We start from the raw sequence: 69,673 nt of genomic DNA, 5'->3' as shown, positions 1-69,673 counted from the left end.
GACTCAGGAGCTCCCTCTGTAGGACAAAGACTGGAAGCACCACTTTAAAACGAAGCAGGAAGCTTTTTGTGGCATTTTTTGTTTTAAGTAAATAAATCATTAAAAACTACAAGAGAGGCAGGTAAATGCTCTACATTTATTTGAATTTTGCCCTGACAACAAATTAATCTCATATTGAAGTATCATAACTTCAAACTGACATTGTTAGAAATCCCAAACTTTAGTGTAATTTTGTTTTTCGGATGAAAAAAAAAATCTCACAATAAAAACCAATTGCTTTTAACAAATGACCATTAAAAAAAACAACCTTGCAATTCTCATAGGATAGATGTGTTTAGCTTCTTTTTAAATATATTTTTTCCTGCCTCCTTGGAGTATTATATGACAGAGGTCTGGTTCCATAAGTGATTCTTTGAGATGGGAAAGACAAGAGAGCGTGTAATTAAAACATGTTAACTTTTATAAGACAAGAAATGACTTCAAGAAAACAGACAGATTTAAGTACTGCTATATTTGTGCATACGAGATGGTGGATAACCTTTATTAGTAACAGTTTGGTTGTACAACATATTGCACCTGTAGCGGTTAAATAAATAATCCGAGTTGATGAGCTCAAAAGAAAAATTCAGGAACAAACTTTTTTTTTCTTGGTAACAAAACCAAGCAGCCAGCAAAAGAAACACAAATACAGTTCTTAAACATTTAACACGTGAGAGAACTCCGAGTAAGAAAGCAAGATAAACAGAGAAACAAGGAAAAGAAAAATGACTACAGAAATTGTGCCTTTCAACTGATAAATAAATACTTTTTGTTCCAATTAATTTAAAGGGTGAATAGAAATCAACACTTACAGTACCCTGCAAAATAATTCACCACTCCTGATCTTTGCCACATTTATGAAACAACCACAAACTTTTATGTATTTTTTTTAAGGATTTTTCAGGGATAGCATAACTCAAAAATGTGCACAATTTTGGACAGAAAATGACCTGAAAGGTCACGCTTTTTTCTTCACTGTGGTGCCTCTGAATAAATCTAGTGGAACCAATTTATTCATTCACAGTGTGTGATTTAATCTCTGAATAAATCCAGCTGCTCTGTCTGTCAGAGGTCAGAGGTCAGAGATAAAGTTATTGGGTTTAGTGTGTAAAATAACATCCTAAGCATTGAACTTCTGAAACATTTTTGTCATAATTGCAAAACTATAAACCAAGCCATGGTTTTTCAGGAGACTGTTAAGCAGAAAAACGGTCAAGGATCCAACGGTAACTCTGGAGGGGCTGCAGAAATCCACAACTCATGTGGAGGAGAATTTGTGTTTTTTACAGCGAGACCAAACTTCTCTCTTTTGCAAAACTGAATTGTTATTGATCTCCAAGCAATGTGCTCCATGTGACGAAAAACTAATAATCTATATCATTTTGACATTATCATCCCCACGGTGAAACATGGTGGTGGCATGGCCATGCTGCGGGGATGCTTTTCTTCAGCAGGGACAAAAACGCTGGCCGAAACTCACTGCAATCCTGAGAGAAAATCATTTAGAGGCTCAAAAAGACTTGAGACAAAAACAAAGGTCCAGCCAACTTCCAGCAATAATGAGAGTAAAGCATGTGCATGAATTGCTACAGAATAGTTAAAGTCCAGACCTAAATTCTGTAGCAAGATTCAAAAACTCATGTTCCCAGATGCTCTTCATCCTATTCAACAGAACTTGAGATATTCTTTTAGAAATAATAACATCTGTAGCTGTCCAGAACTGGTATAGACATACTCCCAAAAGACTCAGCTGTGACAGAAGCAAAAGACGGTTCTGCAAAGCGCTAAAATCTCAGCTAAATGCATTCAAGTTTGTGGCTGTAACATTTCAAAACATGGACAAATGTGAGGGTGTGTACTTTGCAAGGCACTGGATGTGGATTGATGCATCGTAAGCAGAAGAACCTCATGTCAAAGTCCAGAGTAGAGAAACTACCGAAGTTCCCACGAAGGCCTAATGCGAACAGAAAAGGCAGTGTTTGAGCAGATATTTCAGAGCCAGAACAGCTAGCTGAACAGACAGGAGGCTTGGATATTGCATTTAATATTAAGCAACAAAAGAATCCCTTTCAGTTTATAATGACTTTTTTATCACAAGAAGTTATAGATCTACTCCCTTTTTATACAGATCTATACACATAAGGAACATAAACAATGACAATATACATCAGGCGTTTTAATTAGACATTTATGGTAAGCATAGCTATAGGAGAAAATAAGTATCATCTGCATTTCTTTAAATTACAAATTACAAAAAACACTAAATTATCTTTTATTTTATTAATAAAATATTTGTATCTGATAGAACTTATTTAATAACCAGACATAAAAGTTAAAACTGATTAATATGTAATTAATATTTATCATCTTGAGAGAAAATGATTAATTTCTTTATATTGTTATTCAATCTTCTCTTATTTTCATCCCCTGCTTTATTGTTGTGTAACACGGGGGTTTAAGGTAGAGTGGTGACAGAGAGGTTTGTTAAAGAAATGCTACTTTAAGGGGGTTTTCTTCTCTGCTGTGTCAGAAATAATACGTAAAAATAAAATCAAAACCTCCCACACTGAGGCTTCTAACAACCAGCAACAATCCTGAAATGTCCTCTGAGCTGTTACATCACGTGAAAGTGCAAGCTCATGGACTTAGAAGCCCCACAGCTACAGGAAGTGACATCACCAGTGACCAAACCCAAGGTGCCGACTTGAACAGGACACTGATTGCAGAACAGATCAAGAGATGCCCTGTAACCGAGGAAAAGTGTGAGTTCAGATTCTGCAGATGGGAGAAGAAGAAGAAGAAGAAGAAGAGGTGAAGCAAGAAGAACTTACTGTGATGAACAGCCATGCTGTTCTCCTTCCAGCCGTTGCCCTGGTAAACCCTGCAGGTGTAGGTGTAGGGCTTCTCGTCGGCCAGCGGGGCCCAGGTCAGGCGGCACAGATTGGGGGCCACGAGGCTGACGTTGCTCCTCCTCCGGTCCTCTGTGGACACGTAGATGACGGCGTTGGGGTAAGTGGAGCCCACCAGCCGGCTGTCCTGGCGATACTCGCAGTAGGGCCCGGGAACCATGTCGCTGGCCAGGAACTCGCAATCCACCCTGACGTTTCTCTCCAGGTACGTCAAACACGTAAACATCTGGGGCCCGCGCGGCGTGAACAGATATGTGTACACAGAGCTCACTGAAACAGAGGCGAGCAAGATTACTTTTTTTTTAAATCTAAAAAAGTGGGTGTTTTCATCATCTGTTCAAAAAGGAGCAGGTAGAAAATGCAACATCTTGTGATTTCCTGCCTCTCTCATACTCATCAACCTACAAACATTTAAAACTCCAGACACCAGATAAACTTAGATTATTTCTCACATTCTCATCCTTAAATGTACAATTATTTATACATTTTTAATATCATCAATATCATTTTTGGTCTTCAAGGCACCCATCATATACAACATTATTTACCAATAAGCTCCTTTTTGAACAGTTTTTAAAGGTGGTTTACATTTGTAAAAATTTTTTGAACTCATCATTCAATCCAATTTATAAATCTGTATATGTTCCCTTAAGGTTAATGTTATTCAAAAAGCCATTCTGGTTCAGTTTTTGCCACAAAAGTGAGGTAGAATAAACTAAACATAAATCACGGCAGAATAAAGCAAGTAGAGTAAAGAGCTATGTTGTATTTTTTAGCTCCATCTTTTGCTCTATTAACTCTGACCACATTCACAGCTCTTGCTGAAGAAAACGATCCCCACAGCACCATGCTGCCACTACCACATTCCACTGTGGTTATGATGTGTTTCTTTGTCATCATGATTCTTTAAGCTATTCCGTAGATTAAACATACTTTATTTATACTAAGTGTCTTCTTAAGGATACTTTTTCACAACTTTTTCACAAATCTAAGAGAAATAAGCCCAAATGCACCAAGAACACCAGAATAAAGATACTAAGCTTTTCCAGCAGAAGTGAACGCTGAGAAACAAACTGAACAAAGCAAGACCTACAAAACAAGGAAATTATTAAAATGTAAACACAAATAAAAACCAAAACCTAAACAAGGATTGTGACAGAGGAAGGATAAAATGTGACATTCAGGAGAAACAACTGGGAATATCATCATTATTACTAATAATTATATGCTCCCATGTTAAACATAACGCTGCAGCTGAATATTTTTGCTGAGTAAGGCTTGATGCTTGACATGAGAATTACATAACCTCATAAAAAAAAAGCTGTTGAAATACTGGTTTTGTTCTTTCAAAGAATTTAAAATTTTAAGCTGATTTGTGACAGATACAGCACTAAAATATATGTTTTTAATTATTTATCTTACATTTTACAGATTTTGTTAGATTGATGGGATAAACGCAGTGGCCTGCAAACCCATCAACCTTTGAAAATATATAAGCTAAGTTAAAAAAAAAAAAAAAAAAGACAGAAAGAAAATGACATACTGTGAGTTTGATGAGTAATCATTATTTTGCCAAAGAGGAGGCAAACCGTGACCAGCAGATGCAGCTCCATGGCGATGGGTTTCTGTCCGATCAGACCTTCACACCACAGTCCTGCCAGGCAAAGTTTAACACGGGACATAGCATGAGAAAGTTACCACGTAATGCAATGCAGTATATGATTATGAGAAAATAATTGAATAGCGACACCAAAAGCAAACATACAAACCTACATATTGCCACACTGAAACCCCCAAATAAGGGCCTGGCAGTGCCGCTCTACCTGCAGCCTACATGCAGACAGGACTACGCCTATGCGGTCTCATTGCACTGCAGCAAACTGCACAGCTCCCCCTCCATGCGCAGTTTGTCCTCTGCAGGTGAAACACCCCGGCAGCCATGCAACTCGCCTTCATCGCATGCAAAGCCGCCGTGACACGACACGTTTCCTAAAGTCTGAGTCTGATTGATTTTGTCCAGAAGCAGAGAGTCGCCGCTCTTACCTGATGTTTGGTCCCCGAGTGGCATGTGGGGCTTTGCTGCGCTGATGCGCCGCTGTGCGCCGCAGCATCAGCACCAGCAGGATCCACTGACTGACTGACTGACTGGGTATGTGGCCCTGAACAGCGAGCCTGCGCTTAAACACACAGGCACACTTCAGCCAGGGGTAAAATGTATTCATTTCATACATTTACTTAAACTTATTTTCTAAATCACACGGGGTTTTTTTTTGTCAGTGTATTTGATTGGCGCGTATCGAAACTCTCAATATAACAGGTGAAATTTTTAAACATTTAAGTAGTTAAAAACGGTCAGTTTAGTAAATGTTCTGCTAAATGTCACTTTCATAAGTGCGGAAGAAGCACATTTATTTATTAGGGAAGTTGGAGATGCTCAAATCCCATCAGTGCCTAGAACAAGAGCTCCCCCTGCAGGACAAAAACAGAACCATCTACCAACAAAACCGAAAAAAAAAATGTTCAACTTGGGTGATATCTGGTGTTAAAGAAAAGAGAAAAGTGTCTCTTCTTTATATATGGATTAAGATGACTTCCTGTAACACCAAAACTTCTTCTTGAATCGAAGACTATTTGTGTTTATTCTAAATACATTATAATCCTTCTTTCATAAATCATAAACATATTTATTGAGGTTTATAAATGAAGGCAAAATCCTTCTCTGGTCTTGATTTATAACATTTATAATTATCCTGTCCTAAATGACTGGAAATCCACCCCAAGATAAGTAGAATTATGTAAAATGTTACAAAATGAAAGTACTTATTGTAAGTAAATGTGTTAAAATGAGTCCTTTTAATTGATTCTAGACAGTCTTGTAAAAGTATTCACATATCTTGAAGCTTTTACAGTTTTGTTACTTTATACTCACAAACGTCAGTGTATTGTATTGACATTTCATATAACAGCCCAACTCAACAGCATGAAAGAGATGAGAAACTAAAATCTATGTGTATTTATTTAGCCTCCTTTACTCAGAAGCTGCTAATTAAAACCTCCTGTAATCAGATGCTTTCATCTAGTTAACAAACATGAGCCAACTCTATAAATGGAGCTGTTCTGTGAAGATTTCCTAGAGAACATTAGTGAGCAAGCAGACATGTCAGGGAGAAAGTTATTGTGAAGTTTATACACGGTTGGATCATAAAACAATATCTCAAGTTTTAAACGTCTCACAGAGCAAAGTTCAATCCATCATCTGACATGGAAAGAGCATCGTTTGCCTGTAAACCTAACAAGGCCTGACCTAAATTAAGAAAACCCAGAGATTAAGCAAGAGGAGTTTTATTCAGACAAGCAGGCAAGATCCCAGTACAACTCTGGAGGAGCAGCAGAGACCCACCGCTCAGGCCTGTTGACATGACTACATTAGTCACCAGTGCCTTTCAAAATTATATAACAGAAAGAAAGAAAAGCTAAATGAAATCTTGCATAATTTTCATCCAACTTCACAAAATGTATTACTTTGTGTTGGTCAGTGAACTGAAATATCAATAAAACTGTGACAAAATGTGAAAAAGTTAAAGGCCTCTGAATGTTTTTCCAGGTACTATTCTATTGCAGTCAACAACCTTCCCAGTAGCAGCAAGGTGATTGTGTAATATCAGGAAACTCCTGTTTTATTGGTTGCAGAGTCATCAGCGAGTTTCACTGTTCAAGCTGTGCACTTGTTGACAGTTTACGGATAGAGACTCAGCTGGAGAGGCTTGTTGTGATGAGGATGAAAAATAAAACATGGAAAGAGTCAGGTTGCTCTGAAGAGGGAAACATACGGCTCTATTATGATAACGGCACCATTATGTTCGTTCTAATTGTGCATCGTTTGCAAATTGGTGGCGCACAAACGCTCGAGTGTTGTCTCTACATACTTTTTCTCTGGAGTTTGTTTGTTTTTTCACTTCCTCATATATTTTCATATATTTGTTGGAATATATCGAGATTGTGACTCATTTCCATTGAAGAAAAAATAATTAAGTGTTGTTTCATTAGCTTTTTTCAGAATTCTGGACGTTTTAAAAACATTATTAAATTATCAGGTCATCCATATTGAGCATGTGACTCCTCACGGACTCCTCTGCAAAAAAAAAGAAAGAATCCCAACCTTACAGGGAGTAATTTCTGTCTGAGCAAAAGCATGTTAACATTTTTTCCCCTTCTCGTTTAAAATGTAGGATGTGGGCTATGCAGTGTCTAAGATATCCCACTCACTCCGATGTGTTACAGATTTTTGGCCAGTGTTGAACTGAAAGGGTAAAATCTAATTAACATCTAGCAGGGTAGCAAGCAGCAAATCACTCAGTTGCATAGTTTAATTGAGTGAGTAATACAGGCGAAGGCTCTTCTTTCATCTGCAGTGTAGCAGCAGCAGCAGCCAGTGGAGCAGCCCGGATCACAGCCACAGAGTCCCAGTTGAATACTCTTGGCAGGAATCCCCACAACCTGCTTTCTCAGCAATAAATATATATATTTTCAAACCATATAAGACATGTGAACAAACAAAGAAGAAGAAGAAGTGTTAATGCGTGACATAAAAAGACAGCGTAAAGAAAGTGGCATGCAGTGTCACAGACAGCTGTGGATTGTGCTGCTCTCGGACTTCTGTCTGTGTCCCATGAGATCACTTCAGCAGGCCAGTTGTTCACCGGCTGTCCAGGAAGGACCTTGACAAAATGGATGAGCCGTGTGAAGGAGATGCAGAGGATACTGTAGGTTTAGCTCAGTGAATTACACAATATGGACTGTAGTGAAGGTGCAGTTCATCTTGTTTATACACTAAATGGGAGCCATAAATATATAAACCCCTGGTAAATGTTTTCAAAGAGCATATTGGCAGGTGACTGATGCCACACAGATCAAAACTAAACTTACCTTGCAGAATCCCAGTTAGCGTGAAAGTAAATTATGACACTTTAGCTGTGGATTCTATTGGGGTTCATTACAACGAGCTAACAGATTAGCAAACAGCTAATGTGTGCTACTCTGCTAGCAAACAGCTAATGTGTGCTACTCTGCTAGCAAACAGCTAATGTGTGCTACTCTGCTAGATGTGTGTTAGCAGAGTAGCAAACAGCTAATCTGTTAGCTCGTTGTAATGAAGCCCAACATGGAAGCTACTCTAGCTAGCACTGTGGCGGCGTTGTGCAGTAGTAGCCTACTGTGTTACTCTGGTGATCAGTTATAAGTTTCCAACGTGCTTCAGTGTTAAAATAATAATTTTACTTCTCATGTTATTTTATTTTGTGAACTTTAATCAGTCAGTCAAGTTTATTTGATATTATTGTTAAGTTTATTTCACATTTTGATATTATTGTTAAGTTTATTTCACATTTTAGTAACTAGGCAGTTCAACGTGCTTTACATCATTAAAACACAAAAGTACAAAGTCGTACAACACACAGTTAACAATTGAAGCATCACATTGAAATTTAATATGTTTTTTTATTGAAATTACATAGATGTCAGTGAAAGGCTCCACAAAGCTCAAACTGTGGGATTAAGGCAGAGAGAGAAAAAACACACAAGTATTTTGACTGTGTTTTGCAAAAGTTTTCATGAAATTACAAAAATAGTTTAGTGTTACAGTGTCTTATTTGTATCTTGATAAATTATTGCATCCTTCTTACAAAAGCGACATTTCTGGCATTGTTTCCCATTTGAATCCATTCTGTTCATGTCTTAGTTTGATGACATACAAGTATTTGTCTTTCATTTAGTTTTTGTGATCGGTTGTGGAAATATACAAACTTGTCCAGGTGTGCGATTGGTTAGTGCCAATTGGTATGGCAGGATGCACCTTCAACATGTTGCTAGTCACAGGCAACACAAAGTCATGCAGTTAACTAAACATGAAGATTTTTGTGACTGTCAGTGGAAACTGGAGTATCCCAGCAGGAACCTACACACACAAGAAGGACACACAAACTCCAGGCACAAATGCACACTGTCACGATTTGAACCTTTTTTACTTCAAGTCAACAGTCCTCACAACTTACAGCTACATGCAACCTCTGAATGTTTATATACAATACTACTAAGACAAAATGCTCACATCCTATTATTAAGAAAAGCACCTCCACAGCATGATGCTGCCTTTACCATGTTTCAACCATATGTGCTGTAAAATAGTATTTAGTAATTGCAGTTTTTTTATTATTATTATTATTTACCTTTCTGTCACACTTAAATGCTTCAGATCATCAAACAACTTCTAAATTAAAAGATGACTTGAAGCAGAACAAAAAGCTTTCAGATCATGATTTAATTTATTAAAGTAGAACTGGCTCCTCAAACCAACCTAAACTTATTTATGTGAAAAACACAATTGCTTCATAAATCTAATGACTGCTTAGTCATTAGACAACCACCTTAAAGTGTTTGTGACTGGAAGAGTCTTTTAGATCACTGTAGAGGAATTTTGGCCCTCTTTTGTTTGCAGTATGAAGAAGTTTTTGAAGACAATATATATAAACATATTTGTTGGTCACCAGTGGTTATGACTTTGGGATGCTCCCTTGGATGTCAGTTTTCTTGAATCATGAACACTGACCATAATGAAAGGGTGCAGTGCTCCAGATGTAGTTCTAGGTTATCTTGTGAGTTTTTTGGATGAGTTGTTAAGCTGATGGAGTAATTTTTAGTCGGGCTGCCCCTCCTGAAAAGGTTAGGGTGTCTTTAATGATGCTGTTCTAGTAGAAGGTGAAATTTCTTTTCCCAGTCTCAGGTTTTCTTCCATGGTTACCCTTTATTAACTTCATCTATGTTCAAATCAGATCTGAAATATTTAGGAAAAGCATCACCACAGCATGATGCTGCCACCACCATGTCACACTCTGTGCTTGTATGCATACATTTGTTTTTTATCATTTGTCTTGTTACAAACATAAACTCTAGTCTGTAATTGGGAATTGTTATAAAGTAGTTCATTATTATGGATTTGTTTCACAAATAAAAATATTAGAATGCATTTTTATTTACACTCATTGTATACCTCTAAAAAGAGTCCAAATGCTGCTGAAGTCATGTAATAAGTAAGCAGAGTCCACTTGAGTCTAATTTAATCTCACTGTAAATACTTGTCAGAACATCCCAGATGTCTCTCAGATTCAGCAGCCTGAGTCTGTGAATTTGGAGCATAAGGTTTGTGTATTGACATATGATCCTCTGTGCCTTGGTAAAACAGAGGCGAAAAAAAATAAAAATCAATAGCAAACCTCATACAGCACTGAAATGTCCCAAAAGTCCACTGGAGCAGCATTCTCTCCCCCTCTCCTCCCTCTCTTCCTCCCTTTTTTGTCCCCCTCCCTCTCCCCTCCGTTTCTTCTGTAAGCCGACCTCTACTGTATCTACCCCCGGCATCACACTGCAGAACACTGAGGAGGACTCAAAATGCATCAGAGAAGGTGAGCATGATTCATACTCAGTCATGTCAATCAGATCTACCGAAGTGCGCTACACAGGCTGCTCCTCTTTCATTCTGTTCATCGGCATGAAAGTGTTTGGCTCCAAACTGCAATGAAGCATTTTTCTTTTAATGAGAAGGTCTGTGTGAGTCAAATTAAATTTTGCTGGACCGCCTTGTGTGTGGGTGTGTGTGTGTGTGTGTGTTCTTAATATATTCAGTGTGAATAGATGAATAATCATTCTGTGCCGTCCACAGAGGTTAGACAAAGGAATGCGTCAATATTGGCAACTCACCAGTGAAGTTTGCAGCTCCGTGTCTTTGCAGCGTAAACAGTGAGGCTGTTTTGTGATCAGATGGGTGTTACTGTACTTTTTCTGCAGAGCTACAAGAAATGTGATATTCATGCCTCCTGTATCTGAATCTGATCTTTACAGCACAGTCAGCTTTATTTGTTTGGAGCATCTCTGATGCAGAGACTCTGAAGCAAAAAAGAAAAGCATTATGCGTGTGTTTGCGCTGGTTTAATTGGATGATTTTTGGATGATTTATTTGGTGTGTTTCTCCAGGAATCTTGGGAGAATGTTCCTACTGATTACAGTGTTACTCTTTGGTAAGATGATGTGCAAATTGTGCCTTTCCTGACGTTATATGTTTTCCCAAGTAGACATAAAGCGTGTCTTCTAACATCCTCTGGCACCAGGCTTTGCGTCGGCTCAGAAGGTGGTCCAGTTGTCCTACTGCTCCTTGGCCGAGAACAACCTCAGGATGGACTGCAAGTACGCACTTCCAGCTGAGTCACCGGAACCCTTCTGCAAATACACGCAGGGCGAGAGGCTCCTCGACACCACCGACCCGGACGAGGAGCAGCACGCCCCCTACAAGAACCGCGCCAAAGCCCGTATCTTTCCAGGCAACGTCTGCCGCCTGCTGTTCAAGAACCTGCCCAAAGGCAAGTCCAACTTCACCTGCAACATCAGGCTGGGCGACTCAGCTGCAGCCACCAAAACCTCAGTGGTGGAGAAAAGTAAGCTGCCCGCCCGTCACGGTCATTGTTCTCTGCAGCTGTGCACTTCCTGTTATTTTACGTGCAAAAAAACAAGGGAAGCCGTCATTCTTCTGAAATGTTAATATTTTACCCCCTTTTTTAAAACTTTACAGAGCTCCTGCTTCCCTGCTCAGCGTGGAGTGTCCTGTTACAAAGCTGCAGTGGCCTACTGCTGACCTTGATGACTCTTCCTACGCTGCTGTGAAGCAGGCGCCATACAGCTGCATATGCTAACACTTGCTTCCACAATCACTTGGCGACGAATACTGGACTCTCTTCAAGTTGTGTGTATGCACAAAGTGCAATAGTTCAAACTGAATGTACGTATAATGAATGTTGGTTTTGTCATAGGGCTGTATCCTCTGCATTATATACACTCGATACTAAGCACAGAAACTGCTGCATACTCTTTGTACTCTATAATACTTTCACCTGTAGGAGAGTGATGGGGCTTATTAGGTCCTGAGAGACTTTACTGAGCAAAATGCATGAATACGACCCAAATTTCAGCCTGTTTAATATCTGAAAACAGTTTTAGCTGCAGTTAGTACCTGGAAGATATAAAGCTTTAGCCTCTAGTCTTGTTAATAAGATAATATTTATCTATATCTACGATGCGGTTATAAGGGGGTTTTAAACGAAGTGTGACAACTTCTTTAGCTATGCCATATCTCAGCTAAAAATCCTATCCAGCTCCAAAGTTATGCAACTTGGCGCGCTGCAATAATGAATTATTGCTGAGTTTCACCTCTTTTAAAGGTAGGCAACGTCTTTATCCCGCTGACGGAAATCTGTCCCATGTGTCTCTTCTTGGCTGGCTGTCAAACACCAAGGGCAGACCGTGGTGACCTCAAGCCACGCAGGTCAAGCAGCCGGGAGGGTGCAGTTGTTTGTCGATAGGAATCGAAATAGGGCTACAAAGAACACTGATGGAGATCCAAACTGAACTTCAGAGGCTTTTAGTGGTGGAGCACAGATATGCATGCATGAGCAATAATTTCTCTCTGGTGTTCTGTTGACTTCTGTAATGGGATTACAAGGAAAAACCAAAAGTAGGTTGTTATTTTGCCTCACATTTGTGCCTGAGACTCCCATGTTCGGCCAAGGCTTGTTGAATGCAACTTAGATGCTACGAGTTTAATTAGCAGTTATTTCATTTAAGAGGAACTAATAATGTAAAGTGTTTTTACTCATGTATATAGTTAAATAGGTGGTGTGTAGCAAAAGCACAATCATATCAATGCACTGAAAAGCACTATTGTACTATGAACTGTATACTGACAATAAACTGAAGTGAAAAAGAGGAATGACCGACTCTGCTTTGCAAAAGTATCTCAGTACATTTGAATCTGTTACTGATTGCTTTATAATCCTGTGAACAAACGGGGGACACGTATTTTTTGTATTTTTTTCCTAGAAATTCAATCTATTTGTAAACAGGAATTATTGTAAACATGAGATAGAAAAGTTCATTAAAAAATGAATGTAACTAGCATATTTTAAATGGATTGTTTACCCGATTAAAATAATTTCAGAAAATCCCAACTACTAATCCATGACTGCAGCAAAATGTGCTGCCATACAAACTACTGAGAGTGATGCTGACATGAAACCTTTTCTATCTGTTTACAAACATAATTTATAATTTGATTTTTTTTTTAAAAAAGACTTCAGTGGATTTGTGTGCTTTGGCCAAATAAAAGAAAAGTTAAGATTTTTTCAACAAACATGACTGAAACAATGAGGATGTGGAAAAACACAGCCGTCCACTTGGTGGTGGTGGGTCTGTTGTCTTTTTTCCCCAAAGACTCTTGTAGCAAACATTGTTGCAATTACAAACTCCTTTAAATACTTGGGGAAGTTTAAGAGAAAGTAAGATAGGACAGGACATCATGTGGCCAATTTAGCACAGAAACAAATCAAAATACACAAAATCAACCTTCCTATACGGTCATCTTTTTGCCCAAACCTTATTCCTGCAAACTTGTAGGTAAAGACAGGATAGTATAGGAAAATACCCAGGACTCTGGATAATCTAGAGAGATTTGAGCACAGTAGCTCTTAGGTACAGATGATTGTCTTGAAAAAGAGGAAAGAGCAGAACTACTTACATATGCACTACACGTGTAGTTAAACATTTAGCCAGCCTCTGCATTACGAATGAAGCAACCCTCAGAGTGCTGCTTAAACATTCATGTCTATCAAATAAGCTGCTATTCAGGTTTGAGGAGTTTGCTCTCTGGTTTCTTCCCTTCGCATCACACCTCAGATATCTCACACTGGATTCCACGATGTTTATCAGACTCTTTCGCTTCCCTGTAAACAAAAGGAACTTGAAAAGCATTCACACCCTCTTACGCATTTTGTCGCATCACAACAAACTTCAGTGTATTCAGAAACTTAATTTCTCAGAAACTTGTCCCCTGGTTCAGAATTGGCTTTTTAACAGTGAAGGGAACTCAATGACCTCTTGACTTTCTTTGCCATTTCTTTGTAGGAAAAGCCAACATTTTAAGTGGTATGATGGTCTGCCTCTCTTCTATTGTTAATTGCCTTTTTCTTGGCATTTTTGTAGAAGCGCTACTTTTCGTCAGACAACAGTTCAACAGCTGAACATTGCTAACCTACTTTGTGTTCCCTGAAAAGTGCCATGTTGTATTATTCTGAAAGTTACATTACATGGCATAACTTTTTCTTATGTTTTAACCTCTAACAGTTCACCACTTACCTTTGTACCAATCGATGGCAGTCATACATAAACATGGTTATGTAAGCTGCAGAGTGTAAGTAGATAAAAGAGGCTAAAAGAGATAGAAGAAAAGACAGAATCCATAACAGAGAGAAACAAGGCGTTGATCTCAACTAGATCCAGAAGTACAAAAAACATAAATGACACTGACAAAATTCATAAAAATATTCTTTTCAAACTCACAAGGAGTGGTTGGCAATGTTTACAGAAGGTTAGTATGAGCTTTAATTGTAGTAGCATTTACCAGTTTCTGGAAAACAGCTGTTAAATTGTTGCACAATTCTTAAAATTAGCTCAGTTTAGAATAAATTGTTGCAATTCAGAATTATAAAGGGAGTCCATGAGATTGAGCAGTGTTCAGCTGACACTGCTGTATTGTGAAATGTTTAACTCTTAATGGAAGAAGTCATGTCTAGGTTATGCAAATACAAACCCTTCACCACATGTTAGTGGACACAAACAGTGCACATGTGGGATCAAACATCACTTTGGAAGGGGGGAAACCTCACAAAAAGAATAATAACCTTTATCGTCTCAAGAATGAGAAAGGGAGGAAGGAAGGAAGCTACACACCTTCAACACACAAACAGAAAATTCAGTGGAAGTGAAACCCCCACGCCACGCAGCTGGACAATTCAAACAGGATTCTGTTTTCTTCCTCTTCTTCTTCGTCCTGTTCTCCTCTGTTTTCCCTGCCCCCGTGTGTAAATGTGGTGGCTTCGTTTCAGTACCGACCTGTTTTTCCACTCTGTCGTCACGTCACCTGTTGAGCTCTGATAACCCGGAAGTGAGCCGCTCTTGTTGTCACCTTAGGTAGGAACCTTACAGGTGAGAGGCAAGCAGCTCGAGCTGGTGAAGTTCTTGGAAAAGAAGCAGCAAAAGAGCGAAACTACGCTATTTACTCGACGTGAAGATTATTTTGTGGAACTTTATCTTCATATTTTAGGCAGAAATACGGGAGAGGACCGAGTGTGTGAAAGAAAACAGCGAAGAAACATGGGGCGCCTCGTTTCGCTGCTTTTGTTTATGTGCGCCGCGACAGGTGAGTTGCTTTCAGCCTTTTTCTGGTTTAAAGTTAGTCGAGGGTTAATAAGTTTTATTGTGAAGCGATGGCCCTAACTTGTCTGTATTACTACAATACACAAAGAGTAGCGAAAGCTTGGCCGGCTGTACTAAAAAGTTCCAGTTTTTGTTTTCTTTACTTTCATTGAGTGTATTTTTTATTTATTTATGTAGATGGGAAGTTGAAATGTATATTCCAAAAACGGATGCTCTTTAATATAACAGTGAGTTGTTTGTACCAATAACAATTTCTGGAAAGTGTACAACCAACGCCCTTATTGAGATGTATGGGCGAACGCGAAACAGTGCTTTCTTTTTTTTCTTCTTTTTGTTTTGTTGCAAAGTTGATCAAACAAACAAACGAACAAAAAAACACGATTCAAAACTGATAACTGGTATCATAATCAAATTACAAATTGAAGAAATGGATGTAAAAATTAGTATAAGAAGATAAGATAAATGCAAACAAATTAGAATTTAAAAGAAGTTTTAAAAAATGTATTTGAGTTGTGGAGGCGGTTGCTATCAAATATCAAGCAATTCAATAAAAAAAGTATCGAAAAACATGTTTATGATGATAAAAGTAAAAATTTAAATCCTAATTAAAATGACAACCTAAACAACATTGGGGAAAAAAATTAAAAATTAAGTTGGGGATGAAGAAAAATATACAAGATCATAATCACATAATTGGTAAAAAATAAAAAATGACTTTGAAAATATTTTGGATGATAAAGACAACAGTATTAAAGATGATGGTAATAATAAATGTAAGTGTAAAAAATAAAATGATATAGTAGTAGCCTAAACATAATAAAAAAAATTAGAATAATATATTTATGAATACTGTAATGACTTTATGGTAATATCAAGCATTACACCATTTGTAGACTAAACTAATTTAATAGAAAATTACAGTAATAATATAGATTAAAAATTTATATTTTTACAATGACATATTGTTAATATAACAAGATATTTAATTCTTTACACATGTTCTCAAACTTGAGGGTTTTGGGACTCTACCTTTAATTGCCAGAGAACAAATATTTGGTCATGAGATTCTCTTAGTATTCTGACAACTTTCACCAAAATGACATGAATGAGTGGAAAATTCACTAGCAAATAAAATAACTGAATTCTCGTGTTTATTTATGATGTAAATGTAAAAGAAAATTACAAAAACGGCACGAGAGAGAGAGAGAGAATATTCTGGAATTTGATATTATTTTGTATATTATTTCTGGTATCGTCAGCTGATAGTCAAGGTAACATCTCTCTTTTACTGGTTATTTTGTTCGCTGGACTCTGAAAGATTGGGGAACTTCCATCATTTAAAAATATACATTTCTTGTAAAGTGTATCTTTTTTTGCAGTGATGTCACAATTTATTCTCATAAATCTTAAATCAAATTTTCCCCAAGCTGCCCAGGAACTGTCATGCCATGCAGCCTCTACAACTCATGTGATCAATGAATTATTATTAAAAATAGGGCAGAGCCGCGAGGTGGTTTGTTGTTGCAACACTAAAATGAGTGTCCTGCTAATTCACAGGACTGATTGAATCAGACATACTTGATTGGATCAAGTATGTCTGGAGCTGAAACCCAGTGACCTTAAGTCTGCTCTATTGAAGGATTGAATGCCTCTTATTAAATCCATTTCATCATGTCTGCCTTTTAGGTTGCTCTCTGCCCTGAATGTACTCTTTGTGCTTTATTTTGAAAGTCACAGATTGTCCCCACACTGAAACTCACAAGTTGTACAAACAAGGAAGCGGGGGAGAGCTGCTGTCGTTTCTATTTGGAGCGTTATCTCCCTAAACCAAAACTATGACTGTGCGATTATCTCAGTCGAGGCTTCCTGTGAGGAGCGCCTGCAGGCTTCCAAGATGTCTGCCGTTGAAATGCCAGCAATAGCAAATCCATGATGTAACATTCAAAATACTACATCCAGGATGTGGATTAATTTGTAATTGTTCTCCTAATACCTTTCCTTTGAGAAGAGCAGCATGAATTTGCACCTGGTTAATAAGTAAATGAGTCCTGCAGTACTCAGCTTCAGCTGAGCGCTTCATGATGCAGTGAAGAAGTTGGAACATGTTTAAGATCTTTTCTAAAGTAATAGTATTAATATAACGTAAAGTGATGCAGGACAGACAATCAGTATTAATAATTTGGCTGTCTTGGAAGTAGATCCGTGCCTGAACCGAGCCAGTTTCACCCAGGCAGCTGACGGTTTCACCGAAAGCTTGTCGCTCAGCTCAAAGGAATGACGGGATTTTTTTTTCTCTCTCTTCCGGTGGAGCGTGGCAGCCACAGAGCATGCTCCAAAAGTACATGGGTGTGATCTTTCATCCTCATTGCATTGTTTGCAACTGTAACAACATTTGGAAAGGGAGTGTTGAGTCACAGTTGAGTTTTTAACATTGCAATGACTGTCCAGAGAAAATGTATTGCTTGCAATTTTTTAGATTTTTTTTAATTTATAAGGATTCATATTCATATATTCGTTAAATATATTAATGTCTGTCATTTAGTACATAGAATAGTGTTGAATAACTTTAAAGGGAGGCATTTCTGCACTTTACATCGCATTTGTTGCTTTTTCAAAATATTTGTATTACATAAGATACAATGTGTCGTATGTACTTGTATACAAATAAAACATACAATTGTATGTTTTATTTAAACAGCATAACAAAATTACAGTTTTTATCACTATTCATTTTCTGCCCTAGTTTTCTCCTCCTTTCTCCATAAATAGCTGCATTTTTTTTAAGGCCTTGTCAAGCATAACGCTGACCTCAGATGATGGGAATTCAGGACTATAACTGAGTTTGTCCAATCACACTGCCACCTGATGGTGTTTATTATTGTGGTGTTACTTTATGAATTTTAGTTCTATTTCATGCCACCTTACTCAACTTAAACTAAAAAAAGAAATTTTAATAAATCACCCTTTTAGTGAGTCTTTCTGCTCACATGTCTGCATTTTGGTGTATGTTAAATGTAATATTTTTTAAATATCATTTTACCTTTTTCTGCTTAGGTGGAAGCAGTTTTGATGTCACAACTTCACCTCCAACTCTGAGAGTAAAAGAAAATGAAGGTGAGCCTAAATATATTTGTGAATACACTGATTACATGACTGCATCATGTTACTGCCGCTTTAAAAGTGACAAAATCTCCATGTGGTCGCCTTTTACGACCACATAGCAAGTTTTGTTTGACTTGATGCTAAACTCAGCAATAATGTTCAGTTCATTGCTGCATTTAAACAATGTTTGACATTATTTCTTGATTTTGATAGTATAAAATACAGACCAGCTTCAGTGAGCAATGCATACACATAGTTGGTCTTTTCTACCCGAAACCCAATACCTCCCACCACCAACACAGGGACACAAAGCAGTTTCCTGTTGTAACTTATAAAAAGCAGCAGCCCAAACCTCATGTTGTTAATTGCTTAGTTTGCATTGGATCTGTGGTGAACTGATGGCAAACAGCCAGTCTGCTGATGTTTTTATGCTGATTTAGGTCACAGCAGCAGTAGGACAAACGGATTGTACAAGACATTCAAACAAAACAAAAAGACAATTTTTTGGAGGGATATACTGATATGAAAACTGGGGTTGATATTTTTGTGTGTGTGTCGCCACACACATCTGTTATAGCGTTTCTCTGCTTCCGCTAAACATCCCATAATCCTGTGCTGGAACGAACACTGTTTTTAATCTCAGCCCTGTTTATTTATTGGAGCAATATGTTAAAAAATTACATCTGTTGATGCCGAGTTATCTTAATCCGTGTTGACTTTATTTTTGATTGCTTTTATTTCAATAAATTTAGCTTTTTTGAATATGTTTCGCTTGGAAAAATCAGTGTTAAGGACTACAACCTTTTGGTGTAAACTTCTTGGTGACTTTATGGTTTATAAAATTGCTTATGTAAGAAGACTAGAGTTGTTTTAACACTTCAGAAATCTTCGTTTTCTCCCTGGCCTTTCTCAGACCAGTATTTGGGTCTAAAATTATTATTATTTTTAGAAAATAATAAAAGTAGTGACTTAGGTTTAGCATAAACAGCCAGTCTTGTGCTTCACAAATTGTTTCTTTCACAGCTTTAGCGTTGTGATTTTTTATTTTTTTTCCAGGTGTGGACATGTCATGCTCCTACACAGCAGACTTCGGTGCAGATGTCAGGATGGAGTGGAGATTCGTAAACTCAAAAGGCTCAACACACTATGTATTGTTTGACAAAAAAATAACAGGCAAGTGGATTGACTTCTCAGTAGGATTTAGAAAACTTTAACAATGCCAGCTGCAGTGAGCAATGCATACACATAGTCATATTCAACTATTTACTCATGCAATTTATAAAAATAAAAAAACAACAACAATTTAAACCAACACTAACTGAATTTCCACTATGACTTATTAATTTTAATGTTTACACAATCCTGAACATTGCATGTATTTAAAGTAAAAATAACTGTACTGTAAGAATTAATCTATTGATAACTACAAGAATATATCTCACAAATTAATGAAAAATTATCCCTAAATTCATAACTGAGACAAAGAATTTACACGAATGTATTTTTTATTGATCCAGTCCAGCTTAAAATTAGAGCTAAGAGACCTACACTCTAGTGCTTTGATGAATGCATTTAGTTTCTTAAGGCTGTAATTGTGCTTCTTCTCCACAGAACCGTATGCCAATCGCGTAAATATATTCAGTAGCACAAATTTGAGGTTCTCCAAAGTGACTCGTCAGGATAACGGCGAATATTTTTGTGATGTGTCCAGCTCCAGTAGCCCGACTAAGAATTCCAAGGTGGCTCTGACTGTCCTGGGTAAGCATTCCTGAAACAACACATTAGCGTTATTATTGTATAGGCACTAATAATTTTGTCCCCTTTTCTAATTTCAATCCAAGCCTTTCCTCACTTGGTAAATTTAGAAGACAATAATCACAAGGCGGAGTAAATATAATATGCAGAAGTTTGAAATCTGTTGAAATGAACTAGTTATCAATTATCGAAATGGATTTATAATTATGTTCCTAAATAAAATGATAGGTGTTTGTTTTGTTCATTGATGCAAATGTATTTGCTGAATTCTGTTGGACGATAAATTGTCTCAGAAGTTATTGCGATAAACAATAATAACGTTGCTTTGAGATAATTTTCAAGCAATATAATGATAAAGGCAGAGTAATGCAAGAACACATTCTCAAAGAGGAACAAGTTAAATTTTTAGTGAACATTTAACACTGGAACTGGAAGACATTTTAAATGTCCAAAATAAACAACAGAAAAAACATACAATAAATTATGAAGTCTTTGTAAACAAAATTGTCCTTTAAATGAAACTGAACTCGTTTTAATTTATCATGTGATTAATTGATTTATTGTTGTATTTAATGCTGTATTCTTACGCAGAATACAGCATTGCTTTAACATAGTTATTTTACATTTATTACTAAACCCCAATGAGAGCTTGCATGTTTTCTAAGACAGGAATAACTGATAGTGTGCCCCACAAAGTGTCAAATATTACCTAGTAAATTACATTTTTCTGAACTTTGAAACTGCAGTGTTCTACTACAAGGAGTTATGCAAATTTGTACAAACCGTCTGTTTTATCTCTAGTAATCCCATTTAGCTTAAATCCAGTCTTTTTACAGCTTCAACATTCTTCCAGTCTAATTTGGTTTACATGGCAAATACAATTTTGAAATTGTGACAGAATGAAAGATCCAGAAATTGCATGTTTCTGAGAACTACAGCTGATCCAGTAAGGAGGGAAAACGCATTTTAACTTAGTTGCATGTCATTTTAGTGAATTGTGCGAATTTATAAGATGTAGAGGAATCAAAGTAAAATTCTAGATGCTATACAAAAACATACTGAGAACAGAAGGTATGCTCACAATAAGGTACCATGAATAAAAATTCATGGTAATTTTATTCATACCATGAATAAAATACCAATTATCGCTAATTTGGAAAATTACTACCAGTATTATCAGTTTTAACTCGAGCGCGCAAAATATATAAAAATGCTCCATCTCTGTCTTTGTATTTTATTTATTTATTTGTATTTCGCAGTGCCGCCATCTGTACCAAAGTGTGGAATCCCCCAAACAGTGACGACAAATGCATACGTCGCCCTTACCTGCCATGATCCTGACAGTTCTCCACCACCAACATACAACTGGTACAAAGGTACCACCCTCCTTCCTGCTGACCCGAGCAAGAATGTTGCCTTCAAAAACGCCACCTACAAGCTGGATTCGAAAACAGGAATGCTGGTCGGCTATGCTCCATTACGCTGCATTACATTTGCCCATCTTTTACATTCTGTTTGTGGACTTGCTGTGTAATGAAATGACTTGTGTGGATGTAGGTGTTTCCTTCTGTTACCAAGATGGACACTGGGGAATACTACTGCGAGGTGAGCAACGACGCCGGTCCCTCCCAGAGCTGCAAAAGTGTAAAAATGGAAGTCCGTAAGTTCTCCCCTTTCTCTGTAGCTCTGCTTCGACAGAGTTAGACAGTTCAGTGAAGTGATTTGGCAAAATATGGAAATGTTAGCTCATTTTTTAAAAATGTATTTATGATTTTCAATATGATTTTTTCTTCAAGGTGACATAAACACCGGAGGAATTGTTGCCGGGGTAATCTTTGGCCTTCTGTTCTTGGGCCTTTTGATAGGCGGCCTTTGGTATGCCAACAAGAAAGGATATCTTCCCTGTAAGTTTTCAGTAGTATTCCAAAACCTTTTGGTGTTCAGAGGTTTATTATGTTTATTTAGTAGTAAGAGGATATCCCAAGATGCCTAATCCTAAGCAGAAATGGAAAGTAACAAAATTAGCAGCTGACAAAAACACACAAGTGTCTTTTTAGTTTAGCAAGTTAGAGTTGAGTTTTCATTTTGCACTTTTTGTCACAGTTGTAATTAACTTATCATATGTTAGATGTAGGCTGTGAAACACAGGAACACAGGTTATACATTTATGTTTTCATAATTTACCAAGTGTTTTACTAAATTGACTTTTTTACCCTTCCTCCCTCTATTGCAGTGAAAAGTGAAAGGTAAGAGAATTTTCTTATTCTGTTTTCTATTTTCAGACAGTGGATTATTAGTTTGAGTTACTGCAAACCAGTTACCTAAACTGGTCTGGTTTTTAGGCTATTATGTTTTAATTATAGAGTCAAGGGAGATCAGAACATTTGGAAAAATGACAGTTCAATTTGGATTTAAAATACTCATTTAGGAGCATCTATTCTCTACATTGTGCCTTGCAAAAGTGCACAAAAGTTAAAAAGATTTAACTTTTTACTTTCTATCACAATCTAACTGCACACTTCAATGTGTGTCATTGGGATTTTATTGAACACACCACCGCCAAGTACTGTAAATTGTCAACTGTAAAGAAACTATGTTTTTCATTTATTTATTTTAAAAAAATAAGAGTGGTATGCACATGTATTCAGACCCAGCATACCATAAATGTGTGTGCAATTTAAGGCCTGAGAGGTCTGTTGGAAAATATTAGTCATGAAAACCTCTGAACACAACGGACAGCTTGGAAATCAATGTTCTTTTCTTTCCCTTGTACATTTTTGAAAAATAAAATTTTCCTTCAACTCAATTACCTTAAAATCCCAGTAAATCACATTTTTTCCTGTTGCAGTGTTACAAAATATAAAATACAAAATATAAAAATGTTGATGGCACTGAATATTTTTGCAAGACACTGAAAATGAATTGACCCTATTTCAAAGAAAACCGTTCAGTTGATTTGTGTGAGATAACGCAGCCAAGTTTCATATTCCATGTCGGCGTGGAATATGAAAGTTAGACTTTAGGTTGTTTTTTTCTAAGAAAGTTTTACACAATTCATGAATTTCATATATATTTTTTATTTTTATCCCTTTACACTAAGCTTCAGATTCCAACACATCTATTAATTTGATTCCTCTATTTCATATCTTCTTGTTTACTTTCAGCAACAAGCAGCAAAATGCGGCCTACCAGCCTCCATCAATGTATGCTGGTGGTGGTGGTGAGGAAGATAATGTAAGTAAAATTCATCTTTATTTTAAAAATAAGTCATTTCCACAGGATGAAAATGAGTATATTGAGTTTTGCTGTGTTCTGCAGGGGGAGTTCAAACAGAAGTCATCATTTGTGGTGTAGCAGGCGACAGTCGGAAACCTCTGTTAAATATTTGTCTTTGTTAATTTTTTATTATTTTTTTTGTACTTGTGCTTTCAGTGCTGTTTTTATGAACCATCTTGACTCTTCTCAGATAATGATTTCATTGTCACCCATGTAAGATTTTAAAGGAAGAGTTTTGTACATTCATAGTTTTAGATTAAATTTGGTTTTTATCTGCTTGTTTTTTGTCTGCCAGCTTGTTTCTTTTTTTGATTAAAGCTACTGTTTGTGTTCTTTTTATCTTCCAGCTACTAAATTATTTTTTCCATTAATAATTTTCCTTTTAAACTATCACCAAGTACTGATTAAAGACCAAAGGCTTGGAGTCTATTTAAACTCACAAAGCATGCTGAACTCACTTGCTGGCAATTGGTATTTAATACTGCTAATAAACGCTGTAGCTGTGCGGTTAGGGTTTTTGTATTTTCATCTCAACTTTTCTGCAACAATACTTTTTATTAGAGATTTTAATAGTAATTGCAAAATCTGTGTTGCGTTAGAAATGTTCATTAGTTTGCCCTGTGGTTTAACTTTTAATTTTTGACCTTTGTGTATATGGATCACGGTTGAACCTAAAGCTGTCACTTAAATTTAACATTCATAATTCATTTTTTTTCTAACTCTGGAAACTGAAATTACAATATGCTTTGCTTTAACACTACCCAGGTTTTAAAGTGAAAGTGGTCTGAAGGTTGTCAACACACAACAGTCAATTGTATAGGGGAACTTTTTTTTTTCTTTTTTTTTTTTTAGATATTTTGCAATTATTGATTTGTCTGTTTCTGAATAAAATAAAAGTTAATAAATTGTCATCTGGTTTATAGTTTATTTTCTTTTTTTTCTCAATAAACCACCTGGCATATACAGGTGGTTTATTGAGTCTGAAATGCAAGTAAAAAAAATGTAGAAGGATTTGGTTATCACTGATATAATAATATGATGATGGTAGCTTACTTACAACTATAACACCACAAATTGATGTACCAAAAACCTCTGATCAGCAAGATTATGCCTTCTGATGTCACCCGAATCATGTATTACTAAACGCTGGTTTTGGGAAGGATAATGTTGATCATGTATAAAACAAACAAACAAACAAAAAAACAAGACAAATACTGAGTGTTGTATATGTGACAAACTAAAGTATAAAGTTTTTCCTGGAACGTTTTCTTAATAAATAATATATGCTGGGAAAACGTTGATCTAGTTTCAGTGAAACATTTACCACCGAGTAATAAATTAAAAATGTACAGATTAAAGCCAACGTTGCTATGACGACTAAGGATGACGGACGGTTCTCATACCCCCGCACTACGCATGCGCGCAGTAACGTCTAACTTTTTCTCGCAGACAGGAAGTGTGAGCAGCATTTTCCACCGTTCACCTCCATCATGGGACCGTCCCTGAAATAATCACAGCAGCTCTACATGCAGTCTGTTCATGTGTTCAAACAGCGACCCTGAGGAGGCGGACTGCGTCAGTTTAATACGCCTTCGGTTTAAAGGCTTTAAAATTGACTTCCTGTCTCCTCCTGCATGCTGCTGCGGTGCTGTCTCTTTAACTGAAGGGGTCGCGGCCGATCCTCCGCTCCGCTCATCAGGGTCCATTCATGAATAAGACAACATTTGGAGGGGGAAACTTGCGCTGTCGTGTCTGATTTTTCGCTCCGCCGACCGGATGCGAGGGGCCGGCAGCAGCCAGATGTGCTCACCGCTGTCGGGGACACGGCTGAGGGCGCAGGAGTGACTTCCCATGGCCGAGCCCCCTGCTGATGGTTTTGACTTCATGTTGCGAGCAGCAGCCGGAGGAGGAGGAGGCAGCTCGTTCCAGCTCACAGTCAAACATGCTCGTTTCCTCGCAGAGTTTCGTGATATTTACGTGCTTCCGTCCAGACCGAGTCACTCTGGGTTAAATAGCTCATTGGTTCCGTCTTCCTTTTTTGTTCCCCTCCTTTTTTTATCTGCTGATAAATGAAAACACACTAGCGCAGCTGTGGACCTGACGTACCGATGGGGCAGTGAGTTATGGCAGCGAAGGAGGACCTGTACGCCAAAGTGACACCGCGAAGGCAGCGCCAGAACCGACCCAACACCATCAAACATGGCTCTACTTTGGACGTGCTGCTGTCCATGGGCTTCCCCAGGACCAGGGCGTAAGTGGACAGCTGCTCTGTCACAACACTGTCTCACACTCACAGTAACAACCAGGCTGAAACCAAGCGGCACCCACTAATTCTGGTATCTTGTTCAAATGTTTCATTTACATTCATCTCTACTTTGCTTCTCAGCATCTCTTCTGCTGATGCTGCTTGGTTCCTGGTGTGTCCATGTTGCCAACTCACAACTGTTTTAAAGTGTTTGCTAGAATTTGGCAGTACAAATTAAACTGTTAATTTCTAATTGTACACATATGAAAACTCAAGCACTTTGGATATAGTTGTTAAATAGTTGAAGCTTTTTGTTTTTAATTTTACATTGGTGAGAAAAGTACCAGATACATGTTAATATCAAGGTTGCATTGCACTACTAAGATTGATTATATAGTACCTTCAAAATATAATAAAAGAAGTTAAATTGTCAAGTAATTCTGCATTTCTTTGCCCAACACCAAAGAATCCAGACCCAGCCCAAGACTGTATAAAGCCAATTCAGAACTTCATAACCCGGCAGCCAGTTTAACACCAGCAACATTTTCTTTTTCTTCTTAATCTTAACGACCGGTTGAGATTCTAACAGGATTATAAACTTGAGTAAAAATACAATATTACACAAAGATTTTAAATAAAAATGCAACATGTGAATTAATTGCTTTTATTTAACAACTATTATTCATACTGTAGTAAAATAATGTTCTGCAGTTATAGCTAGGTTGAACCAACCAGTATCCCATAATTATGGTATTATGGTGAAAGTTTTTCTCATATTCTTCTGCAAATTTTTTATAAATCTAGGCATCTTTGCCACTGATGATCTTTGGCTCTTTTTTTCTTTGAGTCCTTGTTGTCAACTTACACCCTTGAGGTCTTTCATAATGACCCTATTTAAAATCAGGTGTTTGCTTAACAGTCTCCAACCTGGGTTTTCCCACAGCAGGGGAAAAATAAATATAATCTTAATTTACTATTTTAATAATATTCATTTTGGGATCATTTTTAAACAAGCATTTATACATTGTAGCTTCTTCATACATAGACAAATAAATTATCCAGTTTTATTTAGAACATAATGTTGATGTTTTTGTATATATATATATATATATATATATATATATATAACAAGTTGTTGCTCTCAATATATATATAGTTGCGCTCTCAAGTTATGGATGTAAACATCACTTATCATACTGTAAATATCTTCTTTGTACCACAAGAAAGAAGACATTGTTGTTTTAGATGTTAAATACATAAAAAAAAAATTTAAAAGCTGAAATATTCTCATGTAGAAACTGGTAGAAGTGATTAAAAAATGTTCTGCGTGAGAAGCTTGGCTTGCTTATTCCTTGGGCTGGCTAAGGATTAATCATGGTTTCCTCATTGTAGTCTGAGGAGGGCTTTGTGCTCACTTTCTCTCAGTGTCAACATGATCTTATGGGTATTTCCTGGTTGTGCCCGTCAATACTTCTTTTCATTCATCCTTTAAGCAAAGCGGTTGCCAGGAAACAAGCATTATTGATTCCAGACAGCAGTCTCTAGATTAGCTAAGAATATGAAAACGTGTGGTCTGCATGTGTTTTATGGTTTTTAAATAAATGATTTGCAGTTTGCAATTAGTAGATGCAAAACACCAGAAGAAATCCCATTAGAAGCAGAATTGTGATTTAAGTATAACTAAAAAAAAATTATAAACCGATAAAATAATAAAACTATAAATAACGAAACTACATTTAGATTTAAATATTGAACCTTATATATCAGCTTAACGAACCAAGCTATAATTTTGTTCTGCCAAATAATGACATCTTATTGTAAGCATGAACGAGCTCTTTTTAATTTCTCTCCTTCCTCTCACTGTGCAATGTCTTCCCTGTCACAGGAAGTGTTATTATTTTGTCCTTTTTCATTGTAAGTACTGTCAGATACTCCCACATAAATTATTAACCTAACATGTTGAAACTGTCCCATCCCACACAGGGCCTTTTTTCTACATGCCCAAAAATGATCTCCCAGGTACCAAAGAAACAATTCTCTTGTGAACGTTGTAATTAGATTCTGTTTTCCTTTGTAAAAAATGATGGCAGAAATTTTAGCAGCGACTCGGCCTAGTGAGGTTAAAAGTGTTGAACAGCCTTTTCTTTTGTCCGGGTCGAGCCGTTACCTTTTGAAAACATTTTTTTTTTTTAAAATGCCAGGTTTTTAAAACTGGCAAAGATTTGATGGTTTTCTGTCCAACGCCATCGAGTGACTGTGACTCGTATGTTTGCATCCATTACATCCATTATCTATGCTACCCACTGTCGCTCTGATTTAATAATTGATCTCTGTAACAAATTGTTGTTAAATGTTAACGCGCGCCAGTGAACTGCCACTCCGGTGAAGCTGTCAGTTGTTTTGTGCTCATGACTCTGGCTTGTTTGTTTTCTGTTTGTTGATGATTTGGCAAGTTAAGCAAGTTTTAGTGCGGTTGCAAAAACTGAAACAAAAACTAAAGAATTAAAGTTTTTTTTTTGTTGTGGCAAGCAGGAACTCCTCCATCAACAATTATTAGGACCCCAGGTAAAGATGTGCTCAAAGTGCTTTAAAATGAAATGCTCGTTAGGTTAATTGGTTCGGTTATCAGGTAGGAGTGTGTGTGTGCGTAGTTGTCTATCCTCTGTGTCAGCCTCCACTAATCCGCTTCTTGTTGCAGCTCTTTCACAAAGAGCTATTTATGTTTTTCTTCATGTCTTACCATCCTCTTCACCGCAGGTTGTGGTGAGGTAAATATGGCTTCTTGCGCAGCCTGGAGGCTAGTGGCCAAAATAAGTGTGTCTGTGTTTCACACTTTCTTACAGAGAAATGTAAGGTCAACTAGCCTCTGCCTTACTTTAACGACGGAGTTTCTTGTCTTTCCCATTTTGAAGAGTGACTAAAACAAATCTGCCTCTGTTGCCACATCGACTATTGTGCCTCACAGAAGCAGAAAGTCTCGGCAGGTAAATCTTCCTAGAATAGCGAACATTTTTGCCTTCGTGGTGTGTTTCATTTTATTTTCCATTTCGAAGGGTGTGTCAAAAGAAACAGAGAAACAAGAAGTTATGGTTATAAAGAAAAGTTAACTAAAGTGAAACAAAATGATTTAGTTAGGTGTCTTTATTACACTTCTTTGGAGTACAAAAAGTTATAATATTTTACATTTTGGTTTTTCTCAAAGGATTTATGAGTAATTATCAAGATAATGACTGGATTTTTCTAACATTTTCAGTGTTTGACTATTCGACAGCAACAAAAAGATGAATTTGCTTTACAGCTTTTAACACATCAGTACCAGCAGTGTCAATATGTATATCTACAGCATAACGCCACATTTAAGGTTTTTCAAAATTGCAATTTCAACCAGATATTTGTCATTAAGACATTCACAGATTATTTGCTACGTGTTATTTTGTACCGTTTATGTTCATTCGGTTGTAGCATGTTTTCCCTTCTTTTATTCCTCATTAGTAAAACACACAACTTTTCATATTTTGCCACTCTGCTGTTCGGTGTTGGTGGAAGAGGAACAAGAAATGTAACGGAAATTAGCTATCCATCACTGCTTCAGGCAACAAAAGCTTATTGTGTTCGGGTGTTTGTTTTCAGGCTGTGGGGAACGTGAATCATGGAGAGACACACACACATACAAAAAGAAACGGACCCTCTGTTTTATTCTGGGGATGTTTCATTTTTCTTTCGTTCTTTTTTTTTTGTGCTGATTCATCCGGATTTGACCTGAGTAATCAGCTGGGCGCTACCTGGAAGGTTGTTGCTCTCCTGATTGTGTGGAAGCAAAGATGTGACGTGACCCTGGCTGAATGAGCAGCAACACGCCACTGACGTGTGAAGCGGTGTGTTGCTGTCGATTTTTGTCGTACAGGTTTGGTAGGACGTGGAAGAAATGGCTTCAGGAAAGCATGAGTGTTGCTGGAAAGCGTCTAAATCAAATGGTCAGTTATTAGTTTAGTCCAAAACCGTCTTTTAAAGCTTCAGTGAACCATTTTCTGTTCCATGTTTCATCCTGTAGTTTGCTTTTTTTTCTGTACTATACTTGTAGATTTACTGTTAATTAATTTAATGTTAATTTTAACTTCTTGTTGTCCTGTATTTCCTGGTAAACATTGCCCTTTCTCCTTTTTATAGTGTCTATATGGAATCAAACCAGGATATTAAAAGTCCATTAATAATATTTTTTTTTTTAGCTATGATGGTGTATTTGTTTAGATTTTGAGGCTAAGTCCCGTCATATTCAGGCAGCATTTTTATTGGGTTGTAGTAAACATATCAGCGAAAGCAGACGTTTTACTGGCTGAAATAACTGCACTTTCTGGAATGACAAAACAGCCTGCAAAAAAATTTAAAAACCTCCTTAAGACTTCATTTGTCTTACATTTAACCACAGAAGCAGGGTTAGGGATCAGACTAAGCTAATTTTACTTATATTGTAAGGAAGTGAAAAGGCGAATTCAGACGTGCTACGTCATGAAAATCCCAATAACCCTACTTTTCCCCCCTCACATTAGTATGAAGCTATGAATAGGGGTGAATGGTAAATGATGTGATGTAAAATGTAGTCAGATACCCCCCACTTCATTTTGGTTAGCCACTCTGAGACGAAGATGGCAGTTTCTGAGTTGGCAGGAAGCAGATAAGAAAAAAACCCATCATGATAACTGCAGTGATAAAGTCCAAAGACAGACATGAAGAGAATTGGTCTAACTCTGTGTTGAACTGTGAGTGTAAACAAGACATGTCCTACTGCAGAGAGATTGGACATCTGTGTTGACTTTTTACTTTCCAGAGGGCTGGTTCTCCAACTTTTGTTTTTTTGTTTTGTTTTGTTTTGTTTTTTTTAAGAAGTATGGATTCCCTTTGAATGAATGTGCTCAGGATTGCCTAATGGATAGCAAAAACAGGTACTACTTATACCTCCACTAATTTATTATATGATTTTTGCTTTACATTTTATGTGACTATTTAGGCTTCAGTCTTTGTTCTTTGAAATTTTAAAATCTGTATTGTCTAAAATTCAAAGCTATAGAGAAACAACTTGTTAAAATCCATGGCAAGTAATTTTTGAATTCTTTTTCCACCTTTAATATGACACACAACCTGTACGAAAGGTACAATAAACTGGTTGCAAAAGTTTATTAAAAACACTTTGTAATGCACCTTTGAATTTTCATTTTGACGTTTTTATGGCACTAGTTGCCTTTATTTGCCGTATTTAAAGAGAAAACGGGCAGAGAGAGGAGGAAACTTCAGGCTCCATCGAGGACCAGCACTCTCCTATAGATCCCTACACCACCCCATCATATGCAGTTTGCTTAAGTACAAACCTTGCATCAATTATAGTGACTCTAAGGACGTTTGACAATGTTCATTTGCTCCAGTACTTTTTAAAAAATATATTCACTTGTGTTTTTTTTGTTTTGTTTTTTTAGCTAAAGCCAAAGAGAGAAGTTGCAAAAGACCAAGATTATCTCTTGGTATATGTATCAAAACCACAATCAAAAACCATGTTTATTAATATACTTCATTTTATGCAAGTTAGAAATCAACTAAATTATTTCTGTGCGCTAACTGCCAGAATAATGAGTAAAAATTTTAAAGAAATATTTATATTCAGAAGTTTACATTGTAATTTCCACTTTGTTATTTAGTATAACTGCCTTTTAAACTGTATGTTTGGGACAAACATCTTGGATATTCTTCCCTGAGGAACATTTTATAAAACATAAGTAGCTGGAGATTTGGCCCGTTTCTTCTGATGAAACTGGATTTAGAGAGTCAGGCTTGCACACACCTTTTCAGCTCAGCCCACACATCTTTTATGTGTCTAGATCCAAGCCTTTTGTTGACCTCTCCAAAATTGTGACTTTGTTGTCTTTGAGTCAGTTTTTAATTAATTTAAAGGCATGTTTACACTCTTTGCCCATTTTTGGAAGACCCAATTTTCCCTCAGTTTTAACTTCCTGACGAATTTCTTGAGATTTCCTGTAAATATTTCATCGTTTTGCCATATATTCTGTAAAGTGCTTCCGTTCCTCTTGGAGCAAAATAGCTTCACAAGATGATACTGCCACTCACATACTTCACATTTGGGATGGCGTACTCGGACTTGCAAGCTTCCCATTTTTTCCCCAAGATCCAACGCTGGTCCTCGTTACCAAACACTTTATTTTTAGCTTTATCAGAACAAAGAATGTGGGATTTTCTGTTCCCGGGTGTATTTGTAAACTATAATCTGGTTTTTATGTTGCTTTTGGAGTGATAACTTCCCCCCTCTCTGGGTGGCCTGTCCATTTTTGTATCTTCTATTCTGTTTTCTTGTCAGATTTGTTTTACAGATACAAATGTCTCCTGTGCAACATGTTCTCCAACGACTTCTCAACATCAAAGCCAGCGTGGTTTCTGAGCCGTAGCGCATGTAGCTGTGTGGAGATTATGTGCTCTAACTTCTTTTTTTTTTTCCCCACCCTGTCCTCCTGTGAAGTCTTTCTGCGAGTGTAGGAGGAAGTTAGAGTGCACGCTGAATGCAGCACATTGTTCCCCTTACCTAGAACACTTTCATAATCTTTTCCCTACCCAGAATGCCGCTTTAGTACAACACGCGAAGTAACATCAAGTAAAATCATTTGATATGTAGGCAAATCTCTGACAGAATTACAGCAAAAAAAACTTCTACATTAACGTATCAGGAATAGTGCAGCTGCGTGCAAACTAAAACAAGCTCTGAGCCTGTGTTCAAGACAGCCAAGAGGAAGTCGCTCATTTCCGGAAGTGGCTTGTGACCTTTTTCAGAGCACTGTTGAGTTGGTAGTTGGAGGGAGGCTGAAGCAGTGAGGAGTCGGTTGCGGTCGTACTGAGAGATGGTGTTCTGTACTCAGTAAGCTATCGTGATTTTTCTCCTTAAATCAGTCCTACATCTGGCGAAAAGTGAATTTTCAGCTGAAAAGACAAATACATGTTCCAAAAACCCTAATGTCAAGGCTCCGGCCTTGTGTATCCTCTTTCTATACAACTTTTCAACTGACCTGTGTGAAATCTAAATTTAATTTGTGGCCTTAATTAATGCCAGACGGTTTTGATCGTGCATCTTAAGACAACATGCATGTGGCTGCCGACCCAACCAAGGCCGCAACTCCCAAGCACTTTCTGTTTTCGCTGCCTGTATAGCAGCCGTTTGACTTTGAGTAGGGCTCAGTGATGCATTAGGATTTTGGCACCAGGCCTTAAACAAAGTATTCACAGTGAATAATTTGCCCTGTGTACACTTTAACTTGTTTCACTGATGTCATAGAGTACTAAAAACAGCCTTCCAAAACCATGGCGTCCTTTTAAACCTTTTTCTCTCCTTCGCAACTTTACTTGAGTCAATTTCTTATTTGCTGTCTGACCTGGTGAACCTCCCATCGATATCATTAAGATAAATGATGGTAAGAAAAGACCTCAGCTGTCCAGAGATACTTTTGTTCAATTTGTGGTTCCTGGTTTGCTGAAAAGAATGAGTATATAACACCAAAGCAGGTCTTTGTCTGTGAATCAAATATGTCACTAACCAATAGGTAAAATTAGGGGTTAATTTAAACATAGCAAATTAGCACAGCTTACCATAAATGCATAAAAGTATGGCATGTGTGGCTCTGTTTAAAGGAAGGTGGCTACACATGGAAATTAGCATAGTTAAAGGTTTTTATTGCAAATTAGCTAAGGACTGCTTGTATGTTTACAACAACAAAGTCACACTAAGTTTGGAGTTACACACAGTTACATACATTTACACAGCAGTTGTGACAGATGTGTTGCCGTCTTTTTCTAGAATTACAGATATAATGCTTAAATATAAAATCTTTCTATAGTGCTGGTTACGTCTAGTTTCTTTACATTATTTGCACTCTGGTAGTAAATATACAGCAGTTATTTACTCCTAATGTTACACTTAGTGATGGAAAATTTAATTTACACTTCCTGCATACTCACAACACCCTTTGACCTCTCTAAGCCTGGACAGTCTAAGATCCTGTCTTGTTCATGGATGTAGTCCTTCTGGGTTTTTTGCACTGAGGAAAGCATGTCTTTCTCCTTTTCCAGTTAATGCATGTGCAAATAACATTCCAGCCCTGTAATTCAACAACTTCTAAATGTAGTTTGTGTTTTGCTTGGGGTTTATGATTGGAGGTTACATTCATAGTCAAGGGTAGTGTTAGGTTCAGTGTTGGAAAAAAGTCTTTAAACTGACAAAGGCATGTAGATACCGACTACTATCAGATACTTATCAAAATGTTGTGAATTATTGTAGCAAATTTCTAATTTAGTAATATAAGCAAAAAAAAAAAAACGTGTTTCAGCTTTTAAATTTGAAACACAAAAATGTTGTACAGTTTGAGACAGCTCGGCTTTGAGGCACTTTAGGCTACAGTTTCTTCATGCTAGCTTAGAACTTTGGCTAGTTACAGAAAAAAAACCTAATTAAAAAATACAATATTTTTATCATTCTCAATTACATAAGATTAACAAACCTTCTGAAAAAGGCTAACAAGTTGTAGGTGAATTTTGGACCATTTTAAGAGATATGCTAATAGCTAGCTGAATAAATTTGTTTTATTTGTTACTTTCAAAGATAACCCCTTGAGATATATAATCTCCTTTTCAGGGGCAGAGGGTCCTTATAAAGCATAAATATGAACAACACTAATACAAATCTTAATAAGTAAATCCAAAAATATAATTCAAGACATTTAAACACAAGCATGCATACTCAATGCTTCCCACTAATCTAAAGCCAGCTTATATATATATAAAAAAATACATGTACATATAAACTGTACACACAACTGGTATGGTGCTACCATACCAGTTGTGTGGTGTATTGTCTTATTTTCATGACACAAAATAAGACAATACATGTAGATGCAGTGTATGTGTCCATGTCCATGTGAGGAGTAAATAAATGATACTTTGTTCTTGCTGAATACAGGAGCAAAGACAATTTAAAAATATGAAACGAGGTGGTACAACTAAATGATGGAGGCAAATTATTCCATCTAGGATAAATGTTCCTGGAGTAGCTAGTTATTTCACATATTTCACAAATTGAAGTATATGTGTTAGCAAGTCTAAAGTGTTCTCTACACAAATTAGAAACTGCATTTTTTCCCCTTCATTTAGTGTAAATCTAGAGTCCTTTATACGTTTTTCATATAAAACGTATAGTGTAGAGTTTACCCATGGTGTTCTCGTGCATATGAAGCCTAATTAGGAGTGAATAACAACTACTATCTGTACTGTAAATATAACATTTTGTCTGTAAGTAAATTCTCATTTCATTGAATGCTTGCCTTGCTGATTGTGGGTATAGCTGGACATGCTGTTGCAAGTGGAGCATATTTTTTCAGCTGATGGAAGCTCTCCTTTGGGTGCAGTTGAGTGTCAGGCAGCAAACTGAGATCCCAGCAATGCTGGTGTGATAAGTATTTGGAGCTGTCTGTTTGCCGTCAGCTTATAAACAGGAAATTCTGTTTCGCTGGTGGAGTCCAGTCGGGCAGGGGCCCTTAGGAGCAACTAGCTGCAATGGTGTAGCATTTGTTTATATTTGCATGTAATGTAGTTGATCTTTTCTGCTGTTCTTTCATGGTTAATTTGTCTGCATGAAAAGCATGATGTTTACATAGTGGAGGTTTGTCACTTCCAGCTTGCCCAGCAGGCTGGAAAATGACTAGGACGTAATAAACAGCCCAAAGAATGTTTAAACGTGAGAAACCAAACCGCAGCAAACATGCAAAAGACAGTGTGTTCATCTACAAAGACTGCTAATGCCCTTATCATATGTAAGAAAACTGCAGGGCTATATTTGATATTTCCAGCTACACAGGTTCATGTGAAAAAACATATAAAAAATCTGACAACATCACCTTTCCATTAGTAGTTTGAAATAGCTCTTACTCAGGGCAGAGTTCGCTTTTGCACAGTCTTTAATCTTTTTCATCTTTGTTTGGCTTTCAAAAACAAATTCAGTTTAAAAATAACATGCTCAGTGTTTGCTGAGATGAAGTTAGAAGTGGAGGACAGTTTGTTCTTTTATTCCAGCAGAAAACATCCGAAACATTAAAATTGAGTTTAATAGGGATAAGTTCTGATGAGGATTTCTGTGAATTGCTTGGTCGTCCAGTCATTATTTAATGAGTCCAGATTTTTTCACATTTGTATTCACTGTCATTCAGTCAGAGCAGTTTCTTCATCTCTTCTTTAGGTTTTTTTCTGGTTAATGGTGTCATTGGTAATTACGGAAAACTTTTCTACAACATTATTCAATGAAAAATATTCCTACTGGAATTTTTCCACATTTTGTTACAGTTACAATCAAGAGTTTTTTGATGTGATTTCATGTTATAGACGAGTAAAAAAATGGCGCCTAATTGTGAACTGGAACAAGCACAGTGACTTCCCCTCCAACTCACTGCTGTTTGAATTCGGTGTGAGCTTTTATGGGTCTGTCTCCACCAGCTTTGCAAATCTACTGTAGAGACCAAAATATTTGTCAACTCTCAGGTCGGAGTGTGAGTGAGATTGGATGGAGAGTGCTTGGGATCTGCATATTAAAGTCTCTCGTCGACTTTTAATTAAATACTGATCTGCACATATGAAAATTCTTTAAGTTAAACTACTTCATTGTAGTTCCAGTTGTATGTTAAGGTCATACACTTTCTGCAAGAACAGAGAAATGCGTTGTCTCTCCTTGTGCTGCAACATCAAGTACTTAAAACCCTGATTTTTAAAAAATAGTTTGTTTTTGTTTTGGGCAGAAATTTTGTCCTGAGCGGTTTCTAAAATATAAAAAATATATGCAAATGCTGCAGGATGAAGGAATTATGACAATATCACAAGAGTACTTGTGATGTATATAAAATATCCTGAAAGATTTTGGGCGTTTCTTTTCCACCTCAAGTAAATGAACAAATTTATTTGTTAAGGGGTGCTAAATACAAATGTAGGGCAAGTTATGTTTTGTGTCAGTTTATGAAGTCCCCCAAATACACTGAGGTTTGTGGTTCTCACATAAGCTTTAAATAGACCAGGGCTAGTTTGTAGGGAAGTCTTTACATTTACATGGCTGAGTGTTAAAAGATACATGATTTAATTATAGATACATGTCAACCAATTTTACAGAAACAAGGTCATTTAGACCACTAAACAAATATGCATTCCTTCTCCTCCTTTGTGAAGCTTCATAAGGGAAAGTAAACAATTTAAAGTTGCATAAAGTCATGGGTATGCGTCACTATTTTGTGAAATGACTGAACGTTTTAAGAATGGCAGATTTGAGATCTTCTGTGTCTGAAAGCCAGAGTGGCGGCAGAAGGTTGAGTCTAGCCTCTGAGGCGCGACAGGATGCAGTAGCCGGCAGTCCTAACTTGGTTGCCGTTGCTCTCCGTCACTTTGATCTTTTTGCTTGATGCACTTTTTCTGCAGCTGTCAAAACATCAAAGATTATGTTGACGTTGATGGTCTGCATTCAGATGAGCGTGTGTCCCCCTTACACAGCATCCTCTGCCAGCGTGACTGGCAGTCTGCTTGTGAAAATCTGCACCTGATCTTTTGCTCTGATAGAAGAAAACATCTTATTTATTCTTTCCGTGTAGGTTTGAACTGTGTCTAATTATGTTGTTATCGGTCTATTTCCTCCTGCATCACACTTTATGTTAAATTTATCTACATATTTCCACCGATATTAACGTTTATATACACAACAAGGTTTCATAGCATTAAAAAAAGAACAGGTCAAATTCACCGTGTTGCACGATGTTTGTATATTTGCTCAGCAAACCTGCATAAGAACTTTAGTAATATTTCATGTCACAAGGGGTCTCTCTGTACAAAGATAAGAAGCATGCAATCCTATGTTCCAGCTCGGATTGGATTTTATGAAGCCTCAGTCACATCTGCTTGTAATCCCATCACCCCTTCTGAAATAAAAAAGACGGGGGGAAAAAAAATCCTCCTCCACACAGTACCAGGTGGAATCTTCGTATAAGACGATTGTAGCACACAAATGGCTCTGCGTGTTAAGCCTTCTCCACCCAGCCATGGCTTGTATTATCAGGAACTGGGTCAGTTAGATAAAATGTTGTATGTAGATGTGGTAGACTAGTTCAGGGTTTTTGTCTTTGCTCTGCATGTGTTCTCATAAGTTGTGTGTAAAGGGGGCACACCGTTTAGACCCGGCAATCTTTCACGACCCGGTCATCCCACCCTGCCATGTGTCAGGGCGCTCTGCCTCAGGGTCCGGGGACGTCGCCGTATCTAGGACCCTCTCTGTGGGACGAATATAAAAATAGCTCATTGAGTTTGAACACAAACGGGGGCACTGTAAGCACTATCGGCGCCGTCACACACAGAGGAGCTGCAGCGAGTCTGAATCACGTTCCAAAAAGAAGTCAGAAGGCTTCGCAGTGGCACAGAAAACTAATTTGGTATTTAGAGATGATCATAATGTCTGCACAGAGGGGTAAAAAGCAGTGCTGTCTATGTCACAGTAGAGTTATCATTTAGTTAAAAGCGTTGTGGTATTACAACCGTTTTGTGTTCTTGTTTGCTGATGCAATGAATAAGCCATTTATTGGCTTGGGCCCCTGCCTTGTTCTCACACAATGCACAAAGAACTCTGGCTGAAAGGAGATGGAGTAACAAGGCTTAGAGTTTAGCTACAGTCTTCATCACTGTCATTGGTTATTTAGCAGTCGCTCATATCTGAATACAAAGCAAAAGATCTAAATATGAATCATGAATAAACGGTGAAAAGCGAATTATGCCATCCCGTGCGGCTCATTTGGGTGGATGCAAGCAGCAATAGTGTGACAAAACAGAAAGTTGCTGGTTGTTTGCATGTATGGATGCAAATACGATGGATAACGGTTTCCTGATGAGATAACATGAAGTCACATTTTGGTACCTTGTGTTATCTTCACCAACAAGCAAATCCTACCCACAGACCAGAATCTCCCTGTGATGTGTGGAGGTTTCATGTAAAAAAGAGAACCTCTTGGTTTTTCTATTGCTAAAGTATTCATACCACATAGGCACAGCTGTTAGAAATTAAAATATTTTCCAATAAAACTATTGGTATACTGTATATCTCTAATCTTGCCTGTTAAGACATAACTCCAGACTTTAACTGGGCCATTCGAATGTATGAATATGCTTTGATTTAGGCCATTCAACCTCCAACCTAGTGTTCAGACTTTTGTTGATTTTTAACAGGTTTAGTTAAGAACTATGACTACCATTCTGACCTCTTGGACCAAAAGTGTTCATACATGGGTCGTGCATACTCCTTTTCCTCTTTAAGGAGCACAAAAAAGCAAGAATTAAAAACATAAAAACAGTTTTATCTGTCCAGAATAGTAAGACTTAGCAGGGCAAGTTATAAGAATAGCACTTTTTTTTTTTTAAATTGCATTCAGGGTTAATAATTTGTAGAGGCTTTTAAGCTCACAGGTCTTTCCTGTGAGCGTGACCGGAGAGATGCTGTCAGTCAATAAAAGCTCAGTGATGCGGTAATGGAAAACATGTGAACAGGATTCAAGGATACACTGCAGAGGTTAACTGTCAAAAAGTCTAATTATCAACACATAAGAATCTCTGTTTTACAAAATCTAAAGTTTAAAAAAAAAGTTTTATGGCTTAAAGAGTGACTAAAAGCACGCTACGTTCTTTTCAGTGAGGAATAATATCTTAATTTAGTTTCTTCCTAAGCCGTCACAAATAAAAGCCTCTGGTCTGATGAAATGACTGAGCAATCGGGATCCCAAGTGAAACTCGGTATGAATGTCATGCTTTGAAAGGCTCCATGTGGCTTGATGTTGAAACCTTTTCCAGGATCTCTGGAGTTTCAACAAGATGATGACTGGAAGCATATAAAAAACACCCAAAGGCCCTTGTTGTGCCTTTCACTAGTGAAATCTATTTAAAAGTGAATCTTGTGTACAACAAAAAACATTAATCATGCTTGCAAATTGCATTACATAAAGCAGCTGAGGAAATAAATTGTTAAACAAGACTTGGAGATGGTTTGGCCTAAATATTCTCAAGCACATAAGTGCTCATTACTTATTCATAGACTGAGCTTCGTGAATCAAACCAACACGTTTACTTTTATGACAATAAAACCCCCACAATGCTTTCCTAAGAAGAAAGAAAGCAGGTTTATTAAATCAGAATAGCTCAGTTTCATGAACCCTCTGCTTTAAGCATTAAAGTTTAGGTCATAAATGATCTGAAACAAGCTGCTCTGAATGCATCTGGTCCCACAGGAGAGAGTATTGATTCTGTGATCGTCCTTTGATCCCCTCCTCTGTTCTGTTTCCCGTTGCAGGTTGAAAGCTCTGGTTTCGACTGGAGGCAAAAACGTTCAGGCGGCTTGCGACTGGTGAGAGCAACACAAACACATCTATCCACGTTCTGTTTAGCACAGAACAGGAAAATAAATATTTTGGAGATAAACATTTGCAGTCGTTACTTCAAAGAAAATGCTTTGAATCTCTGCGGCTTTTCATTACCGCCCTCTGCTGGATAGTAACCGCTCTTCCCGTCCTCCCCTTGTTTCTGGCTGTTCTCAGGCTGTTCTCCCATTTGGACGACCCTTTCCTGGATGAACCTCTGCCCAGAGAGTATGTGTTGTACCTGCGGCCCAGCGGACCTCTGCTCCAGCAGCTCACACACTTCTGGAAGCAGTCCCGCCTCACCTGCGGGAAGAACAAGGCCCACAACATCTTCCCTCACATCACCCTCTGCCAGTTCTTCATGGTAACTTTATGCTTGCTTTTTATTAACATTAACTGGTAACCTCATTTTTTGCCTTCAATCCCCTGTTGTTCAGATTAGCCTAAGACCGAAGTTCCTCTTTTGTGGAGACAGATTGCCTGAGTCTGCATTTGCTTGGCGACGATTTCCTTTCTGAAAAAACAAACCTAGGCAAAAAAAACCCCATATATATATATACATATATATATATATATATATGTACTGCGTATATATATATATATATATATATATATAGGACCAATTGAGAATCTTTGATAAGTCTTGAAGATTGTTGTTCGAGATGCTCTCCATTCGGTCTCTTGATATGTGAAACTGATAGAAACTGAAAAGCTGTTTCTGCTGTGAAATGTGACTGTAGAAAGACTGAATACAATTCAAATAAATGCAATTTTTAAATTCTGCTATAGGGAAAGTTGCTGTTTGTAAAAAATGTTGACATCATGTTGTATCATTTTCCTTCCAGTTCAGAATAAGCAGATGACTATCAAGTTTAAGGCATTGTAGTTACTGTTGCTGTTTAACCTGCGTTTTCTTCTTCTGTGATCACCAATTATCTTCTGCACCCATCAGTGTGCTGATGAGAAGGTAGAGGCTCTGACGGACGCCTTGCAGACCACCGTGGCCAAATGGAAAGGTCGCATCCCCATGCCTCTGCCTCTGGAGCTCTACATCTCCTCCAGCTTCATTGGGCTTTTTGTGGAGGAGCAGATGGCCGAGGTTCTGAAGAGCTTCGCTGCTGACTTTGCAACAGAGGCGACATCTAAAGCAGGTTTGTCCCTTCAGATGAGGGCAGAGCGCTGATTCCTTCTCCGTGAAACGAGCAGCTACACGACATTATTGGGGCTCTTAAGTCGGCAGCCCAGACTGACTGTTGATTTGACTTCATCAAGTTCTTTTGGTACCAAGTTGCAGATACTGTACTAAAGGTTATCATCACTAAATCACTATTATGGGAGTAAATTCACATCTTACACATTTCTGTACTTTGATTGGGTCTGAAGTATTGTAGAAAGAGCTTAAAAAAATTTTTTTTTAACAATAAGTCAATGTTTTTCGGTGTCTGGAAAATGAGCTGCATCAATAACCTTCCGATTGTTAAGTGACATTTGACGGGCACTGTGCCATTTCCTAGCAACTTAAGCTAGCAAAGCAGCAGACCATCACGTTTGGTTAGCTCGTTTTACTGCTGTATGCTCTGTACAATGGCTGTTGGAAAAGACAAATGTTTTGTTGTTGACTCCACATTTGGAAATCACTTGCTGCATTCTTGTTTGCTGTGCAGGAGGCTCTACTTCTGCTTTTCAAAGATTTACGGTTGTATTGTGCATCTGTATGCAGCCATTTTCATGTGCGAGTGTAAAGCTTATTTGGATTTAAAGTGACAGGACTCCCTAAAACATGTCATTCTATACGAATCTCAAAGATTAGTTAGTTTAGAACTAACTAAACTAAAATATCATTAGTTTAGTTAGTCCATACTCATATCACCTAAGTATGATTTTGTGAAACAAATTTTGCGAACTTGTTCGATATAGCCGAGAGACCTATTCTAACGTGTTAAAGGAAGCATTAAAGTCACCTTTAGGCAAAGACAAATATTGAGGAAATGAGTTTCTATCCGTGAGAAAATCGTATCGTTCTTGATGTTTTATCAACATGTGTGTGTTACAGATGTCCATGTTGAGCCCCATAAGAAGCAGCTCCATGTCACCATGGCGTACCACTTTAATGCCAGTCATCTTCCAGTTCTGGAGAAGTTGGCTAAAAGCATAGAGGTGACTGCAGGCTGTGATTGGCTGGCTGTGCTCCTCTCCAGGGATATTCGCTTTGCTAACCACGAGGTAGCCCTCCCTCCACCAGGCCAGTAGCTTCTCTTATGAAACTGTCTCTTCCAACGACTCTTGTTTTCCTCCTGCAGCCGCTTCAAGTCATGTACCCGTATGTGCCTCAGAACGACGACGAGCTGGAGCTGCTGCAGGGGGACTTCATCTTCATGTCTCCAGTGGAGCAGAGCACAGCCAGTGAGGGCTGGCTGTACGGCACTTCGCTGGGCACTGGGTTGTCCGGCCTGCTGCCTGAGAACTACGTGAGCCGTGCCGATGAGTCAGACACGTGGGTTGTCCATGGGTAAGGATGGGAAAAGTGCACATTCCTGACAAGTATACTGCTGTAGACTTGCTGTGTGACTTTCTAAGTACAGCAAATAAATAAAGCTGAGTTTGTTCTTGTGTGATTCGCAGGTCTCACTCCTTTCTCAACTGTGCCTCTCCATCTACCTCTGGTAGCCCCATGGGAGGGCTTTTATTTGATGGACAGCTAAATGACAGTCTGCTTGACAGTCTTATGGATCCTTCCAGCCTTACTGGCTTCCTTCCTCCTATGCAGGTAAATGTCACTGCAACCTTCTATTGCCTAAATGCCTGCTCTAATGAAGATAACTGGGAACTTTGATGTGAAATTATTTGAAGGAGTTTGAGAACAGGTCTGTTTGAGATAGCTTATAATTCCCCTGGATCTTTTTCCATATCATGTCCCATTAAAACCACAAAGTTCAGTGTTTGCATTAGGATTTTATGCAACAGGTCAACACAAATGAAAAGAAAAGGAAACATTTTCTATCACTATACTTATGGATGCTATACTTTGCAATATGTATCCACCAGACTGACGTTTTCCCCTGTTTTTCTTGTAAAATACCTCAACTTGTTTGGATGTAGCACATTTATGAACAGCACTTCAGTCTCATTCAAAGTTTCTTAAATTATTTTATTTGTAGACCACAGCATAATGCTTCCACTGCCATGTTTTATCACTGGCATTCTGAATAAATCCAGCTGTAGATCTGCACAGCTGGATTTAAACTGAGATTCATTTACTCAAATTAGATGTCTTCTGAAGTCAGCTGTTGGCACTGGGATTTATATAGAGGAAACAGAGTAAAGAGGGTTGAATATAAATCTATAGTACATTTTATGGATTTTTAACATACATGTTTTTTTTTCCCATTTTGCAATTATTTACTGCTTTTTGAGAGTCTGTCACAAAAATCCCAATATAATACATTAGTTGCAACGTGACAAAATGTGGAAAAAGTGAGAGGAACACATTTGGAAAGCTCGGTGAATGCCTACAACGTTTTCATCTCAGGTATCGAGGGCGACCGCTCACTCCTCCTCGTCCAAGATGAGGCTGTTTGTGTGTCGTCATGGCGAGAGGATGGACGTGGTGTTTGGCAAACACTGGGTCACCCAGTGTTTTGATTCCAAAGGTGGGGGGTGCAGAGTTGTGATGCGATCTTTAAAATGCCAGTGTTTTCTTCTCTTCTAAGACTTTCGTCTATGCTGCACAGGTGGATACATTCGTTCTAATCTGAACATGCCGTGCAGCCTACCAAGCAGGAGCGGAGGTTACCGGGACTATGAAAAAGACTGTCCGATTACTGTGTTTGGCTCCACACAGGCCCGTCTAGTAGGTCTGTGTGTGTGTTATTTGCAAGTTATTCACAAATGCATGGTGTTGTTAGAATTCATTATGAATGACGGTGTGTTTTGGCCCATCTCAGGTGAAGCCCTGTTGGAAAGCCACACAACAATAGACTTTGTTTACTGCTCTCCTTCTCTCCGCTGCATCCAGACTGCTCAGCACATCTTCCAAGGTAGGAGCTCATCCTCATTCAACTCATCAGTAGACTGGCCACAGGCTGGTGTCAAACATCATCTAAACATGCACTTTGGATGATATTCTTTATGTGTATTTATAAATGTTACTGTCTGGTGGTGAGGGAGTTTTAGTGTTGGGTCTAAAATCTTTTTTCCAGGCTCTTATACCAAACAAGTTAGACTGGAGAATGGCTTCAGTGTGTTACGACAACACTGCTTGGCACCAAGAGTAGGAGTTAAAATGTGAAGCTTTTATCAACTTGTTCAATCATTGAAGACTTTTGGTGTCTTTTCTGCATAAAAAAATTACACATTTTGTCTAATTAACCTCTCTGCTTCTCAGCTACATTCTCTGTTTTAATCTGTTTCAGGTCTCCAGCTGGAGGCCAAGACAAAAATCCGCGTGGAGCCCGGTTTGTTTGAATGGACCAAATGGGTTTCCGGCACCAGCCTCCCGGCTTGGATCCCACCGGCTGACCTAGTGGCCGCAAACCTGAGTGTGGACACAACATACAAGTACAAAGCAACACAGATGTTGGATCATTTTAAATGTTATGTTGCGGTATAGTTAAATCTTCATCAACTTTGGTATTTTTTTATTGGTTTTCTTGCTGCAGACCTCATTATCCTTTAAGCAAACTGACCGTGTCGGAGTCCTACGACACCTACATCAGCAGGAGCTTCCAAGTGACCAGAGAGATTCTCACAGAGTGCAAAAGTCTGGGTAAACTTTTAAAACTTTTTCACATTTTATTTTTGGAGAGGTTTTGTCTCATACACCAACATAATGTAATGCATAAATGTGAGAAGAAAAGACAATCGCACATGGTTGGCAACATGTTTTATAAGAAAAATTAAGTGTGGCATACATTTGTATTCAGGCCCCTTTCATCTATTATTCTTAAATAAATTCTTGGGCCTGGATGCTGGTCAGAGTTGATAGGAAGATGGGTGGAGTTATAGACAGAGCAATCATGAAGGAAAACCTGTTAGAGGCTTCAAAAGGATGGGTAGAGGTATAACTTCTTGTAGGTCAGAGACGTTTTAGTTCAACACCTTGGTTGTAACAACCTCCTCGGCATGTCAATGTTCTGTAGAGGAATGCGAACGAGTCATCATTGGATTCAGGTGTGTTGAACCAGGGAGAGAATTAAAACATGCAGGACTAACTTTGGAAACGATGAAACCAAACATGCAGTTAGAGCTATTATAATAGGTCAAAACATGGTGATTTATTTAAAAATGGCCCAGCTAAAGTCCAGACCTAAATTCAATTGAAAGACTTGAAATTAATGTTTTTTTGCAATGATTATTCTTTGCAAAACTTTATACAATTTTGCAGCAGTTCGTGTTACTGTATCTGATGAAATACTGCTGAAAAATATAGATGTTTTTCTGTAAGACAAAACTTGAAAAAGCCCAGTGGGTTACCAGTTACAGTACATCCATATGTATTCTTTTTTTTACCTCTGTCACACAGGAAGCACGGTCCTGATTGTGGCCCATGCTTCCTCCCTGGAGGCCTGCACTCGCCAAATACAGGGCCTCAGCCCCCAAAACTCAAAGGACTTTGTCCAAGTTGTCCGAAAGGTCAGTTCTGCTTTATCTCATGTTGCTTTCATCCCCTTACTGTGCCCTCCTCTAGTTCCTTGCCTGTTCTTCATTCATAACATTCACATCTGTCTTCTCTTGCTTGCAGATTCCCTACTTGGGTTTTTGTGCTTGTGAAGAATTGGGAGAGACAGGCGTGTGGCAGCTGGTCGACCCACCCATCTTGCCTCTGACACATGGACCCAATCACAGTTTCAACTGGAGGGAAATGCTAATGCAAGACTGAAGGATATGCTGTTAGACTCCCTATATTTTGTCAGCTTGAACTGCTGAAACATTATTTATTTTTTCCTTTTACAATTCTAGAATTCCATCCAAACTACCGAAAGGACAAAGAGAAACACAGAGTGGCTTCCAATGAAAGACATTATGCAACAAAAAAAAAAAAATATATATATATATATATATAAGCCAATAAATTGCAGCTATTGTACTTAGATGTGACGCTCAGGAAAGAGAAAACCCCAGTCTGTGCTGAGATCACAGCAAAAGGAAGCTTCAGGTTGGATGGCATTTTCTGCCTGTCTCTCTATATGGCACTTATTTACTGAGAGTGTGGAGGTGCTACAGATGAAAATTGGACGCTTCCTGAGCGATGCGATGAAACAAGATTTTTATCTGGAGCTCTGTCTCTGTCTGCGGCCCCTCCTCCAGCAGAGGGGGAAGTGGGTGGTGAAGACTTTGTACTCTGCTGCCTTTTCACACACTGTGACACGCATTAGTTGAGACACACTTGTTCCACAGAAATATTTTTCCACTTGTCAGAAGCTATTATTTAACTTGTAGCGACATCCCCATTGTATAGAAGAAGCACAGAAGAAAAGGTCGACAATCAGACAGGGAAGCACCGGTCTTAATTGTCTTTGGTTGTTGATGTCAGCTTTAAAAAATTTCTATTATTTTTGTTCTGGTCCTATAAATTTCATATCATTTTATTCCACTGTTACACTTATGATACCATTTGAACATTTGGCCCTCTAGTAAAGCCGCTGCCCACACATCTTATCAGTTTATGTGACAAATAAAAACTTTAATATTAATTTGCAGGATTAACTGCATTGCTACTGATATGCAGGTGCCTCTACTAAAGTTTTTGCTTGTTATGTCATGACCATACCTGAAACTCTGTTAACCTCATAGAAACTTTGTTTTTCAAACTCTTGGTGATTTCTTGTTCTTTTTTTTTCGTTATATGAAATAATTTTAGTACTCATTGCTTAATGCATCTTTTGCTGTATGATTTGAAATCTGTCATACTCTATAAATTAATAAAATACAGTTTTGGAGCTGTTATGATCTGTGTATTTGTGTTCTGCCAGAACAAACTCTCTTTGTTGAGTTGGTAGAAGATGCTAAACTCATTCACCTTTCCATATAATGTGTCGCCATTAGCCTGTGGAAATGGTTGTCTTCATCAGAGACAGATAAACTGTGCAGAGTTGATGGAAAATGGATGGAACCAAATACGGGACAACCGTGAAAGAAACTTAATTGGTAAACGATTGAACTCAGGCCAAGGTTCACCTTCACCATGGCTTCCAGGTATACTTTCAATAAAGAGTGTTTCTAAAAAATATTCAGTCAGAGGGACTGAATCCAGGTACAATTTTTCAGACTACTGTTGGTAAAAAAAATAAACGACCAACCCAAAAATGAAATAAATAAAAATAAAATCACAGACTGTATGCACCTTCCCCTTCTGTCGATCTTTTTCTTAAAATCTCAACAAAATATGTTAATGTTTTGTTACAAATTTACAAAATACATTTGCATGGAACTGTATTGTGATATATATATTTTCTCAGTAAATTCCACTGAGCCATAAAACACAGAACCGTGTCCAACTACAATAATTAATGAGATTGAATACACCTGTGAAATGTAACTTCCAATATCTGTTATCGGCAGCCATAACATTCTCATAAAATAATATATATATATATATATATATATATATATATAAATTTGGCTATATACCTTAACTTTAAAAATAGTTGTTATCTGGCTGGGTAAAATGTGCTAAAACATCCACATTTGTCCCTCCGCTCCCAACATGAAGACATCTATGAGCTCAGGTAGGCTAAGCTAGCTATTGTTTTTGTTCCGTTGATTATGTTTTCAGTTTAATGCTGCTTTAACGCTTTTTAAACACTTGGAAATATTTTCCGTACAAAGTCAAAATTTAATTTAAGCCTCTGGTTGAAGTAGATAATAGCTGAAGTGCCGGTCTTGTGACCTCTTCGCTTCAATGTTCCGCAAATGATTAGCTAGTTAGCTAGTTAGCCGTAGACATTTGACTTTTTAACATCTGCTGTCAAGATGCTTATACTAATTTATGTTTCTAAGAATAACATTGAGAGCCTTATGTTTTAAGAAATGGGGACAATTTTGTGAATGGTTTCATAAACATCTCATCTAAAGCGCGACTCCATTAAACGGAGTGACAGAATATGGTCTCAGATGTTGGGCGAAGTGAGGTCGTATAGTTTCTCTATTGGGGCAAAAGAGTCAGTTTTATACAGTTGTTTTTCTCTATGGGAATTTTTTGTAGTATTTATTTTTAACCTTTTATTTGCTATAAAAATGCAGTTCAGCTTGTGTCTACTGAAGGTGCATCAGTGAAAACTGAATTGACTTTTGTCAATAACCCCAGGACAGCAGTAGGAAGGTAAAGCTTTAGACTGAGTAAGAAAGAATCAAGTTTTGTAATTGTTTTGTCTAAACCTCAACCAGACTGAATTACTGTTGCGTGAGACAGCTTAAGACAGCTGTGCATTTAAAAAAAAAGAAATGCAGCCAACCTCAATGGACCAACCAAAACCAACCACATGTTGACTAGTCTAAAACTGCCAGTGAATGTAACTCACTGAAGGTTACAAAACAGTGAGTTCAAAGTACCTCTACTACTTTAATCTACAGTTATAGAGTGAAATAAGTTATGTCATATATATTCATATATATATTTCTGTTTATTTACGTTTTTATTTATCTTTAGCTGATCTTCAGCTCAGATGTCTTACTGATGAGATACTTTTTTTTATACCTTGTATGAATCATTTTTACAACGTGTTTTTTCAAAATTGAAATATTCATTTCATTTTACTTCAAAATGTTTGTAATCAATTTTACTTTTTACTATATTTGTGTCAAATTTGCTAGCCTTGTTTTCTGTCATTTTCCTTTTTCGACTGCATGTGTGTTACCGAGACACATACATGCAAAGTGTAGAATTTACATGATTCTGTGTGTGTACTTCTACAATGAAAGTAAACACTAGATGGTGCTGTGGACCAATAACAGTAGATATCATGCTTAGCTATAAATTGGCACATCTGAATCATGAGTCAGAAATAATGCTTATTTATGTCTTGTGTCACAAACATTACCTTTTAATTAATTCTTTGAGTCAGTTTGCAACAACCTGTTTGTGAACTGGCTTGTTTTAACGTTTTGATAGGACATTGGTGCAATGTCCGATCATTGCACCAGTACAGTGATACATTACATCTGATTAAAGTTTGATGTGGTTTTAAATAATATAAAATATTTATTATTCCTCCAACCTTAAGGGTGACTGATAAATATAAATAAATTTTTTAGGCTTAGTGTAGCACTCGGCACATAGAGAGCTTTTGTTTTCCCCCCTATTTATTAATAATATTTTTATACTTCAAACATAAAGATTTCAACATTCACATTTTTTAGCTTCAGAAAAAGTCTCAAAGTGAAAATTATATTTCATTTACTACTATTTGAAACATCTTTAAATTGTTTTGCAATCATGGTTATTGGTTTTGCTGAGTAATAACTCACTTGCAAGTAATGAATTAAACTGGCAGTCATCAACTCTTCACCTCAACATAATTATAAAGATTCAGCTTGTTGGCTCGGTTTCATGAAAAAAGGTTATTCTTGACGTAAATATTAACATTTAAATTTTTAAAGTAAGAGCATAAACTGACTTAAACAACTGGGGACATACTGCAATCTGAAAATTATCCTCTGACTCCCTCTGGTCTGTATTTGGAAGGTGAAATACTAATTAGAAAAAAAAAATTGTAAGGGCATCAAAACTGAAAACTCACTAATATTTTTATGCATAAACAAACCACATGTTCTTTGATACAATTTGTTTTGTGTTTACTACTAATTAGATAAAGGTTAGTACATTCTTTGGGGACCTCTTATTCCATAATTTTTTATCACTACTTTTTAAAATCTTCCCTTTGTGTTTAATGTTATTTACATTTTATTGTGGAATTAAAACAAAATGTAAACAAATACCTGGTTGGTGATACAGTCCTTAGAAAGAACATCATAATTGCTTGATCTGACAGAAAAAGTCAGCAAGATCCGGCTGCATCTTTTTCAGGAAGTGAAGTATCTCTGGCATTTTTTTTTAAACTAAATTTATACATTTTTCATTATTATATAGCTGCAGTAGACTGTAAATTAAAACTGAACAGTACCAATGTTTTATTTTAGTGTGTTTGGTCATAATATTATCCAAGAAATAATTAGAAATAAAGCTTAGGAATCCTTTCTGTCACCATGGAAAAAGCAAAGCTCTGGCTTTTTCACTAGTCTTTAGTTTAGTAAAACAAAAATTCAAATTGCATATGGACAACAGCAAGTTTAGCTCAGATGGCTTAATAATAGAACTATTACTGTGTGAAAGGTGACTCTGACATAATGTGACCCTTGTGCCTACTTTAAACATATTCATTCGTGCTGCTGTACAATTTTTTGACTGAATTTAAAAGAAGGTTAATGTTTGATGTGTGTACAAAGTTATAGAATCTACTCATTTAGCCGGACTTTCTTACATTAGTTTTACCACTTGGCATGATGAAACTGATTTACTGTATAAAATAATGAAATTGCACTGTATTGCATTTTTGTCATAAAGTAAATTGATCTGAACTGAATATTTGACCGGTCTACAAAGTAGCTTGAGATTACTTGTATTGTAATTTGGCACTACATAAATAAACTGAATGGAAGTAAAACACTGATATGAGATCAGAAAAGTTGAATATTTTATTCAGTACCAAATATGGATAAGCCCATGTGAAGGGAATAAATCAAGATGGGATGTTGATTTTTATAATCAAAACTTTTACCTGACTGTTCTGAAAAAGTTTCATAAAATACATTGTCACTTTTTTGTTTTTTATATTTACAGCGTTTGGAATTAAAATGTTCTATGCTAGGGATAGCAGCTATCACGAGTTATTGACATCTCTGCCAATTGTGAACAGACTCCAGTTTGTAAAATGCCAGTTACTACTACTCATGCACATAGCCAGAAACACCATCTCTAAATGGATAAAACTGAACTCACAGTGATTGTAGAGGAGTTCTTCAGATTTCATTAGGCTTTCTCTCTAAATGAAGGAGTAACTTTCAATATTGCGAAATACTTTCGCTTTGACTTACTCGAACACAAGTCAGTCGTCTAGATTTATTCATGTAAGAACTGTCAGGGCCTGTTTGAGGCCCACATTAGCCTAAGGAGGACTTTTGATTTATGCTTTCGAAAACCTTCATGCTGATTTTACTCTATCTTCAAATGTCATCAGTATATAAGCAGTCTGAGTTTTGGTGGGAGTTTTTGCTTTTGGACAGTTATTTTGTTGAATTGTTTTGAAATTCATTAATCACCTACACATTCATTCTTGCCAAACATTTTGAGAAAACATCCAACAGACATTTCTCATTCAATTGTAACTCTGAATTGTGTAATCTAATCTTATCGTGACAGGGAAATGAGTTTATCTTCTCGAATCCTGCAGATTACAAACTCGGATGGCGCTGCTAGAAGTTAAACTGTTCTGCAAAAGATGCATGTGAAAAAAAAGTTTCTTTATATTGCATTTAAAGCTGTTCAAAAGTAACATTTTGAGAAAGAGGAGTTTGTGAGTCCTTCTCTATTATGTCTTTGAGCTGTTTGGGAGCAAGGGAGCGGAGGCACAGGGAGGAGGGGGTAGGTGGAGTAAGGTTGGAGTCCCACACAAGGGGAATCACTGGCAAAGGAGCCGTTTCATACAGTTCTCCTTTGAGCTCTCTGTGTGCCTCTGTAATATCTGTCAGTCTGCATGCACCTGTGTGTTTTAGCACTCACTGGTTTCTCTCACTCCTACAGGTTGTTTATCTGTGTTGTTACGTTAGTAGCCCGTGCAACAGGCAGTGGAAGGGAGATAGAAATTGACCTGGTACACTTACAATAACAAAACTCAGAGCAGAGGAATTGTGTTTGGAGAGATTTTTTTTTCTCTTTCTCCCCTCCATCTTGAGACTCAACGAATCCGAGGAACAAACTTGCCTTGTTGGAGCAGAGGACTGAAACAGACAGAGTTGTGTGAAGAAAAGGGTGAGTTACTCACAAACAGCTGAAGTTACTGTGACTTGTTTGGCTTCAACCTAAATACACAGAAATGTTGTGCTAGCTTGTAGATCCTTCCTTGTAGAGTGGTTAACTGTGCAGAACTGAAGTTCTGATTCAGTTTTCTTCTACGCATGTTGTTTTTATTCCTGCGTCTGTGTGTGTGTGTACACATGCATAGTGTTGTGTTTTTATTAGGTGTTGCCTGCTCTGTGCTTGATCTTTGGAGTAGACTCAGCTGCTCTGTGTCTCTCCGGGTACGTCTTGTTGTGCCGTGATCATTTGTACAGACATTTCACATGTCCAGAAATAAACACACTTACTGGAACACACGTATTGCCACACAGGAAACGAAAGAAGACGGTATAACGTCTTTATTTTAGCTCAGACACTAGATCAGGGCTGGTAGTTGACTTCAAATAATTTGATTTAGTCCTGAAAATATGTATATTTTTACACGTTGTTTAAATTAAATTGTCTCTGGGTTCTTAAAAGTATCGCCTCAAAAGGTGTTCGTTGTAACAACTTGTTGCTCTGTAAAGCTGTGAGTGATGATGGTGGGTGAACTTAAATGCAAGCTGAGCTTCAGTGGCTGATGTGTGATGAAGATAAAAATACAGTTTAGTAAAGCTAAAGAACCGGTGTGGTAGACGGTCAATGATTCAGAAAACCAATAATAAACATTAACATGGCTGGACATGATGAGAAATGCAAGAAAACACCTGAATCTTACATAGAACATCAGAAAACCTGGGTGTATATAAGCTTTGAGGTAATGAATAACCACAGGCAGGTGTGGCCGTTGGTAAAGTGAAACCTGGACCAGAAGCCCAACGGACATAATGTACATTTATTTGCAATTGTGCAGTGGTTGATTCATTCAGAGGTAGTTTTAGGTATTAGTTTAAATAACTTCTGTAAAAGTTGTTTTCCTTACATAATGTTAACCACTGTTTACCAACAATACCAGGAGCTTAATTGGATGTTTGCAGATAAGCCATTTATTAACTAATGTGTCAACAGTAAACAAAGAAGGTGTCTATGTTTTTTATTTCTGATATTTGTTAAGCAAATGTTGATAAGAACATGTTTTTTTTTCTATTAAAGGAAACCCACAAAAAGCAAAAGAGCAACCAGGAAAACTAAATCAAACTTCTGATGCTAGATGAAATTTTAAAAAAGCAATATTAATCCATAAATGTCTTAGAAAGCATGAGCTACATGTTTTGTTTCTACCCTATATTATTTGGTAGGTTTAAAAATTGAATGAACGAATCATACTTTCTTCCAAATGCCTTTTTCCCGGTTTTTCTTGCAGTGCGACTTGCTAATTCCAATTTTTCATAAATTCAGAATTTCATAGAATTATCAATTATTTTTCTTGAAAACTGGTATAAATGTGCTATTGTTTCTGTAACAGGAGCAATAGTATTGAATTAAACAGACACTGAAGGAATTGTGTATTTATCCACATTTATGGATTTAAGCAGATTTTCCTGAAATGTATCTCTTTTTTTTTTTATTGAGCTAGAAAAAATTAACATTTGGTTGGTTGATGTGTTTACAGTCCAAAAGTGGTGGGGAGTATCTGGTTTTAGTTTTTAATTATGGGAATCAGGAGGCTTGCCTGTACTTAGGGATTGGATCATTTTGACTCCCACCCAAAACTAATTTAGAAAAATTGTTCAATTATGTCTGGTTGGTTGATTGATTGATTGATTTAATGCATTTAAAATAAAAATTAATATAGGTATTTTACATTCATTCTATATGAACATTTTTCATCATATTTCTAAAATGATTACTTTATATTAGTTTATTGTATTTAATAATTATTTGGTATAACCTTTGCTCAAAGGAGTTTAAATTTAATTATCAGTTTCATTTTTAAAAAGTTTTTGTAACTACAGAAGTTTGAGCATAAAAACATCCAAATAAAAACACAACTCTAACATAATACTTGCTGTACTTGAATATATAAGTAAACTCTTTATGCGCAACATGGGTATATATTTGTTGTAAATAAACAACAAATAAAAATGAATACAAAAATCTTAAGCTAGCATCAGGCATGTCTAAATTAGCGTGTTGGGTTAAATAAATAAAAGTTGAACATAATCACTTATGGATGCATGTTGTATTTCAGTAAGAAATTTAATAAAGATTTTTCAGTTATTTCTTATATTTGTGCTTGAGAACATTTTAACATTGAGATATATTTTTTCAAGATATTTTTGCAATTAACAACTCCTGCTGTGAATCGTTTCACATTAGCTTTTCAAAGTTTTACAGTGCACACCATCAGATAGGTCATTTCCAAAAAATAGATAATACGCTCTTGTTGATGATAATAAGGCTGAATGAATTCTGGATCTGGTTTAGCAAAGACTATAACACTAAGCACAATGAGAGCTTAACTTGTTCTTTTCTGTCGTGAGTTATTCCGTGTTAAAATGTACATGCTGTACCAGGATATCCTGCAGGAAAACTGATAAAAATAGCTTTTCTACTCTTATTTCTTTCTCAGGTTTCGCCTGGAGGCACTCTTCTGAGAAATACTGACATAATAGTTCTCACATTTCTGTAATCTACAAACAAATCAAATCTGCTTTAAGTTGTACATTTGTTTGAGATTTAAAAGATTTAATGAGTTGTTTAGGAAAAGCAAAGTGAACACCAAAGACAATAAGTTATTGATAAATGTATAAAAGATTGCAGTGGCTGTTGGGACAAGAACAGCATGTTTCGGTCTATGCGTGCTTCACATTCTTAGCTGCTGACCTCTATGGAAAGTAACAACAGCCGGCCTTGAAGGTCACACTGTCATAGCCAGTGGCTGAGACTGATTTTTTTTTTTTCTGGTATCATGCTTGATGTTTGCAAACTCATTGATTTGCTCAGTATCTATGGAGCAGGTTATTTTGGGGGGCTTTTTCAGAATTATTTGACTATTTATGAATCCATTCATTATAAAATCTTTATCTGATACAGTTGACATAACTTTATCTCTTTATCTAGGACAAGTATGAAGTTAAGTATTAGCTCCAGGTGACAGGGTATGATAGAAAACCTGTTTCTTTGTTGGCATAAAAAGACAGTCTCAATGTCCCAATGGTGTGAATACACACCGTTTCACTAAACGGTTTAGAGTAATCCCTAAACAAACCAGAGGGGCTTTAGAGGCAGTGAAAACTTCTGCTTGGCTCGTTGTACACAAAGTAAAACATCTATTAACAAAAATAAACATGTTCTTTTAAAAAAATAACCATGACATGAAGTGTAGTCCAAATGCTAAGACCTCTTTATGCACTTGGCTTTCTGTATGCATTTTTAAAGCATATATTTGTACAGAGAACAGCTGGTGGACCGCCAGAAGTGAAATGTTCTCCACAGTAAGACTGCTTACATCATAGCTGGAAATATTTGAAAGTTAATAGTTCTGTTTGTTTGGAGGAAAATTTGCACTTGTAGAACCTTGCAAAAGTATTCACACCTCTTGAACTAAACTGAAAGCTTTCCCGTTTTTCTTTGCAAATCAAATTAAGCAGATAGTTGCATTAGATATAGAGCACAACTAAACAGTTTAGTTACATTTAGAGTCATAGATGTTACGAAATGTAGGTTTGGGCTATAAATGGGCCGCTCACGTGAAAATGCTTTAATCTTAAACAGTGGTTCTTTTTATAACAAGTTCCACCTTTTTAAATACCAAGATTTATGAGTGACTTTGACTTTTTCACTTTGTTCTAACTTTAAAAAGAAAGTAATGAAAAACAATATATTTTTCCATTAGCATCTTGTTCACAGTTTAGGTCTAAGTATGCATTTTATTGTTTGTAGTTGGGAAACTGAAAGTGTAAACTTTATGTGATTTTTCTTAACACTCCCTGACTTCCGAATCTAACATGGAGGCTTTGAGTATAAACTGTGACCATATGAGTAATAAAAACATCTATTTGCACTTTTAAACATTTCTACCTCATGAAACGTTTTAAGCGCTCTTCTATCAGCAATCTCTTTTAGTGAACATATTGCTTCAGTTATTGAAAGTATAAAATCACAGAAATGCAGATATTCGTAATAATTATCATAGTCCCTGAGCAGTCATTTAGAAAATCCTTCTGGGTTTTGAACTTAGAGTTGGTATATTTTTAAATTTGGTTTCTTGTCGTTGTCAGATCTTTTAGTAGAATTACAATTTTCTTCAGAGGACCACTAGGCTCAGCCCCAGGACTACCAGTGGTTCTTGTACCACATTTTGAGAACTCTGGATTTAAAGTATTCCATTGTAGCTTAGGCTGCATCTCCGGATTGTTGTCCTGCTGTAATCTTCAAGGGACCGACAGGTTCAAAAATGATTTTAAAATCTCTGGAAATAGATACTCATAGAAATATTTACTGAGGATGTAGGATATATCTGTATCAACATCGGTATCGGACGATATTAGTTATTTTTTAACGTATCTGTATCGGTCCGACAAGTAAAACACGATTGATATCAACTGCTGATGTTATTTCCTTCTTGTTGTTGTTTGTGTGTGTTTCAGTCATGTGACAGTGATGCAGCACAGGATTATGGGGCATTGAACTGGAGCAGAGAAGCGGTGTTACATAGGGTTGAAAATACAGGACAATTTTCATATTGGTGCATCCCTAACAATTACTGCTTTGTAGTCCAACATTAAGAACACAAAAATGTGTATACACTAGTCTTTAGGTTTTGTCTTTATCCTCTTCAGCCACTTAAATGGATAAACGCTCACTTTAAGCCATATTTTTATAGTTTTTGTGTCCAGGTAGCCTACCTTTGCCAGTGATGTAGACCGTGCACCCTGTTGCCCATTTGTTTCAACCACTACGGTATGAAGGAAATTTGTTTTCCAGTTTGTCCGTAAAGGTACACTTATGCTTTGTAAACATCAGTTTAAGCATAGTCCTACTGGCTGTTCGTCAATGAAGGGATGAGAACCATCCAATACGCAGCAGCTCAGGGAGGATGTCAAAGAAAGATTGGCGTATTTCATGCATCACACCTGTGAATTTAAGTATGTCTTTTGGTCCCCTGATATATGATAAAAACCCAGACATTTTTATCCATCAATGAAATCCCCCGGATATGTCCAGTGGGGAAAGAAGACGTTTGGTTATCTTATCTGACCAGAGCATCTTCTCCCACATGTTTATTGGGTTTCCTACCTGGCTTGTGGCTTCCTCTGGTTTTCTTTCAACATCAACCTTCTACATAAAATTTCATAAAAGCAGGACAGAAACAAAACAGTTTCTGTTGTGTGTGAACAATAGTTATCCTATCTAGCTGACCTGTATTCCATTGGTCTCTTGGCTGCTCCTCTCATTCTTGTCTAGCCTGTTAACTTAGGTGGACAACCATGTCTTGGTAGATCGGCTTATTTTTTTCTTTTTTGTTTTCAGATGATAGCTTCAACTTGGACATTCTTTGTGAGATGTTAGCTTATATTAGTTTTTTGCAGATATACAAAATAAACAATCTTAAATCTCTCAAATATTCTTTAGCAAAGGTTATTTGGAATAGTAGTTGTTTTATAGTTAGGGATGCTGCAGTTCTGAACCAGAATTTGTGGTTACCTATAGATTTATCTACTGATAAATGAGTAAGAGTAGTACTTTTTTCAGGCAGATGCATTTTTTTTTACGAAGTTGGCAGAAATGACTAGTTTTAACCTGTTCTCCTTTTTCCTCTTAGGACAGCCCCTCGTAAAAGGAACAACTCTAATAAACTAATTCCTGCTATGCCTGCCAAACCGCACGCTTGCCGTCGGCTATAAAATATGAGCCTCCGCTTCCCCTTTTCACCGCTGACATTGCCCTTTTGACCTCTTCTCGTACCTTTTTTTTCTCCATTGTCTTCTTCTTTTTTAAAAATCTTTTTATGTCTGCTATTGTTAGACTTATTTTGGCATTTGTCAAGTTTTAAGGTTTTTGTGTTTTGTAACTCAGTCAATTATTAGTTAGTGGTAGTCATAGGTAAAGTGGTTGGACAAGTGTATCGCTTTAGCATGTTTAAAACTGCTTTTAAAGGTGAAAGCATTATTAGTTTTTACCTAGCGAAAAGAAAGCGATCTACCTCAGCAGATATAGAGTTTTCTTTGGCCTTGCTGATATTTTAAAACTAAGATAGCCTATTTTGTTGGTATGTCATTCAGCTATTTTGGACAGATTTTTTTCCTCACATTGTGTTTTTCACTTTTAAGGTTTTTCATAGCATCTTTTTATAGTTACTTGCAAAGTTTTTTTGACAGTTTCTTGATACAAACGACATCTATGTATGAGGTAAAAATAGAGTTGGATGATATGACTGAAAAACGCATCCTGATACATATCAGACATATAATTATTGATTTGTTTTTTTTTGTTTTAAATATCGAAAATACTGCCAAACTGGTGACGTAACCTTTTGTTCTTAAGCTGTTGCATTAGGTTTCTCTGTACTGTTCTTGTTTGTTTTTACTGAGTTATGGGGCACAGTGTCGAGGTGGCCAGGTGTATTGTGGGTATTCTGTGGACGCTTGACATTTCACAGTGGAGCGTGCTAATTGCCTACATTTCTCGTGACAAATTTCGTCATTTTCCACAATCCGAATGTATATCAGGAAGTCTGGTGAATGAGATGGCCTAGCTCCGTTTCTTCTCATTTAGGCCAGCCATTGTACAGCTGTTGATGCTGCATATGGAGTGGCAGTCACTTCTTACAGCTGGTTGTACTTATTCCCAACATTGTGAGCTTGGTGTTGCATTCTGCATCACCAAATACACATACGTATAAGTTTACCCATTTTGGGACGAGTCTAGTGGACATCCACATCGAGACCGCCTGTAGTACGCAGGGAAGAGTGAAGTATGCCCAAATATGTCGGGGGCAATATGAAACTGCTACTGTGCTTGTTACTCAGCAGGTTGTTCCTAGAGTGAGTTACTTGATCCCATCAACCTTGCTTAACCGGCTGTGAGAGGTTGAGTAGCTTTTCTTCTGCTTACGTCCCCCAAAATGCCGTGTGGTTCTGGATCGGAGTTCATTAAACTCATTACTCAATAGCTGTTTTTATTGGGTAAAAATGAGCTGGAAATAGCATTATTGTCTTTCTCCTTGTGGCCCTCTGAAGAACTGTTGGAGAGACATTTCTGATGAGTCCAGGTTTACCATGGAGGTTTTGAATACTCCATGAGCTCATGGAGCCTGTTCATTCTCTGACCATCCTCTGGGGTTTGGCTGAACCTGTTTGATTGACAGGAAGCTTTATTGTCACCTGTTCCCCATTTTTACAGATGTGAGGCCTGGTTTGTAGGTTGAAGTACAGTAAGCTCAGACAAGGTGAGTGGTGGTATTTTAAAAAAGGCAAATGCTGGCCTACTATGTTGTTTACTTGATATATTAGCTTCTAATACGAGTATACTTCTTGGTATGCGGTCTGCAGTTGTTGATATTATACTGCACACCCATTATTTTCCTGTCATACATACAAAGCAGGAGAAAAATAAAGTCAGCTCGTTTTCTAAAGATTTCATACATCCTCTTATCAATCAATTTACCTATGCTTATTTCATTTTAAAGGGAAAAAGACTGTGCCTAATGTACAAACTTCCTGTTTATGGAACCTCACTGTGTCTTTGCTGTTAACCTGCTGGCTGCTTCTAAGAAATCTGGCTCTTGACCAGAGAACAGACCCAAAATAAACAACATACTGTGAGGGGATTAAAGGTATTGGAGAGCTTCTAGAATTACAGCCCTCAGAACATATCCAGATGTTGCTTTCCTGTTTCTGCTCAGGTAACACGCATGACAGAGTTGTGGTTTGAGTCCAAAGTAATGAAAGCAGTTCATGTTGAGCATCCCCGTTCATATATTTATACTAGGACTTTAGCCAGAAGGATTAGCATGCTAGAAAAACAGAACTCTGTGCAATGTTCCAAAGGCTCTTTGCCACCAATTGATTGTATAATTTACAACAAGACAGATGGAAAAACCAAACAAACTTGAATTTAAATACTGAGGTGGAGAAAGAAATTAAAAACATAGTATTTGACCAATTGAGGTGCAAATTCTACATTCTGCCAGAAAACGCCCAAAACATCTTCTGGCACCTGCTACACTCTGACTCTTCTCCTCCTTATGTACGCATTTGACCCGATGTCTGTGTTCACAACAAGGTGTATGTAAATGAACCACTTTAAATAATTGGATCGGCTTTCACCCAATCGCTAACATTTAGCCGTAACATGAAGCTACACTATGAAGCTTACAGGAAATTGCATGCGTTGCAAACAACCGTCCCCCTCTGCAAAGAAAGAAGTGCCAAGTTAGGTAGATCTACAACATCTTTGCCAGCAATATAACGTTTAAAACATTGTTCTTGCTACAACCTTTAACTTTAAGTCAATATTTGGAAGCATAACCAACATGGGCTGAATAGCTTTATTCACTTACTTGCTGCCATTGCCAAACTATGACCATAGACAGATTACAATTCAAAAATGGTGCAGAAAATCGACGCCTTTGTTTACAAATCCTTCTGTTAAGTGATTCTCCCTGGTTAAATTCATCCTGAGTTCATTGGGACAAATCCCAAATGGAGCAGTGAAGGAAAATGAGAGTTGAGCGAAATTACTTAGGAACGCATTGGTCTAGTTAGTTCGTAAGAAGTTTAGCCCTTAAAACATTTGCACTAATAATTTAGATTTTTCTTTTATTTCATAATTTAAAATTTGGGTACATTTAAGCTTTGTACCGGTGCACCTTGGCCTGTCACAATAACAAATTTCACTGGATGATAAATTGTCCCAGAACTTATTTCAGTAAATGATAATATTGTTTTGAAATCATTTTCAATATAATATTAATAGCATTGGTGGTGTGAAATTCTGCGCTCAATTGAACTGAGTGAGTAGCAAGGAATATTCTGGGGTGAGTACACTCTTAATCAGGGTAGTGGGCCAGAAAAATACACTTTGGAACCACTGTCCTATTACACAATTCATATGGTTGGAGCTTCAAGAGAGAGGAAGTTTTGATAATTCCTCTCAGTTTAATAGCTCTGGATTATCCAGAATCACACATCTTGTCATATGCATGCTCCTCTTTAACTCACTTCACAGGTTTTCAATGCATTTCGACATGGGGATTCAGTTGGGAGTTATGTTTGGTGAACAATTAGTCATTTTGACCACAGGTTTTGGATTATTAACTTGCTAAAAAAATAAAATGAAATAGCCCATTTTCAGTATCTTGGTAGAGCCATCAGTTTATTGTTTCAGTTATCTAAATCGCCAGGTTTTTATTTAGTCTCCTAAATTTAGCATTTTAAATCAGTGTTTTTCAAAGTGGGGATTGTGGCCCTCTTAGGGATGATGAGGAAAAAAAATAAAGAAAATTGATTCTAATAAACTTTTTAATTATAATTTTTACCATAAAATCTAATCTGTTATTTAGTTATTATTCTGAAATATAACTATAAATATAACTGAAATGTTATTTGCTATGCTTATCTTTCTGATTGATTAATAAATTCATAAAGCTGCTTTGCTCCTCATGCTAGCATAACAAGCATGAATGGATGCATTTTTTACATGAAAAAGAGCCGCCCTGTTGAGGAGGACATTCCTGCAAAAATAAACAAACAACTTATAGCCAACCTAAATCAAAACGCATCAACCAGCATTTCTGCTAACTTGATCTAATAGTGAATAGTAAATGAAATAATGAAATAGTTTTTATTTTCCAAAAGAAAATATTTAATCCTATGAACTGTTTGATCCTACGACAGTTCATAGGATTAAATGTTTTGCTGCATTGTGAGTTTGCACAGGGGGTCCCAGCCCAGAAGCTAATTCTATTTGTGGGCCCCGTTTTCATAGAGTTCATGTTACCAGGCATTTTTTGTGAGTAAAAGCCCACAGATTTCCCACCTTATCTTATCAGTGGATATGAAGTTCTCTTTCACATATTCAGCATGAAAAGCTCAGTTTTATTCTCATCTGATCACATTAAAGGGTTCAGGTGAAAGTTTCAGTGAACTTACTATTGTGTTTTCACTATTTAACTACATTTTTGAACTGGTTAATAAGAATGACTATTACATTTAGTTTTGGTGTTAAGACTTTGATCAGGAGTTTACATTAAAGTCCCTAATCTGAGAGAGAAAACTTCAAACTCTAGCAATGTCATTCTTTGTGATATTTATAACATGATGCAAATAAATTTTGATAAATAAAACATGAATGTTCAATGCAAGTGTTCAAATTTATCTTGTGGGATTCTCGCTCTCTCAAGATGTAGACAAACTACTAAAACTAGTTTGTGATGATTGAATGTTTTTTAGAGTTTGTTTTATCTGAAATACAGTCAGTGTGAAGTTGGTCTTGGCTGTATGGAGCCATTTGTCAGCATCATAGCTTTGAAAAATAATGTAATGTCATGAAAATTACCAACATCACTCAGCGTTTGTTATGTTATGGCTGGGCAGCAATGCCTGCATTTACCTTTGTTAGTGTTGCTAGATTTATGTAAACAGATCTGAATACTAACCCACATTTCTGCATGTGAACTCTTCATTCTAACTTCAATAAAGGAGTGAGTGTGAATGCACATAGCTGCTTATCTTGCGTGTCTTTGGTCCTTTCATAAATAAAGCACTTTCAAGTAGTGCTTTCTTTTCTAAGTGTGATTCTTTTAAGATGTGAGGCAGCATGTGGTGGTTTGAAGTTAACTTGCTGCTATTACATTTCTGAGCCACAAAGGGAAAGATTCATAGAGCTGAGTTGGTATTTTATGATAAACTGAAAAGTTTAAATTGTATTTAGATTATAAGCTGCAATATTTAGTAATAAATTCTTGAAGTGGTTCACCAAAGAAACATTTAAATGAACCATAAGTGTTTATGTCAAGGTTTTTATTGCACTGATATTTTCTCTTCTTGATGTTTTGCTCTTTGTAAAGTAACCCTTTGATTCTAACAAGCTATTAGCTGACTAATTGGATGAGCTGTTGGCACACCCAGCTAATCTGTAGTCTGATTGCCAAACTTGTTGCTCTGGCCTCCTAATGTCTTTATAGACAGCTTTAGATTAATAACAGTAACACATAGCACTCCTTTAGTTTGCCCAAAATAACTTTTTTATACGGCCAACCTGTTGTCTTGTAAATAGGAGAAAACTGAGGCATTTACCAAGAGTGCGCAGAAACGGACAACAATGGACACTGCTTATACAGACAAACCCTGCTTGCTCTGAAACCTTTTCTGGCATGTTCTTAAAGGGACTGTAAATTGTAGCACCTATATGAAGGACAGTTTGTGTTAGGAAACACCTTTTTTGGAATCATGCTTTACCTTATTTCACCTGTTGCACACTTATCTGCGGGTGTTTTGTGTATATCAAGATCAAAGGAGAACTGTAAATGAGTGACCATGAAATAACATAATTTTGATGGGGTGTATTTGTATAATTTTGCTAGTGAACGACAGAGGGATGCTCCCAGTATACCGAGTCATTCCACTCACCTGTTTCCAGACAAGTGTTATTGGAGCATTCAACGTCGTTTTCCGTAGGTTCTTGCCCCGACTGAAACTTTTTTGGAACGTGTTGCAGGAATCAATTTAAAAATGAGTAAATATTTGCAAAAACACATTTGAACATTAAATATCTTGACTTTATATTCAGGATTTTAAAATTGTCATTGTTTTTGTTGGTGTTTTACAACTTCATTGGAATTGTGGTTGTATGCACCGTCATCTTTTAAGAACTGATTTATAATAAATAATAAATAGTACGCTGGCATATTAAAGTTGAAATTAAATGATGAACTTTTTTTTTTTTTCCATTTTTTTCTCCGAAGAGTTTTTGCGGCGCTAGTGGCTTGTATTTTTTGTACAGTAGACAGACAGGAAGGAGGGTGAGGAGAGGGGGGAAGACATGCGGTAAAGGTCGTCGGGACCGGGAGTCGAACCCGCGACGTCCGCGTCGAGGACTAAGGCCTCCAAACGTGGGGCGTGCTAACCCCCTGCGCCACCACAGCACGCCCCAATGATGAACTTTTAAAAATAATTTTGAATGCAACTTTTTGGTGTCCTTACACCTCCTAAATTTTCTGAAGGTTGATATATCTGATTTATGCTAAAAAACATCATTTAATAAACCTTTCCAGTTAGTTTGGATTTATGCTCATACTATGGTTTATTTGGTTTCCCCTGTTTTATTCTCTGGAAATCTATGCCACTGAATTGTTTGTCTATAGTTCTTTTATTAATCTATGCATCTTCACGTTACTTTTTTTACATGTATTTTTTTCGCTTCATGACCTTTGGTCTTTCTATGTACATGTAAACATGCACAGATTGTTCCTAAAGAGCAGTGAATGCAACACAGAAGGGACGACCTGGGATGTTCGTGTGTTTCACAGAGCTTTGCTTTAAGGGCGAGCCTTGCTACTTGGTTAAACAAAAGGGCCTCCATGTCGGTCCTCTAGATAAACATACTTTCCCTGAGAAAACACGGACACAGTTACACTTTAACCTGCTTGAGGAGGCCTCAACCACATCCTCCTGGACAGTTTAGTTCAGACTGGGCTTTAGTTCAGACCCACAGTGGGAATCATGCGCTGCACGTGAAACCATGCTGGCCTATCAAACAATGGAGCCTTTGACAGCCATGCCCTCCCTCCCCGGTCCACACTACAGTCAGAGCACTGTCTCTCGAGGGCTTGGATGTCACTCCCCATCTCTGCTGTGCTCCCCCGGAGCTGACCAGCTGGCTTCTAGGGTCTAGGGAAGCATCAGCACAGAAGAGCTACAGTCAACGTTCAGCACCGACTAGTTGAACTCGGCCCAAATATTCCCACCATAAATATCTTGACAAGCTTTGTGATTTCAGACGATCAATACCACAAAATATTCACAAAATAAAAATTAAGCTCAGTATAATATTACCAGTTTTAGATTAAGGAAATAACTTGCATATGGTGTAGGTAACAAAATCCTTTCCATGTTCTCAAACTTCCACCATTTTTTTGTGATTGTAGTGCATCGTTATGAAATAGAAGGAAAAGGATGTCCTTAAAAATAAAAATAAACTTCAAGACTTTCGGTATGTCCAGTTTTGCCTTTCTTTGCCCAGTAGTTCTTTTTCAGTCAAATTGAAAACAAGTGACGCCTCCCAATTTGAAAAGGAAAAGAAAGGATTAAAAAAGGGGCGGGTTATTTTAGTATGTTTGTTTGTTTGTTTGTTTGGATCTCCATTAGCCACTGCTGTGTCAATGGCATGTTGACAACATGCCAAAAGGAAAAGAGAATGAGATAGGTGTGGCTGATAAATTTAAGGAGAAAAAGAAATTTCGTGCAAGATGCAGCCAAATTTGTCAAATAAACCAATATTTTCCGCGGTCTATAGGCCAAGGTCAGTGACACCAGACCAAGCAACACGACTACAGCAGGTCAGCAAGCACTTCCTACATGACTCTGTCATCCCACCCCAGACTTGCAGTGTGTTTTTGGATGTGTTCAGGGCACACAGATTAGCAAAGGAAGCCCATCATCGCACCAATTTTACACCGTTGGTGCATAAACCATTAATCTACTTACTCAATTAAATCGATCCATAGTCTGACCAGAAAAAGTACATATTTAATTATAGCAAAAGAAAACATTACCTTCAAAGTTAAAAAGATAATATCTGAATATACAGACTATTCTTCAACTAGTATTGTTCGGTTTTTTTCCATTCATATACAGCTTTTTCCAACCAGCTTCAGAAAAATACAATTAATGTCATCAATTCTCTTCCTATGTGTAGTCCTTTTTTATGTTGCTTTCTGTACTGTATTTGTGCTACGTATTTTTTTTTTACAAAAGTGCTACAAAGTTTATCATTGTTGCTGTTAAGGACAAGGACAGTGTCAGCTGTGGTTGAGACGTTGTAAAAAGGGGTCAGGATAGTTGGAGTAGGAATGAGGAGGAGGGGAAGAGATGGATGCAGAAGTACAGGAGAAGGAGGAAAAGAGGAGGAGGTGGAGAGCGCAACAGGAGCAAATAAAAAAATTACAGAGGTGTAGTGTACAGGATTGGGTTGGCATTTTGTCAATCTCTTAAGATCAAAGGATGGTAGTGTAAACATCTGCTTTTTGACATATGAAAGCAGTCTAAAAAAATATCAATTTCCCATCAGACATATTTAATTCTTTCTCCTGACAGATCTGTAAATAAATTTTATCCAGAGTGAATCTTCTACACACTCCTGACCTGATGACACTGATTTTAATAATTTTGTTCAGGGCATAAAAATTTATAAAATAAATGAATCTGTAAATCTTTGATAATAAACATGAAGATTCTCTCTCTCGCAATAAAATTAATTCAACATATTTGTCATAATGAGAAATATAATATGTTTGAGAAAAAATTAATCATTCTTTTATGTTTTCAGCTGTTAAAAATTGGGTTTCAACTAAATTTGGTCCTAATAGGTTATAATCCCATCATCGGATTATTGTATTATTTCCCCTTCAGCTGAATGAATTGTGCTCAGTGTAATTTTCAATGCTAGAAATATTGATTTAATTGATTCAGTTACACATAGGAAGGCTATTTACAAATTAGAATTTTACTTTGTTTATAAGTATTAGAATAAATACCTATACATTACAAATGTATACCACACTTTTCAGATTATTTTTACAGATTACTGTTACACTGCACTGCATTGTGTTGGTCTATTACTTGAAATGATAAGAAGATAGATTCTGTAAAATGAGAAAATGTGGAAAAGTTAAAGGAGTACGAATATTTTTGCAAAACATTTATTACAATAACATTACTCCTTGTATTTTTCATGCTCAAAAACAATCCTCACAAGTAAAGTTATAAATTTTTATTAAATAAATAACTATAACTTCTTCTTAAGTTTGGTTTGTCATATAGAAATGATTTTTACTCTGTCAGAGTGCTGTGTCGTATTGTAATACACTTCATCAGGTTCTGATGATGCAACAGGAAGTAAAGTCGTATTATTGTGATGGTGTTCCTCCGATAAACTGCTGCCACTGTTTGTGTTCAAATCCACATCCAGGCAGTCAGAGTGAACTGATATTTGTGTCCTGAACGCTTTCAAGACTACAAATAAAAGTTGACAATCCTTGTTGGGTGATGAACATAAATGCGAGGTATGGTTTTATCTGACGATGTAGATATGCAGAGCTGCCACCTCCCCCAGGCCCAGCAGCAGTCATGTAAACAGAAAGCGCTCTGGAGGAATGCTGGACTCTGTGACCTCCCGCCCTGAGCGCAGATACAGTGCACCGAGTTCAGCTGAAGCAGCCCGCCCCATGCTGCGCCTCCCCAGAGCTCCGCCTCACCCTACCCCAGCCTGAGGCCTCACACAGTGGAAAAAACACACCCCGTTCACTTAACACTAAAGCCTCGACACACACATACATGAACACCCCCTCAGACACACATGCACTTCCTCGCTGACTGACGACTACTCCTCACTTTTTGTACTCCACCTTTACTCAGCTGTCAGAACAGCAAGTTCACAGAGTTCCTTCGGTTTCAGGCTACTTTATTTGAGATATTTTTCAACAAGTAGGTTTACTGTACTTTGTAAATATTCAGTCCTCCCTGGCACTCATTTTAATATTTCTTCAGTCTAATTATGTCCTGATTATCCTAGATAATGCAGGAAAAGTCTCTGTTCTTCATCTTTTAACTGCCTCTGCTATTTCAATGTGTATTTACTCAAGGATTTAAAATAAAAAAAAACCTTAAGAGAAAAAAGCTTGCTTTCATAAAAACTAAAAAGCTCCTAATACCCTTTCTTATTAGTTAGATATTTGCCCTTCTTTTAAAACTACTCACTGCATTTTGATTGGAAAAGTTAGCACCATGGAGACACTGCCATCTGCTGGTGCACAAAATGGGGGAAAAATGTGGAGTCCAGGGAAAGTGCAAATAATTCCTATAAAAGTAATTAAAAAAAACAACAACGTGGAAATATAAAATTATCGCGAAAAAGTCTAAAAATTAGATAAGAAAACACAAAATATATTGAAAATCATTCAATCTGAGTGTGTTATACTTTTTCTCTGCCCTTTGCTGCAAAACCTTAGTTCTCTTGATCTACATGTTTTGCAATTTCCTGTCTGTACTACTCTTATAAATGAAGTTGATTTTGTCTAACGCTGGTCAATCTCTATTATTTCATTTTAATTTTAGGTAAGCTAACCTCAAGGCCATCTGGATTACTTAATGAATAAGATTGAATTTCCTCTTAATACGATTCCTCTCTTTATCAGGAAAAAAGTCTGGATTTGGGCTGGGAGCTGTTTGCTGCTGTTATTCTCTTGTTCCGACTCAAACCCAAAGTCTATTTGCCATAAAGCAAAAGCACTGTGCCCTAGAAACATAAAGATCAATTATTTCAATTTTTAAAAGAATAAAAAGTTACTGTGCATCTTCATGACTCACTATTTAAAGACGTCCAGGGTATTCCCCAAGACTCGCCTATTAACTGCTGAATAAGTGAATATAGAAAGTGGATGTTATGATAAATAATAAGGATGTCAGTATTGTGTTCATTAACATTGTCACCTCACAGCAAGCAGATTTCCTGTTTTAATCGTTAATTTGCAGGCCCTAGTGTGTGTTGTTCTCCCTCTGTGTGGGTGTGTTTTCTCTAGTAACTTTAGGTTTGCAGTTGACTGTAGAGTAAATTGGTCAGAGATGTTTGTGTTTGTTCACTGTTTGTCTTCTATATCTCTGTGTTGGCCCTGTGATGCACTAATGACCTATCTAAAGGGTAACGCTTCCACTCCACTCGCCCATCACAAACTATGTTAGGTTCTAAGCCATGAATAATATGAAGCAAACATAAAAATATATTACATCTATTTTTTTTAACAATTATCCTGCATGCTCTGATCATTACTCATTTAGTACCTGACATATTCTATGACAGATTTATTCTTTTGTGCCAATCATTAAATTCCCTCCGAATGTAGGGAAGCCTTGCACACATACACCCCCCCACATACACACACACACCGACTGAAATATACACTGCTACTTTAAACAGATGTTCACCAGATGTGACATCCAGCAGGATCCAGCAGGTCAGTAAAGAGCTGGGCATATTGTTGAGCATTTTGGAGCATACATCTTTAGACTCTAGTTGTCATTTTACTGCAACAACTCACAGTAAGCTGTATGCATGCATGTATACAGTGCCTGTGCCCACATGTGGACAGGTGGTAGCATACACAAACACACACACAAACACACACACCCACATGTCCAGAGTCTTGCACACTGAAACACACAATCACAGATAGCAGTTTGCTGAGAAAACGAGGAGCTGTCTGGTGCCATAGCAACCAATGCGGATATCCCACCCTTCTCAAGCAATAGAGGAGAACAAAAAGCAGACGTAGTAATGACAGATTGACAAGACCTGAATGAGATCTTTAAATATAAGTGCAAAAGTCAGGGCATTATATTGCAGATATGTTAATATC

At 37.2% G+C, this 69,673-nt stretch overlaps 2 protein-coding genes across 4 annotated transcripts; both read left to right on the top strand.

Annotated features, from left to right (window-relative positions):
* Nucleotides 1-14,885: 14,885 nt before the first annotated feature.
* Nucleotides 14,886-23,860, top strand: f11r.1 (F11 receptor, tandem duplicate 1). Of its 2 annotated transcripts, none has more exons than XM_028031202.1 (10): nt 14,886-15,243; nt 18,315-18,374; nt 19,419-19,535; nt 19,974-20,120; nt 21,377-21,579; nt 21,675-21,777; nt 21,914-22,021; nt 22,351-22,363; nt 23,285-23,351; nt 23,436-23,860. In XM_028031202.1, exons 1-10 carry the CDS (start codon nt 15,198-15,200, stop codon nt 23,469-23,471), a joined length of 900 nt encoding a protein of 299 aa, XP_027887003.1. In that variant the 5' UTR covers nt 14,886-15,197; the 3' UTR covers nt 23,472-23,860. The 2 variants fall into 2 exon arrangements, with proteins under 2 accessions (XP_027887003.1, XP_027887002.1); XM_028031201.1 differs by having other exon boundaries at nt 14,893-15,243; nt 23,282-23,351.
* Nucleotides 23,861-24,825: 965 nt separating this feature from the next.
* ubash3ba (ubiquitin associated and SH3 domain containing Ba) lies at nt 24,826-47,048 on the top strand. Of its 2 annotated transcripts, none has more exons than XM_028031199.1 (14): nt 24,826-25,644; nt 40,037-40,090; nt 40,281-40,467; nt 41,056-41,254; nt 42,157-42,326; nt 42,404-42,612; nt 42,726-42,870; nt 43,633-43,753; nt 43,835-43,957; nt 44,048-44,140; nt 44,516-44,660; nt 44,762-44,868; nt 45,625-45,734; nt 45,844-47,048. In XM_028031199.1, exons 1-14 carry the CDS (start codon nt 25,517-25,519, stop codon nt 45,979-45,981), a joined length of 1,929 nt encoding a protein of 642 aa, XP_027887000.1. In that variant the 5' UTR covers nt 24,826-25,516; the 3' UTR covers nt 45,982-47,048. The 2 variants fall into 2 exon arrangements, with proteins under 2 accessions (XP_027887000.1, XP_027887001.1); XM_028031200.1 differs by lacking the exon at nt 24,826-25,644 and adding an exon at nt 30,509-30,578.
* Nucleotides 47,049-69,673: the final 22,625 nt, after the last annotated feature.

Source organism: Xiphophorus couchianus, chromosome 11 (assembly GCF_001444195.1).
Source record: "Xiphophorus couchianus chromosome 11, X_couchianus-1.0, whole genome shotgun sequence".
Taxonomy (NCBI): domain Eukaryota; kingdom Metazoa; phylum Chordata; class Actinopteri; order Cyprinodontiformes; family Poeciliidae; genus Xiphophorus; species Xiphophorus couchianus.
Note: the sequence above shows the minus strand (reverse complement) of the source record. Positions and strands in the feature narration are given on the sequence as shown.

What these genes read in the sequence shown, in the direction of transcription:
- f11r.1 (XM_028031201.1), top strand. Translation starts at nt 15,198, where the DNA reads ATGGGGCGCCTCGTTTCGCTGCTTTTGTTTATGTGCGCCGCGACAG. An exon ending in GTTTATGTGCGCCGCGACAG is followed by an intron (nt 15,244 to 18,314) that starts GTGAGTTGCTTT and finishes TTTTCTGCTTAG; the next exon opens with GTGGAAGCAGTTTTGATGTC. An exon ending in AAGTGTAAAAATGGAAGTCC is followed by an intron (nt 21,778 to 21,913) that starts GTAAGTTCTCCC and finishes TTTTTCTTCAAG; the next exon opens with GTGACATAAACACCGGAGGA.
- ubash3ba (XM_028031199.1), top strand. Translation starts at nt 25,517, where the DNA reads ATGGCAGCGAAGGAGGACCTGTACGCCAAAGTGACACCGCGAAGGCAG. An exon ending in TTCGCTTTGCTAACCACGAG is followed by an intron (nt 42,327 to 42,403) that starts GTAGCCCTCCCT and finishes TTCCTCCTGCAG; the next exon opens with CCGCTTCAAGTCATGTACCC. An exon ending in CACAGAGTGCAAAAGTCTGG is followed by an intron (nt 44,869 to 45,624) that starts GTAAACTTTTAA and finishes TCTGTCACACAG; the next exon opens with GAAGCACGGTCCTGATTGTG.